This window comes from Cyprinodon tularosa, unplaced genomic scaffold, assembly GCF_016077235.1.
Source record: "Cyprinodon tularosa strain WSP-4 unplaced genomic scaffold, ASM1607723v1 ctg12, whole genome shotgun sequence".
NCBI lineage: Eukaryota > Metazoa > Chordata > Actinopteri > Cyprinodontiformes > Cyprinodontidae > Cyprinodon > Cyprinodon tularosa.
The window spans coordinates 3,281,744-3,348,951 of record NW_024038003.1 but is presented as its reverse complement, the minus strand read 5'-3'; the positions used below and the strand labels follow the sequence as shown (position 1 = coordinate 3,348,951).

At 37.4% G+C, this 67,208-nt stretch overlaps 3 protein-coding genes across 5 annotated transcripts; 2 read left to right on the top strand and 1 right to left on the bottom strand.

Moving 5' to 3' along the window:
• Window positions 1–11,483: 11,483 nt before the first annotated feature.
• dusp12 (dual specificity phosphatase 12) lies at window positions 11,484–18,657 on the top strand. 2 transcript variants are annotated; one of them, XM_038271949.1, is made up of 8 exons: window positions 11,484–11,667; window positions 12,140–12,404; window positions 12,505–12,618; window positions 14,276–14,394; window positions 14,504–14,603; window positions 14,725–14,816; window positions 16,553–16,632; window positions 18,322–18,657. In XM_038271949.1, the coding sequence occupies exons 2-8, from the start codon at window positions 12,142–12,144 to the stop codon at window positions 18,463–18,465; spliced, it is 912 nt and encodes a 303-aa protein (XP_038127877.1). In that variant the 5' UTR covers window positions 11,484–11,667; window positions 12,140–12,141; the 3' UTR covers window positions 18,466–18,657. The 2 variants fall into 2 exon arrangements, with proteins under 2 accessions (XP_038127877.1, XP_038127886.1); XM_038271958.1 differs by having other exon boundaries at window positions 12,137–12,404.
• Window positions 18,658–33,661: 15,004 nt separating this feature from the next.
• Window positions 33,662–48,094, bottom strand: olfml2bb (olfactomedin-like 2Bb). 2 transcript variants are annotated; one of them, XM_038271479.1, is made up of 9 exons: window positions 47,550–48,094; window positions 45,602–45,874; window positions 45,326–45,433; window positions 42,442–42,588; window positions 42,127–42,331; window positions 41,643–42,056; window positions 40,702–40,881; window positions 39,083–39,279; window positions 33,662–35,023 (listed from the first exon to the last, which is right to left on the bottom strand). In XM_038271479.1, the coding sequence occupies exons 1-9, from the start codon at window positions 47,769–47,771 to the stop codon at window positions 34,631–34,633; spliced, it is 2,139 nt and encodes a 712-aa protein (XP_038127407.1). In that variant the 5' UTR covers window positions 47,772–48,094; the 3' UTR covers window positions 33,662–34,630. The 2 variants fall into 2 exon arrangements, with proteins under 2 accessions (XP_038127407.1, XP_038127415.1); XM_038271487.1 differs by having other exon boundaries at window positions 40,702–40,878; window positions 47,550–48,093.
• Window positions 48,095–49,176: 1,082 nt separating this feature from the next.
• On the top strand, window positions 49,177–66,914 carry LOC119774110 (protein Niban 1-like). Its single transcript, XM_038271465.1, has 14 exons — window positions 49,177–49,341; window positions 53,736–53,866; window positions 54,012–54,149; window positions 54,242–54,359; window positions 56,323–56,487; window positions 59,882–59,997; window positions 60,075–60,179; window positions 60,978–61,140; window positions 61,244–61,425; window positions 61,516–61,662; window positions 61,750–61,860; window positions 63,612–63,719; window positions 63,802–63,913; window positions 65,446–66,914. Exons 1-14 carry the CDS (start codon window positions 49,287–49,289, stop codon window positions 66,681–66,683), a joined length of 2,889 nt encoding a protein of 962 aa, XP_038127393.1. The 5' UTR covers window positions 49,177–49,286; the 3' UTR covers window positions 66,684–66,914.
• The last annotated feature ends 294 nt before the right edge of the window (window positions 66,915–67,208 follow it).

Genomic DNA, 67,208 nt, shown 5'->3' with positions numbered 1-67,208 from the left:
CTCCATCTTTTTCTTTAGAGGTCTTTAACTATGGACGACTCCACTCCTACCTGGTTCCTTTTAGTCTAATTTTCCATTATTTAACCAGTTTGAATAATGAGGTATTGGAGCCAAAACTGAAGTCATTTGGTTTTAAACATTTTTGTGGCGGGGTTTTGATTGTTAAGCTTAGTTCTTAGGTCATAAACGGTGAAAGAGGAGATCAAAAGGAAGACAGAGGGAGAAAAAAGAAATGAATGGAACATGTCAGCTTTGGGGAGACGACAAGCTCATGGTGCAGAACGACTTCCTTTTCAGTTTTTTCTCATAAGTGGTATCCATGAAAGCAACTAAAACATAAAAAGCATCCATCCATCCATCCATCCATCCATCCATCCATCCATCCATCCATCCATCCATCCATCCATCCATCCATCCATCCATCCATCCATCCATCCATTCATCCATCCATCCATCCATCCATCCATCTACCTATCATAATATGACAGAGAATATATCAGTTTGATTATGCACTGAGTTTTGAATGATGCTTTGTTGCTTGCCTTTTTAACCTCCTTACGCTGCAGAAAGACTTTAATATTTTGTAGGAATTAAAGTAACGGCACTAGACTGATTTAAATCGTATCTATCTGACAGATTTCAGTTTGTTCACTTTAATGATAAATCTTCCTCATGCTTAAGGGTTACCTGTGGAGTACCACAGGGATCAGTGCTAGGACCAATTATCTTTTCTATATATATGCTCCCAATCTGTAGAATTTTTAGACAGCATGGGATTAATTTCCACTGTTATACTCAGCTATATCTGTCTATAAATCCAGATGAAGCTAACCCATTACATAAATTACAGGCATGCTTCAAGACATAAAAACCTGGATGACTCTTAACTTTCTGCTCCTGAATGCAGACAAAACAGAAGTTATAGTCTTTGGACCAGAGTCTTTGAAAAAGAAGGCGATTAGTCAGTCACTTCATTTGGATGGGATTAAACTGATTTCAGATAATAAAGTAAAACATTTTTAAAGCTACAGTGTGTAATATTTACAGGGATATACAGTCAGAAATGTAATATATTATACATAATTATGTTATTTATCGTCCTCTACGAGCTCAGCCTCTTAACCTTAATATTTGCGTTGCCTTAGAATTCGTTATTTATAATTACATAGGAGCGGGTCTCACAGCCATGGAGGCAGACATCTTTGCGCTACGGCAGCGCAGAGCCAACAAACTAGCGATTGCGAGATCGCCAAAACGTCAAAACGATGTAGAAAAAATAACAGGTATATTTATTATCTTAAGTCTACATGAAATCTATACCCTACACAGACTAATGAAATACTATCTGTAAAATTATCTATGTAAACAAACCTCATCACTTGAGAAGGTAGGTGATGCGGACGTCGTGGAAGACATTTTGTCCCGTAACGCTCGCCGTACTGTTGGGGGGGAGAAGCGGTGGGGGGGAGATGTTCATGTTGCTGCAGTCTGCAGTCTGACCGCTAGATGTCGCTAGAAGTTACACACTGTAGCTTTAAAGAATGTCCTTTCATCTGCGGAATATTGCAAAAATTAGAAATCTCCTGTCCAGAGATGATGCTGAGAAACTAGTCCATGCATTTGTTACTTCAAGGCTGGAATATTTAATTCTTTACTATCAGGAAGTCCACAAACTGTAGTTAAAAGCCTTCAGCTGATCCAAAATGCTGCAGCCAGAGTTCTGATGAAAATTAAAAAGAGAGATCACATCTCGCCTATCCTGGCTTCTCTTCATCGGCTTCCTGTTAAATCCAGAATAGAATTCAAAATCCTCCTTCTCACATATAAAGCCTTCAATGGCCAAGCTCCCTCTGACATCAGAGATCTAATTTTTCCTCATGCTCCTAACAGAGCACTTCGCCCTCAATCTGTGGGTTTACTAGTGGTTCCTAGAACTTCTCAAAGTAGAATGGGAGGCAGATCTTTTAGTTATCAGGCTTCTCTCCTGTGGAACCAACTACCAGTTTTAGTCTGTGAGGCAGAAACCCTGTCTACTTTTAAGGTTATGAGTAAATCTTTCCTTTTTGATAAAGTTTATAGTTAGAGTGGCTCAGGTTATCCTAAAATATCCCTATATTTATGCTGCTATAGGCTTATAGGCTGGAGGACATAGGGACCCCTTTTTCATCACTCTGCTTCATTTTATCTCTGTTCTCCCATTCTGCAGATTTTTTTAGTTCAACGTCTAACATTAAGCTCTCTCTGCTTTTTCTCATAGTAGCTTCATCGGGTCTGTTCCCGTTTGGCTGTGACACCATCCTTGAGAGAAATGTCAGCTGTGCTGCTGCCATCAACACCTTTGTTTCTAGATGTTTGAGTTTGCTTTGTTTTTCAGTGTAGTCCTCTGTTCTCTTTCATCCTCTGACGTGGGGGGTCGCTCTGAGCTGGTCTGCCTGGCTGTGTTTCCTGGACAGGGCTGCCTGTGGAGCTGGTTGACAGTTTCCTTTTGTATCTCTGCTTTTTTTTCAATGTCTGCTTCTGTCTCCTTGAACCCCAGTCGGCCTCAGCAGATAACCGCTCACACTGAGCCTGGTTCTGCAGGAGGTTTCTTCCTGTTAAAAGGGAGTTTTTCCTCTCCACTGTTGCTACAAGCATGCTTAGTGTGATGGATTGCCTGCTAGTCAATGAATCATTGCAATCAACAGTTTTTTTCTTTATGTAGAAAACTTTGAATCAATTTGACTGTATGATCTGGTTGAATAATGTCTGTGAAGTGCCTTGATGCTATAGAAATAGACTGAATTGATGTACATATAAACTTTAGTCTTCAGGAAATTATGTCAATGGTTGTTTTAAACTTTTTAAACCTTACAGTTGTACCCCATTGAAACTAAAAATGGATGCATTGCTGAGTTCCAAGATATTCATTGTGAAGTTGAAGAGGAAATAAAAAAATATGTAAGGGGAGTTGGTTATTTTGTATTTTGTTTCAAACTATTTATTCTCCAGCATTTATCTTTTCCCACGGACCAGGAAGCTGGAGTATATAGAGAGATATAATGCATGCAAACCCTGTGAAGAAAGAGAGCAGGCCGAGATTTCAATCCAGGATATTCAAAGAATTCTAGATGAGCTAGTGTTTTCTAACATTTGATTCTTACATTATGCAATGAAAATTTATTTATTTCATTGGTTTCTATTGAATTTAAGTTTGCTATTTGAATCCATAGAAACCATCCTGTGTCAGATGCTATTAAAGTATGTTTTTTTTTTTTGATTAATCATCCAAAAAGCAACAGGGATGGATTTCAAATTACCTTTATATAATTTCTGTCCCAAAATTGAAAAAAAATAATAATAATCTTTCAATGGCATCCTGACATAGATTCACTTAGTCGGAATAATATTGAATTGATCATTTAATTTCATAATTGAATATATTAAGCAAAACCCAACATGTATGGGCCTCCTGAGAAGACATATTTTAATTGATGTAATATGGCAACATTTTTAGACCATTTCTTAGCTTGTGTTTAAGAAAGAAAATTACTTTATGATTCTCAATTATGTCCTTTAGACCTAAAATGTGACACCAAATGTATTTTCTTGACTGGTCCCTGAATGGTTCAAGTATTCCGGACCCAGTCTGAAACTGAATACATGCTTAAAGTCTGTTTACTATATACTAGTTTGTGTGATTTAGATAACAGAGCACAGATCATTTAAATTGTTTAAAATATGAAACCTTCATATTTTAATGTGACCATTGTTCTACCAGATGGACAGTCCATCTGGTAGAACAATGTTATAATCGTTGTGAGTCAACAGCAACAACACTCTTAAATACACCCTCTTATTTCCTGTTCACCTGCTGAACTTCACTGTGATTTCTGTGTTATTCTTCATATGCTTCCTTTCTAGCACTTAATTATGCCCTAATGAGTGCTCACACAGAGGCGTAGTCTAAGCAGAGTTGCATTGTATTGGCCAGACGGTCAGATTAAAGAACCCATAAAAACTTTATTGACACCCCACACTATGACCATGTTCAGACTGTGGGACTTGTGTTGGCGGGCTGCTTACAGCCCCACACATGTTGTCAGCAGTCAGGACACCAGACAGACATCATGTGTTTAAAGTGAGTTCGGCAACTGAAATGTGACAGAAACAAGCACATTTAACACATTTAATTGATGTGCTTTAATATGTACTACAAAGTCAGTCGGTCTCTGCAAAAGTAACATGCCTTGGTTTTTCTCTAGATGCTTCAATGGTAAACAGGATAACAATAAATCCTCGTTTACTTTATTTGCTTTAATTGCTGATGGTAACAATTCTGTGATGGACTGAGCACTTACATTACCTAATGTGTTTGGTATCTTCCTCTCTTGTTCCTTCTTCTCTGTTTTATAACTGAGGTCACTTTCATGGTTAAGTTTTATTTTTCCAGTGCAGAAAGAATGACCTCTTTTTATTTGCTATTGGCCTTATAAAATGAACACAATGAGGCAGTTTTCATTTAAAATTTCCCATTTTATTACCTAATTTCTACAGGTTCTTTTCAGTCACATCCAACTAAACAAGACAAATATACGTTCCCCATATTTTACTCTACATTATTACCCATATGAATAAATAAATATTAATAAAATAAAATCTCTCTCATTGTATATGTATATGTGGATAAAATAGAAAGAATAACCTACAATCTTGTCTATGCTCCAAGATGATGGTATCCTTAACCATATTTTGTTGTATAGCCTTTTAAGGCAATCACTGCAATCAAACTGTCAGTGACACTTCTGCTCCTCTCAACAGGTATTTTTTTGTCCATTCCTCATGAGAAAACTGCTCCAGTTGTCTCAGATTTCAAGGGTGCTTTTCAGAGACAGCGTGTTTCTGTGCCTTCCAGATATGCTCCATAGGATTTAGGTCTGGGATCATAGAAGGCCACTTCATAGCAATCAAATCCTCTCTTAGCCATCCTTGGCTGTTTTTAGCTGCGTGTTTTCAGTCATTATCCTGTTCAAAGACCCATGACTTGTAATTGAGACCAAGATTTCTGACACTGGGCAGCACATTTATCTCTACAATCCCTTGATATTGTTGAGATTTAATTGTAACCTGGGGGTATTCAAGACACCCTGTGCCAGATGAAGCAAAGCAGCCCAAGAACATAACAGAAAGTCCTCCATGTTTCACAATAGAGACAGTGTTCTTTCCCTGATATGCTTCATTTTTCTGTCTGTGAATGTAGAACTTATGTGCCTTGGCAAAAGAAGATTTGTGGTTTGCAAACATGTAGTTTGGTAAATACCAGTCTGTCCTCTTTTTGATATGTTTTCAACAATGGTGACCTCCTTGGTCCTCTTCCATTAAGTCCATTTTGACTCAAACAACAACAGATGGTGCAATCTGGCACGGATGTTCCCTGAACTTGAGGTTCAAATTTAAACTCTTTAGAAGTTATCTTTGGCTCTTTTATTACCATTCGTATTATGTGTCTCTTTCATTTCTCGTCAGTTTACTTCCTGTGGCCACATCCAGGGAGGTTGGCTACAATCCCATGGATCTAAAAAATGTCTCCAACTGTAGTCACAAGAAACTCAAGCTTGGAGATGGTCTAATAGCCTTCATCTTTACTGTCTAGACATTCTGTGTATACAAAATGACAAAAAAGTTTGTCTAAGTCTATAATCTCTGGCTAATTGTTAAAACTACTGATACAATATTACATCATGAAAGATTCTTATGAACACATATATTTATACATATACATAAAAAATATAGTTTTTATGTATTTTCACTTTGTAATTGTTTATATGATAAATACAGTAAATGCATTTTATGACATTTCTGACATTTCTCTACAGGTTACAGGAGTCAATTCCCCTTACTCTCTCTTCAAAAAGGACAAGACAAAAAACACCCAAAGCAATTCAAGGAAATCACATGTACTTTATGCTCTTCCTTTATGCTGACGAAATGAAATGGTCACAAATCAATAGCTACTTATTGATATTTACCCATATCTATGGTCAGAGCTTTAATTAATAAAATTGGTAACTGGACTCAAATTGTTTAAAATAGCCTGATAATGCAGGGATTTGTGTTGTAGAAGATGGTATGATATTAATAATTGTAAAAGTAAGGCAAGACTTGTTTTAATAAAATCCCAACGTTATTTTCTAAAACTCTGTATTGTGGTTGTTTTGATACCGTCAAAATATGTATTTTTGCATATGGTTAAATTAATACTAAATTAAACAGCATATTAGAGGAAACAGAGCGGAACTCAGGAAAGGAAAAGTGTGCTCTCGTTGCTGAGGAGTGGGTCGACACGTGGATGGTAGCACGCCAGGTGTACGAGCGGCTGATACTAAGCGGAGAGAAGGCGGTTGACATAAACTGGTTTGTGACTGGATCGGGATGGCAACAAAGTCAGATGGGGGTGGTGAGGATGACATGGATATTGATGAGTGGACATCGGTAGGAAGAGGAAGAGGTAGAGGGAAGGCGAAGGTTCTGAGAGAGGATAGAGTAATTGGTAGCCAGAACAGTAAACGAAGTTTGGAAGAGTACAGCTCTGATGAAGAAAACAGAGCAGTCAGGAAAAAAGTTACAAACGAAGAATTTAAGGTAATACTTAAATTCAGGAACGAAGATATAAATGTTAACCTGAGCCCGATTCAAGTCTCAAGGGAAATAAAAAAGAAACTAGGGGAAGTGGAATTTGTTAAAACATTACGAGATGGAGACATGTTGATAAAATGCAAATCTGAAGACCAAAAGAATAAATGCATGCAGATTGACAACATTTGCAAAAAAGTTGTTAGTGAGAAACTAATTGTTGGAGAAAATAGAGTGTCACGTGGTGTTATCACTGGTATTCCGCTGGAGGAGGATTTAGAAAGACTCAAAAAGAATATACAGGGGGGAGAAGTTCGGAGATAGAAAAGATTGCAAAAGCATGTAAATGGAGAAAAAATAGAGAGCTTATCGATTCTTTTGGAGTTTCAAGGAGAAGTCCTTCCTGATAAAATTAAAATTGGATTTATGAGTTTTCCTGTAAGACCATATGTTCCTCCCCCTTTGCGATGTTTTAAATGCCAAAGGTATGGTCATATCGCAGCAGTATGTAAGGGGAAACAAAGATGTGCCAAATGTGGAGGAGATCATCGATATGATGAATGTGGAGTGGATGTACAAATGAAATGCTGTAACTGTGGGGGTCAACATAATGTGGCATATGGAGGTTGTGAGGCAAGGAAAAGGGCAGCAGAAATTCAACAGCTGAGAACAATTAAAAACATCACTTATGCAGAGGCAGCAAAAAGTGTTCAAGAGAAAAGAATGGTTCAGAAAAGTCAACAAGTAATGTCTAGCACAAGTGCTGACCCCAGCCAAACTTCAAAATCTGAAATGGAGATCACAATGGATAAATTAATATTATTCATGGCATATGTAATCAACTGTACTGATCAAGTAAAACAGAAAACAGAAAAAATAAAAATTATAGTGAAAGGTGCAGAAAAATTTTTGGCCGTGAAGGATTTATCATGGGAACTAATAAATAAAAGGCTTGAAATGGATGGAAAGCAAGGTGGAGGAAAAACTCAATGATTATCTTACAATGGAATGCAAGAAGTCTAATAGCAAATGGTCAAGAATTGAAAGGATATATAAACTGTTTGGAAATTAAACCAGATATTATTTGTGTTCAGGAAACATGGCTTAGAACAGAATCTAGATTTTGTGATTTCGGGATATGATAGCATTAGAAGGGATAGGGAGAAAGAAAGTGGAGGAGGTTGTATAATATTTGTTAAGCAAGGGATTCAATATAGGTTTGTAGATAAAGGATCATCTTTAGAATGGGTATCTGTGGAAATTTGGATTAACAAAGAACATATTAGGAGAATAAACTTTTATAATCCCTGTAAAAAATTGAGTTTAGATGAAATAGAGGAAATGTTTAAAAATCTAGGAAAAAATCTAATCTGTTGTGGAGATTTTAATGCTTTTAGCACTGTATGGGGTCATAAAAATGATGAAAACGGAGAAGTGGTAGAACAAATAATGGATAAGAAACAATTGGTCTGTATTAATAATGGAGAAGGGACAAGAATTGATATTAGAAATGGAAATGAATCAGCTCTAGATCTAACTCTAGTATCAGCGAATTTTGCTGGGATTAGTAATTGGAAAGTTTTAAAAGAATCAACATTAGGAAGTGATCATTATCCTATTGTTATTGAAATCGGTTTAGAAATAGAGAAAGTTGTTAATAAAAATATAGAAAAATTAAATTTTAAAAATGTTGATTGGGAAAAATATAAAATAATAAGTGATGGAAAAATGCTAAAGGTTAATTTAAATTTGGATATAGATAGCATAAATTCTTCTATCTGCGAAGCTATTTTAGGAGCGGCCCAAGGAACGATTCAAAAGAAAAAAGGAAAATATAAGAGAAAAATAGTTCCATGGTGGACAAAGGAATGTGATTTGGCAATTAAATCTAGAAATAAAGCTTTTAGACTGTTAAAGAGAAATCAAAATTTTGAGAATTTGTTGGCATATAAAAAGTCACAAGCTTTGGTTAAAAGAACGGTAAAAAGTGCTAAAAGGGTTTATTGGGGAAATTTCTGTAATTCAATAGGAAGGGAAACAAATATTTCAAAAATCTGGGGAATGATTAAACGAATGAATGGAATTAGAAGGGAATATGGTTATCCAGTTCTTAAGAATGGAGATGAAATGGCTCTAAATGATGAGGACAAGGCAAATATGCTGGGTAGGAAATTTGTTGAAATACATAGTAGCAAAAACTTAAATATAGAAGAAATAAGGAAAAGAGCTTCTATTATTAAGGAAAATAGTAATTTATTAGAAGTAGATACAGAATATAATGATCTATTGAATAATTCCTTTTCATTATTTGAATTGAACAACTCTTTAAGGAAAACAAAAAATTCTTCTCCAGGAAAAGACAATATCTCTTATATTATGATTAAAAAACTAAGTAATTCATCTAAAAAGATATTATTAGATTTCTTTAATAAGATATGGGAAGAGGGTTATTTACCTGTGGCATGGAAGGAAGCAATTATAGTTCCAATTTTAAAACCAGGGAAAGAGAAGTCAAATCCTACAAGCTATAGGCCCATTGCTTTGACATCACATATATGCAAAATAATGGAAAGAATGATAAATGAAAGGCTGAGTTATTTTGTGGAGAAAAAGGGGTTTTTGTCAAAATTTCAGAGGGGATTCAGAAAAGGTAGAAGTACTATGGACCCTGTTTTGTGTTTAGAACATGAAATCAGAAAAGGACAAGTTAATAAGGAGAGTGTGGTGGCTGTCTTCTTCGACATAGAGAAAGCCTATGATATGATGTGGAAAGAAGGTTTTTTAATTAAATTAAGAAAAATGGGGGTTAGAGGATCAATGTTTAATTGGATAAAAGATTTCTTACATAATAGATCTATACAAGTAAGAATAGGTCAACAATTGTCAGAAAAATATTTTGTTGAAAACGGAACACCTCAAGGAAGTATTGTGAGTCCTTTGTTTTTCTCTATTATGATTAATGATATGTTTGATAAGTTAGAGAGTGGGATGGGTTGTTCATTATTTGCTGATGATGGAGCAATCTGGAAGAGAGGTAAGAACTTGAAATTTATAGTTAAAAAATTACAAGAAGCAATTTATAGTATAGAAGAGTGGTCATATAATTGGGGTTTTAAAATTTCAATAGATAAGACAAAGACTTTATTTTTCACTAGGAAGAAAGTATCTAGTGATTTAAAATTGTATTTGTATAAACATGATTTAGAAAGAGAAAAGGAGTTTAAGTTTCTGGGTTTGTGGATGGATGAAAAACTGACCTGGAGTAGTCATATTCAAAAAATAGTAGACAAGTGTAAAAGAGTTTTAAATGTTATGAGGTGTTTGGTGGGGAGAGAGTGGGGCGTTGAGAGGAAAGCGTTAAAATCAATATATACGGGTTTAATAAGATCTGTATTAGATTATGGCAGTCTGGCATTTGGATCAGCATCAGAAACACTTCTTAAAAAATTAGATATTATTCTGTTTCAAGCCTTGAGGTTGTGTACAGGAGCCATCAGAACAACTCCGATCTCAGCTCTGTTAGTTGAAATGGGGGAAATACCACTTTATCTTAGAAGATTACAGTTAAGATTATCTTACTGGAGTTATTTAAAGGGTCATTATAAAAACCATCCATGTCAAGAAATTTTAAAACCTAGTTGGGAAAAAGGGAAAAAGACTTTAAAATCCTTTGGTTGGGAGATAGAAAATGATGTTAAAAATTTTCAGTTATCATCCATAAAAATGAGTGATACAGTTCCTCTGCCACTGGTTCATCCATCTCTATTTAATGAAATCATTGTGGACTTATCATTGTTGAAGAAGAGGGAAAAAGGAAATTTTTCAGAATATTGCTCAGTCCAATCATATATAGAAAATAAATATTTTGGTTATGTTCAAGTGTATACAGATGCATCTAAAAGCCTAAGTAAGAACAATGGGGTGTCATTTATCGTCCCAGAATTTAATATTAAAAAATGTAAGAGGATTTCTGATGACGTATCAGTGTTTACAGGGGAAATGATGGGAATTATTTTGGCTTTGAGTTGGATTGAAGATGTTCGTCCTCTAAGAAGTTTAATTTGCTCTGATTCAAGCTCATCATTATATTCAATTAAAAATAATCATTCCAATAGTAGACCAGACCTTCTATTGGAGATTCAGTTAATACTTTATAGAATTCAGACCATGGGATTAATTGTCATTTTTACATGGGTTCCATCTCATATAGGAGTAATAGGAAATGAATTGGCAGACAGATATGCAAAATAAGCTTCAAAAAACAGTTGCATTGAGATACTGATTCCATTTAGTAAAGAGGAGATAAAATCTATTATAAAACAAAAGGTTAAGGAAAGATGGCAGAAGCAGTGGGAGGAGGAAAGGACTGGTAGATGGCTTTATAGCATTCAAAGGAAAGTTGGGGTAATGAGGGGAACAGGAAGAAGTAGAAAAGAAGATAATATCATATCCAGGTTACGTTTTGGTCATACAGGCTTAAACAGTACATTATTTATAATGGGAAGACATCCATCAGGAAATTGTGAATTTTGTTTTCAAGAAGAGACAGTAGAACATGTTTTGTTGTTTTGTCCAAAGTACTCTGAGGAGAGAAGGAAATTAGAATATCGACTTCTAAAGAATAAGTTACAATTAAAAATATCAGATATGTTGGGATATTGCTCCTCTTCTGAATATTTACGTCATTTATTAAGATTTCTTAAGAAAACTAAACTGATAGAAAGGATTTAGTTTTTTTTTTTAGGTTGCGTCCTGATCCACACTCCTTACCAGTAGGTGGCGGTAATGCACACCAATAAGTTGCTTGTCAACCGCCATTAAACAAGAAGAAAGAAAGAAACTCAAGAAAGATTTGTGTTTTTAGCCGTACCCTTTTAATCGACGAACCAAATATAGAACTTTGCCTGTTTGTTCCACGTTTTTTTAAGTTAACGTCAAATTTTCGCCATCAAGTTCACACCGCGTTAAGTCGGAACATTTATGATAAAGGCTTTAAAGATAGGATTGAAATCTGTGGAGTTTTTTTCGTGTAAATAGAAACCTTATTTAGTTTAACAGGTGAGTCGGCAAATTGAAACACAGCGGGCTGTTTTACTCTGACTAACTCCTGACTTCATTCGAATAGTTCGTTACATTCTGATTGCAATAAGTCAACAAAACCTTCACTAGTTTGGACATATGTATTTATATTGTTTTCACATTTGATGTATTTAACCAAATGACCCCCAAATACAAGTTGTCTGAGACTTAGATGTGTTACGGTCACTGAACTTTGGTGTCAGATGGGCTGTTTATACCAGTTAAACAGATCTCTAGCTCAAGATTTTATATAGACATTCTTACAAAGGGTTAAAAAAGAGACGTATTTAAAATATCAAGTTTTTTTTTTCTTGTTTGCATCTGATTCTTTTATATCCTAAATGTTAGTTTTTTTTTTTTTTTTTTTTTTTTGCATAGAAGAAGTTTTAGATTATTATTTTTTTAATTGTAGGAAAAAATGCTGCATTTTCTTTCCTTTGTCTCTCAGCAGTCATGTTGCTGGTGGACACCGGTGTGTACATCGGTACTGCAGCGGATCTAAACGACAGGCAGGCGCTGGATGCTGGCTCTGTCACCCACATCCTGTCCGTGGACTCTGTGCACCCCCGGCTGGTGCTTCCTGCAGATGGAAAACTCCGCATGAAGTGGATAGATGTTTTAGATGAGGCCACGTCTGACCTTCTCAGTCACATGGATGCCTGCTTTGACTTCATAGAGGAGGCGGTTAAAGGGGGCGGGGCAGCCCTGGTTCACTGGTGAGGATCAGATAGTTTAAACTTTTCCTTTTTCAACTGTAGTCTAACTGGAACTTTACCTGTTCATTTTTTTTTTTTTTTTGCTTTTCTTTATTCCCAGCCAGGCGGGTCGGAGTCGCAGTGCCACTATTGTGACAGCTTATCTGATGAAGAGATACCAGCTGGGCTTCACAGAGGCCTACACCAAACTAAAGAAGGTCAAACAGGATGTACAGTGAGTCAGTCTGTCTGCTCTCCTCACTTTACTGACAGAATTTCATATGGTCAGTTCTTAGGTTATAACCTGATTACCATCCCGTATTTCATTTCATGTAAATGCACTGCTGCATTAAATGGATAAATGAATGTAATGTTGGCAATTCTTTGCAAAAACAGATGTTTTCACCTTTACTTTGGGAAGAATAACCATTGAAAAGTTAAAGCCCTAAAAAATAAAATGCAATCCTGCAGCCAATTGGAATCTGTGTCCTTAGCACAGTGCGTTGCAAAATTATCCATAGACTTTAAAGCTTTTTCAACTACTTTTCACATTAAAACCACAAAGTTCAGCATATTCTCTATGCCAACACATAATAGTACATGTTTGCTTTGGGCAGTGTTTCCCAACCTTTTTGACTTGTGTACCCCTTTGGGCATTGTGTCTTACCATGAGTAACCCCCTTAGTCAAAATGATTGATGATTGTCCAAAAGTGGAATGTACAATAACTGATTATAAAATAAAAACTATTTACCTAATCTTTTAATTTGAGCATTTAATTCTGAGGTATTTTATGCTTTCGATCTCAAATAAAAAACAACATAAATATGTTGCCTGGAAGTTAGTAAGACTTAGACTTAGACAGTATTTATTGTCATTTTGCATACACAGAGTGTATACAAAATGAAATTTCATTTTGAACAGCTCTCATGACATTTCCATTATTTGAGCTGCATCTGGTCACTGCTGCCAGGCGCTGCCATGATTCTAAGGAATCAAAACAAATGCAAAATAAAATAATTTATAAAACCTGAGTAACTCTCTTATAATCACATTTAAACTGAATGAATTAGGAACAAAATTCAGAACAAAAATTATAACCAGACTGACTTAATTAGTTTTACTCTTGTTCTCATCGAAACACCTGAGCTGCTTTGATGAGCTCCGATAGCTCAGTGTGAAAAACAGCTGATTCCACATCCAGTCTGTTCCTCTGCTTGGTTTTAAAGTGTGTCAAAGCTGAAGGTGAACTCAAACACATAAGAAAAACTTACTTTTTGGTTGATAAAAGCCTTCTTAATTAATTGGGTCCTCGTAAAGCAAAACAGATCCATACCCGATTTTATTGTATTACATGAGAAATAAAATATTACTCCTTGCAATGCACTCACGGACCACATACACACATATTTTCTCGTGAATCATGACCAGATTTCTTTTACTAAACTACTATTTTACTAAAATGCTGCCATCACTATGTTCAGGGTGATGTGTTGTTAGTTTTTAACCACATAAATCGTTTTTTTTTTTTTTTGTAGGTAAAAACATACAGTCTTGCTCTTATCTAACAGATCTCCAACATCCCCATTAGAAATAAAATTATATTAGGTGATTTTTCCCTTCATATCTTATAAAAAACTTAAAATTAGACTTCTTGAGGCTTTATTTCACCAATTCCATTTATGTCACATTATCTCGTTATTTGGAGCTGATAGTTAATAGATCTCTAACAATTCTGCTGAGAGTCTCAATAGATCCTCCAAAGTTATCACACTCCTCCTGGCTGCTTTTTTTGATCCTTGTCTGGCCCATCAAGCAAGACTTTAGCATCTAGTTGTTAGTTACAGGTATCTGAGTATCAAACACATGGTCATGTTGGGTGATGTGTTTCAGGGTCAACTGTGGCTTTGAGGAGCAGCTCCGTCTGTATGAAGCCTTGCACTGTGAAGTGGACCCATCCAGTCCTGTCTACAAACAATACAGACTGCAGAAGGTCACAGAGAAATACCCTGGTAATTTCAGATAAATCAAGCTCCTCGTATTTCACAGCTCATTACTGTGCTGCATCTCTAAGCTGGTTTCTGATTGCTCCGACCCCCTGGTCTCTGTATATGGGAGCAGAGCTACAGCAGGGTGCAGCAGAGTTACCCAAAGAGATTTTTGCCTGTGACCCCGCCCACTCCAGCTCCTCAGAAATGTCTTACAGATGCAGAAAGTGCAGGTAAGTAGTTTTCCAGCACACACACAGCTCATAGTTTGTTAAAGGACCTAAATGTGTTACTGCATTGTTGCTCAATCCCCAGCATCCATCTGTGTTCTTACCCTCACTGTCTCCTCTTCAGACGGACTCTGTTCCGTGGCTCCAGTGTTCTCAGTCATACTGTGGGAGTGGGAGCCTCAGCCTTCAGTCACAAGAAGCCAAGTAACCTCACTGGTAGGAGAGACGCTTCTCTGACAGATCAAATCATAGAAAGGCCTTTTTATTGAAGTTTCATGTCGTTATCAAGTACAGGTGCTGGTCATAAAATTAGAATATCATGAAAAAGTAGATTGATTTCAGTAATTCCATTTAAAAAGTGAAACTTGTATATTATATTCATACATTACATACAAACTCATATATTTCAGATGTTTATTTTGTTTAATTTTGATGATTACAAATGACAACAAATGAAAATCTCAAATTCATCATATCAGAAAATTAGAATATTGTGAAAAGGTTCAAAATTGATGGCCCCTGGTGCCACACTCTAATCAGCTAATTAACTCAAACCACCTGCAAAAGCCTTTAAATGGTCTTTCAGTCTAGTTCTATAGGCTACACAATCATGGGGAAGACTGCTGACTTGACAGTTGTCCAAAAGACGACCATCGACACCTTGCACAAGGAGGGCAAGACACAAAAGGTCATCGCTAAAGAGGCTGGCTGTTCACAGAGCTCAGTGTCCAAGCACATTAATAGAGAGGCGAAGGGAAGGAAAAGATGTGGTCGAAAAAAGTGTACAAGCAAGAGAGATAACCGCACCCTGGAGAGGATTGTGAAACAAAACCCATTCAAAAATGTGGGGGAGATTCACAAAGAGTGGACTGCAGCTGGAGTGAGTGCTTCAAGAACCACCACACACAGACGTATGAAAGACATGGGTTTCTGCTGTCGCATTCCTTGTGTCAAGCCACTCTTGAACCACAGACAGCGTCAGAAGCGTCTTGCCTGGGCTAAAGAGAAACAGGACTGGACTGCTGGTGAGTGGTCCAAAGTCATGTTCTCTGATGAAAGTAAATTTTGCATTTCCTTTGGAAATCAAGGTCCCAGAGTCTGGAGGAAAAGAAGAGAGGCACTTCATCCACGTTGCTTGAAGTCCAGTGTAAAGTTTCCACAGTCAGTGATGGTTTGGGGTGCCATGTCATCTGCTGGTGTTGGTCCATTGTGTTTTCTGAGGTCCAGGGTCAACGCAGCCACATACCAGGAAGTTTTAAAGCACTTCATGCTTCCTGCAGCTGACCAACTTTTTGGAGATGCAGATTTCATTTTCCAACAGGACTTGGCACCTGCACACAGTGCCAAAGCTACCAGTACCTGGTTGAAGGACCATGGTATCCCTGTTCTTAATTGGCCAGCAAACTCTCCTGACCTTAACCCCATAGAAAATCTATGGGGTATTGTGAAGAAGAAGATGCAATACACCAGACCCAACAATTCAGAAGAGCTAAAAGCCACTATTAGAGCAACCTGGGCTATCATAACACCTGAGCAGTGCCACAGACTGATCGACTCCATGCCACGCCGCATTGCTGCAGTAATACAGGCCAAAGGAGGCCCAACTAAATACTGAGTGCTGTACATGCTCATACTTTTCATGTTCATACTTTTCAGTTGGCCAACATTTCTATAAATCCTTTGTTTTTATTGGTCTTCAGTAATATTCTAATTTTCTGATATGATGAATTTGAGATTTTCATTTGTTGTCATTTGTAATCATCAAAATTAAACAAAATAAACATCTGAAATATATGAGTTTGTATGTAATGTATGAATATAATATACAAGTTTCACTTTTTAAATGGAATTACTGAAATCAATCTACTTTTTCATGATATTCTAATTTTATGACCAGCACCTGTACACAAATTGAACATGGAGTGTCTCTGCCACTGTGTTCATTCTTTCAGGAGACGTCCAGTGTACCTCGTACTTCATTGAGCCAGTGCAGTGGATGGAGCCGGCTTTGCTTGGAGTGATGAACGGGCAGGTAATGCACAGTTGGCTGCGTATAAACAGAACTAAGAGACTTTAATGTCAGAATTTGGTCTGAAATCATAAAGAACAGGGTTAGGGCTTTTTTTAGCAGATTTAAAGGGGAATTTTGTTATCCACGCGCCAGAATGGAGGTAAAAAAAAAAAAAAAAAAAAACTTTATTTAACCAGTGTACAATACACCAAGCTACTATGCTCTACCTCTTATATTCGTTCGGCTAGCTAATTTGAATCGTTCAATTCCATTTGGAGAGCGAGATTATCTGTGGCAGTAGCACTAGACATCTTCCAGGCATGTGAGTAAAACTATCAGCAGTTCAGCGGACAGGAAGAATGAACGGCAGTTGGCGCACACGGATGACGTCATACACACTCCGCTTTGTTTAAAAAAAAATAGAAATATAAAAAATATCACCAGGGGTGTCTGGAGGACCGTGATTTGCCTACATGTTATAAATGCTAGCATACCATAAATGATAAATTATGAACAGTTTAGTTTGTGCCTTCAAGTCGTTGCCCATAGGAAGACGTTACCTGGATATAACCTAACAGAATATCTTCAGAACAGCTACAAATGACACAAAACTCATATGGGTGAGTAGAACATGATGTAATAACGTAAAATCAAGGGCCAAATAAAAAAGAAAACAGCTTTCCCCTTTAATGAAAAAAACACTTTTTCATCTGTTTGTCTGTGTTTTGCTGTATTCTGTTAAATATGAAATAATTCAAAATGAAAAGGCATGATTATACTTTCTATCAAGAAGGAAATATCTTCTCAATTCAGGCAGCGGCTACAGAAAAATAGCCACCTGCCTAAACTTGAAAAGGACTCCCCCAAGCGGATTAATATTTAAATGGCTTTTAAACAACTGGAAGAACCACACTTATCTTGGCACCAGGCCAGTCACCAAAGCTCACTGTTAGCGAGCTGCAAAAAGGTGGCAATAAAGGTTCTCCGTATAAACCATTTATTTTAAGCTCCTCCTGTCTCTATCTGACTATGGGAAAAAGACGGGTCTCATCCTGGACCGATTGACAGTCTATCGCAGAGTAGAGATGTACAAACATGCATACAGATGCTTAGAGATAATTTAGATACACCATTTAACCTAACAGTGATATTTTTGGATATGGGAGGAAGCAGAAGTACCCAGATAGAATCCACACATGCACAGAGAGAACATGCAGACTTCATGCATGAAGGTCCTAGCTTGGGTATCAAATTGCTGCAAGACAAAAGTGCTACTAATTGCGCCCCCATGCAGCTTTTAGGTCAGTCTACTGTCAAAAAAACGAGCCACTAGTGCCGGCAATAAAAAAAAAAGAAAAAAAAAGAAGAGCAAGCATTTTAAATGTGTATACATTAACACACACATGCGTAACATAGTCAAACACATGCAGGTGTACACAGAAAATGCCACTGTGAGGACAGCCTACTGATAGCCAGGGGTTTGGCTTTTCTTCAAGATTATTTTAAGTCTTTATTCAAACTCCTAATTTTTATGTGTTGCATTATAAAGAAATGGGACATTTTTCTCTTTAAGTTGAGCTTTTTCATCCCAGGGAATAAAGTGTTGGCAACATGTTAATTAAAGACGTTTGCTTTAATATGAGTTAATATGAGTTAGGATAGTTTAGGATAATCCTCCTTTTACCAGAACTAATTCATGTGTGTCTTTAGCTGCTGTGTCCAAAGTGTCGCTCCAAGCTGGGCTCGTTCAGTTGGTGCGGGGATCAGTGTTCATGCGGCAGCTGGGTCACGCCTGCCTTCCAGCTGCATCGCAACAGAGTGGACGAGATCCGGCAGCTACCCGTTCAAAAATGACACACACCTCACCTAGGAGCAAATCTTAATGATTTATATATATATCCTGTGCATTTTAATGCTATGAATGAATGCAGTAATGTATTATCAGTGAGCAACATCTATGAATGTTCTAGTCATTACACATGTGACTGTAAATAAAATAAATCTGTAGATTTTGTATTTAAATAAAATGAACTGGTACTCAGTAAACCAGTCCAGCTGATTCTTCACAACTTTACTTATTTCTGCTACATTTGAATGGATGAAGCTTTGAGTCGTTGAAGGTAGTGAGATAAATGAAGAAAAGAAAATCTATCGAGAAAATATAAGTACCTTCCTGGTTTGTGGAAACCTTCAACGAAAGCTTTATTAATGTCACTTTTTAATACCTGTTTCTACATTAGCAGCCATTTGAAATTGCACTTCCCAGTCAAACGCCAGCTGAATGGCAGCCCACTTCCCCTCGAACTTTTACAGCGAAATCCCCTCCAACTTCCAGCCACTGGAGTGACCCCCCTTGCATATTTTTTTTACTCTGACTCCACCCTTTCACTGAATTACAGGGTCTGACCAGGAGACGATGCTTCTCTTTAGATCTTAATGTCCACTAATCAGGACAAAATATTCTAGTACAAATATTGATGCTTAAAAAGAAATTGTAGGGAACCAGCCAAGGGCTCAACAAGAAAAGTGGGGAAATTATGAATGGCTACAACTGCATTATTTTTATTAATTGCTTTTATTTTTTTTCTATTTAATTCATTTAAAGCACTTTATATTGCGATAGTACTGAAATATGCTGGATAATTAAACTTGCCTTCTATAGAGATTGGATTTTGCGTTTATGGCTCTCCTATGAACAGATTTTCACACCTTTGCCGTGAATCTCTGCAGCTCCTCTCAAGGCACCATAAGAGCTTCTTTCATAAGAATTGCTCTCTTTGTATAGATTATGTATCCATATTTTGTTAGCTTTGCTGTCATGTTATACGATCATAACCTGCTCTACTACTGCACTCCACAGATCTACTGGGAGAGTATCTAGAAAACCTCCATGAGAAGTCATATTTAAACTTTGTTGAACTCTTGTAAGGAACTTCACAAACCTGTAAGATGTTCAGGTGAAACCGATCTTCATTAAAGATTTTTAAACAAGGAAACACCAAACAAATTATCAATGCAGTCATATCAGTAAAAAGCTAAACTGATGTTATCTGTGTGTGTATGAAGTCAATTTTCAGTCATACGTATTTGTGCGTTATTACTGTGAATATGAAGTTGTAGAGAGAAATAAAACAGAGAGTCTGTAATTGTAGATATTTCTAGCTTTTAGAATTTCAAAAGGTTACATTCCTCCAAATTTTTGCGTAGAAGTGAACAAACTTTGTTCCTTTGAAGCACAAATAAAACTTATGCTTCAATTCCAAAACTATTATTGAAAAACTATTTGTGACTTTGGAGTTTTATCATTTTAGATTTTTTGTTCCATCTTCACTTTATGAAAAGAATAAATTATACCTCTTGAAATTCTGGAGAACAGCTACACATATTGTGCTCCGTCAGTGATAGATAAAAAATCTTTTGCGCTCTGTTTTGCTCCAGTTCACCTAAATTACCTTCATAAGTGTCTTCATAAATATTCTTTTTCTGGGTGGATCATCAAAATAAGTGTTCCTCCTAATTGTTAATCATTCTGATGATATGTTTACGCAAGGCTGTCCTAAGTGCTCATCCCTATTTTCACTTACCCATTGTGAGTCTGACATAGTGGAAAAATTGCAGATTGAAAGTAACAGGATTTTGAACTGAATTCTGAACTTGACAGGGAGCCAGTGGAGCTGCTGTAGGACTGGGGTGATGTGATGGAAAGAGGAGTTTCTAGAAATGAATTGAGCTGCTGGATTTTGGACAATGGTCAGTTTTGTAGTACTGTACTAAGACCACTTGATGGCAGATTAGTCCTGCTTACAGCTTGACCTCATAAAGAGAGCTAGAGCTTTTCTTATTAACATTTACTTTTAACATCATCTAAAGTAAAAAAAAATGCGATGGATTTTCTACAGGGAAATACATTCTGATAGGTAACCACAAGACTATCTTGTGGATGTTTTGCATCATAAACAGGCTGTTTTTTAAAATTTGCTTATGTTTGGCAGGACTGAATATAATCCTAGTGAATCAAAGTTGTGTCTTATTGGTTTAAACTTTTTTTTGTAGTGAAAGTATCTACATTATGCTGGAGAGTGAACAGTTTGATCTGAAGTCACTGCAAAGGGTTTTATCAGCTTTGGAAGAATTACTTTATAACCAAAAACCTTTTTCCAAATTTCAATGAAGTCCTTTAAAGTTATTTCTGAACATCCGTCCATCCATCCATCCATCAATAAAGAAAGGACATAAAAATAATTTCTTTGGAAGAAAATCATGTGATGTCAAGATGGACATCCTCTTTAGTTTCTGTAAAAGGGGTTATGTAGAAAAAAGGTAAATGCAGTGGGCGAGGTGAACATACAGATGTTCGGGTGAGAATAGGAAAGTACAGAGTAGGTGAAAAGTTAGGAGATGCTGAGCCTGAGTTTCTTGATGGTAGACAGGGATGAAGGATAGACTGAAAATCTGAAAGAAGTACGGATGGACAAAGTATGAGAATGCTTTAAAAGCTACTGTGAGCAGGGGGCTTATGTACAGTTCTGCCAAGTCACACAGCCATGATGGCAGTCATGCAACGATATCATCTAAACGACCTGGAAATAAGAAAACATTTTTCAAATTAAGTGTATTTACCCTTCATTTGAGTAGGTAAATGAGATAGTTTACCAATGGAATGAGTATTTTTACTCTTAAAATAAGATAATTATAAGCACTTGAAATAAGACAATGCAATTGTGTTTTCTTATATTAAGTGTAAATTGTCTTGTTCCATTGGCAAAATGTCTCTTTTAACTACTCAGTCCAAGAACACATGCACTTATTTTAAGAAAAAAATTACTTATCTAGATTTAGATTTTGTCCAGTGTGTTGCTATTTTCAGAACTTTTACTACTTGACCATGAAAGAAAAACCTAAACTGTAGGGTTAATGAATTAAAGGTGTCCTTAATTGAAATCAAAGAAGGGTCACAAACTGCCGGTGTTTTATTAGCTGAAATCTGAGATCTGTTTATCCCAAGAGATCTTGGAAATGCAGAGGTGTTGGTGAAGGCCCACGCCAGGGCTCTTTTATGCTCCTGAATGTCTACAGCAGAGTGTCCGCTAATAAAGCTGACAGTGAACTATTGCTGTAATAAAAGTAAATGCAGTGATTCAGACACCAGATGTAGTTGGAAAGAGAAAAATATTGCTTTGCTGTTGCTATACATGAATATCTTGCCTTTTTGTGACCAGCTATTATCCACAGCTTTTATAAAGGACAGAAATAATCAAATTCAGATCAAACTGAAACAAATGTGATAACCGGAAGTACCTCGTTTTATATACTGTATCCCTTGTGTTCAAATAATCCCTGTTTTGAAATATAAAAAGTTCTATTTCAAAAGACTAAATTTGCCATGAGTTGCGCAGTTTATTAGTTATAGACTTAATATTGTTTAGTAGTTTTTAGTTTGAGAGTTCATTGGTATCTAAATCACTTGGAGATGGAAATACAGCAATAAACCATAAAATGCTGATTTCTAATCTGTATCTATTGTAGATATTGGGATAACATAAATTTCTTATGTATCTTAGGTCAAAATTTTATAAATAACTATAACAAATTACATTTAGTGCCTGAACTGAAACCACTTTGATTGTTTCTTGGTCCCAAATATAGGGACCAAAACGGAGATTCTTTAGAAATGGAGATGTATGATACCTTTATTCATTTCGTAAAAACACAAAAAATGTTTTAAATGTTTTTGGCATAAGCACCACCTTAAATTGAGACCAGCATGAAAAGTGTAATGTATGCATTTTTGGTTTGGAGATGATTTCAGGAAACACAAAGATTTTCTAATGTATTTTAATATAATTCGTTAGCTCTCCTGCACTGAACAAAGAACTGCACACTTTAAAACCAAGCTAGGGAGTGTGTGTTCTCTGGCCTTTCTTGTCCCTCCATTCAAACATCTGCATGTCAGGTCAGTATGTCTTTAAACTGTGGATGATTATCTGATAAGTTGCCCAGAATTTACCCTGCCATGCTTGTCCCCACTGGCTCCTGGCGAAGGAGGCCAGCGGATTCAGGAAAAACAGGTTGATAATAATAAAACTGTAATTTTATGGTGCCTGTACCAGCTTTTGATTGGTGGAGCAACAAAACAGTTAACAGAAGACAGGAAAGCGAAAGACACGACTCAGAACAGAAGGACCCGGTATTCAAGGCGAGACAGACAGTGGGGTTAGTCAAAAGACTTTTATTAAGAACTAGTGAATCGGAGTAGCAGCAGCTAGACCGTCTAACACAGGAAACTCTGGTTTACAAGTTCAGTCCATGTCCAGAAAACAAGGTAGGATCCAGCCGGTGGGTTGCCAATATGATGCGGCAGCGCCGCTCAGATTGTCCCAAATGCTGCAGCCCTGGAGAAAGGAAAACAAGCAGGAGTCCAAAGACAGGTCAGGTAAACAGATCAGAACAAGAACAGGCAGGCTCAGTGGTTGAGAGGCAAAAACTAAGGCTACACTCGCACTGCAGGGCTTGATGCTCAATCCTGATTTTTTTGTGAAATCCGAATTTTTTGTATTGTCGTTCACATTTCCAAATAAATGCAACTTGTATGTGATCTCCTGTGTGAACTGCAGTCATACAATGCAAGTGTCCCGCATGCGCAGTAGAGGATGCGATGACATCACAGACCAGCGTGCTCTATGTTTATGGAAGTAAACATGGATGGTAGCGCCGGTGCGCATCTAGCGGTCTTTTCCAACCATAAAAACTCATTGTTTTCAATATGTTTAAAGATAAATACTGCTCTCCGCATCATCATCTGCCATGGTTGTTGTTTTTCTTGCCGCTTCTGCGTAGCAAGATGCAGAATAGTGACCTTTGTCGGGTATAAATGACGTTTAGGTCGGATGAATTTGAAAAATTCAGATTCATATTGGATTCAGGACCACATAGCCAAATGGCCTGGGTTGGACTGGAAAAAATCGGATCTGCATTGTTCAGACTGCCATGAAAATATCAGATCAGGTCCCATATGGGCAAAAAAAATCAGATTTGGGTCACTTCAGGCTGCAGTGTGAACGTAGCCTTTGGTACGCTAAGAACACTCTCGGAATTGGCTGGAGAGAATAATCTGGCCCTGACAATTGGGAGCAGCCAGCCTGAATAGAGACAGGAGCAGGTGGATCAAATGAGCAGTAATGAGAAACCAGGCAGAGTTAGACAGGTGAATGAAATGAGTAATTAAGCAAGTCATCAGTGCCAAGATCATGACAAGTTAATAACTTTTAGTGTTGATTCTGTGAGGTGTAGTTAATGGTCTCCTTATGCGAAAGCTCTTTCTAAAACTAAAGAGCTTTGGGGTCTTTTATCAAAACAACAGAATAAAACAGACAAAAAACATAGGTCCATATATTAATGTTACTACAATTTAACATCAACCATTATAATAATCCTTATATATTACAGTATATTAATCCTTTTAATGCCAACATTTGAGTAGCTTTAAGGGTTTTTTCTTAAGATGCCTCCTGTCCAGTTCAGGCACTTAAAGTCTGGAATGCTCTTACCTTCTCCGTAATTTGGTTTAATCGGTCAAAATAGCAGCAAAGATTATTTTTATTCAGACTCTCTCTTAGAGAGGGCTTTACGCTTCTGAATTTATGTTTCTGCTCTATTCAGCTGCCTTTTAAATTTCCTGTCACATCTGTTAATGAATGTTTTTACCTTTGCACTTTATCATTGGCTATCTTAATAAATCTAATCCTGGTGTGAAGGAGTCGCATGATGGAGCATGTGAGTCAGGTTTAAACCCCTGACCTTGGTACTCTGTGGGCTCTGTGTCTTGGCTTATGGGAACTTTGGGCAGGAAAAAGCTCCCAGCAGAAATCTGCTGGCCTTGTTGGGCTAAAGGGAAAAGTGATTATCACAATTTGTGGTTTCTGGCTTTATTTAAATACATTTTTAAAGAAGTGCAATTCATGCAGTTGAGTGCAAGAAGCCTTTTTTTTTTTTACTTTCCAGATCATTTTGCATTTTCCAGGCAATAGACAGACATCATGAGACTGAGGTGTGAATTAATACACATTACAGTCAGACTATTCCAAGCCTTCATATTTTTCCTCATGTCCATGGATGCTTGATATTTCTCTCATCTCCATCCCCACAGCAGAAGCCTTATTTCTGTCAGTGCTTCAGCCATCTCCGTCTGAGGTGCTCAGAGTGAAAAAACAGATGTTGAATCTGATGTCTGGTTTGCTCATCAGCTCTGTCCCCTGTCTCCTTCTCCTTCTTTCTGCTCACAGGTCCTGTTTCCTCTCTCCTCAATTATTTTTTCATTCCTGCCTTCTGTGCTCACTCTTTTCTCATCCATCACGTCTTTACTGCTTTCTAGTATTTCCTCTCCAACGGTTACTGTAGTGTCTCCTTGGAAACAAAAACATTAGATTGGTACAACAAAATTTAGAGCTTTCATCCTTAAATTTAGAAGAATGTTGAAATCAACTGAAGATGGTTTGAAGCTTTTTCACACATGGTATCCAAAACACTACTAACTAGTAAATAGAAATGTCGAGCCAAACTCTTATCTATGTTTTTAGCTCCAAGCAAAGACACATAAAATGTAAATATCAGTCAAATAACTGGGCCCTAAAACGTCAATTTAGTTTAAAAAAAAAGGTCCACCTCATTTAATCTCAGTAAGTTGTTATGAAAAGGTCCTCAGTTGGTTGTGTGTTAGCCAACTAACACAGAATAAACCACTCCTGTGAGCAAACATGGTGATGGTGACAGTTGTAGACTACATTACTACGTTTTTACTAACAGATAAAATAAAAGACCTTATCCTAATACGGCTGGAGTTTGAAGTTGACTGATATTTATAAATATCTTTTAACATACATTCTAAACGCCAAACATTGAATTTGTCAGAGGGACAATCAGTTAAGGTCTCTTCTACCTGCCCATGTCATTGTAAAGAAGTGATTTAGTACTAGACTGCAAAGCTTGAACTAAAATTGAGCAGTTAAATAAGATCATCTGCAAAAGAAATGCATATTTTACACTTAGACTCAACTTTATTTATCCCTTGGGATTACTCCTTCAGGGAAATTCTGGTCCCAGCAGCTTGTATAGAGTAAAAAAGCAGTATGCCATTAGAGATAAAAATACAAAAGACAATATAAAAAGTGTATATAGTACAAAAAAGCAAAAAAAATTGTAATTGCCTGGAATATGTTTCCTTTAGACAAAAAATATCTGAACAGTAGAGAGCTAAGGGAAGACTATACGATAGTTGACTTGGATTATTGCACTTGCAATGTTACAAAGTAGTTGGCATGTGTAAATGCACTGTGGGAGACAAGAATATTGCGCATGAGTGACAGTAGGTAATGTTTTGCACAAGATGTCCAAGGAGCAGGCTGCTGACTCTTACCCCTCTTCCTATCATCTCCTCCTTGTCCCTAGTGAGGAGTTGTACAGCTTGATGGCTTTAGGAACAAAGGAGTTCAGCAGTCTGTTGGTCCTGCATTTGGGGAGGAGCAATCTCCCTCTGATCAGGCTCCTCTGATTGGTGAAGGCAGAGTGCAGAGGAGGGCTGGAATTGTTCATAATGTCCAGCAGTTTCTTAAGTGTCCTTGTCTCTGCCACCGTCTAACTTCACTTGCGCAGCTTCTCCTGTTAATATGGTATAGCCCTCCGGAGCGCCCGTGACCAGGCTGACATAAGCTGTCACTGCTGCGAGCCACTTTTAGACACAGCAGGCAAACCTTTGGCAAGCCGGGCGATGGGAAAAATGGAGAGGACGATTAGAAAAAGAAAGCACAGAAAGTGTGGACTGCTGGAAGAACGGCAGTGAACTGGTGTAAGAAAAGTGAAATGGCACACTCAGAGATGACCCTGCACATTTTGATTAGGTTTTGCTCAACCTCCTGCTGTGAAGCAGGATCCACCACCATGCCTTGCAGGACAGCCTAAAGCCCAATTCTGTCATTAAGCCACAAGATCAGGTGTTTTATAAAATATGTGAATCAGGAAATTGTCTATATACTAAACTGAACAATTGTTGTTCTCTACTTCAAAAAACACTTTAGATTTTAAAAGGAAAAATTTTCTATTCTTTTTAATATATTTTTTTTATTTAAAAATTGCATAAAAACCTAATTTTATTTCAGTGTAAAATTCTGTTTAAAGTAACAGATTATAATTAGAAATGTCTCCGGACCTTTACTCATTAATGATTTTCTTTATTCGACCCCACTGATTTTTAATTGGTTACCCCTGGTTTAGGTTAATGGGAGGATAAGGTGGAGCAAAATAAGCAAACCTTGAAACAAAGCTCTAAGAGGCTGTACACGACTTGAGACTGGAGGCTAACTTAACATCAGGAAAACAACTTTAAACATACAGTTAGTTAGACTGACCAAGTCAAAGTCCAAACCCAAATGCAACTGAGAAGCTGGGTAATGACTTGAGAGCAGATATTCTAGAATATACACTATATTGCCAAAAGTATTTGCTCACCCATCCAAATTATTGGAATCAGGTGTTCCAATCACTTCCATGGCCACAGGTGTATAAATTCAAGCACCTAGGCATGCAGACTGTTTTTACAAACATTTGTGAAAGAATGGGTCGCTCTCAGGAGCTCAGTGAATTCCAGCGTGGAACTGTGATAGGATGCCACCTGTGCAACAAATCCAGTCGTGAAATTTCCTCGCTCCTAAATATTCCACAGTCAACTGTCAGCTGTATTATAAGAAAATGGAAGTGTTTGGGAACGACAGCAACTCAGCCACGAAGTGGTAGGCCACGTAAACTGACGGAGCGGGGTCAGCGGATGCTGAAGCGCATAGTGCGAAGAGGTCGCCAACTTTCTGCAGAGTCAATCACTACAGACCTCCAAACTTCATGTGGCCTTCAGATTAGCTCAAGAACAGTGCGCAGAGAGCTTCATGGAATGGGTTTCCATGGTCGAGCAGCTGCATCCAAGCCATACATCACCAAGTGCAATGCAAAGCGTCGGATGCGGTGGTGTAAAGCACGCCGCCACTGGACTCTAGAGCAGTGGAGACGCGTTCTCTGGAGTGACGAATCGCGCTTCTCCATCTGGCAATCTGATGGACGGGTCTGGGTTTGGCGGTTGCCAGGAGAACGGTACTTGTCTGACTGCATTGTGCCAAGTGTAAAGTTTGGTGGAGGGGGGATTATGGTGTGGGGTTGTTTTTCAGGAGCTGGGCTTGGCCCCTTAGTTCCAGTGAAAGGAACTCTGAATGCTTCAGCATACCAAGACATTTTGGACAATTCCATGCTCCCAACTTTGTGGGAACAGTTTGGAGCTGGCCCCTTCCTCTTCCAACATGACTGTGCACCAGTGCACAAAGCAAGGTCCATAAAGACATGGATGACAGAGTCTGGTGTGGATGAACTTGACTGGCCTGCACAGAGTCCTGACCTCAACCCGATAGAACACCTTTGGGATGAATTAGAGCGGAGACTGAGAGCCAGGCCTTCTCGTCCAACATCAGTGTGCGACCTCACAAATGCGCTTCTGGAAGAATGGTCAAAAATTCCCATAAACACACTCCTAAACCTTGTGGACAGCCTTCCCAGAAGAGTTGAAGCTGTTCTAGCTGCAAAGGGTGGACCGACGTCATATTGAACCCTATGGATTAGGAACGGGATGTCACTTAAGCTCATATGTGAGTCAAGGCAGGTGAGCAAATACTTTTGGCAATATAGTGTATCTTTCTAGAGTTAATTACTATTCAAAACTTGATAAATATTTAGTATCTAAATATGTGAAAATGATAGAGGTACAGATAGAAAAACTTGCCATTGTTTGTGTAGCTGTTCAGGCATTTAAACCTTTTGCTGCAGACATTTTACATTTTTATTTGCCGCAAAAAAAAAGCAAAACATATAAAATGTCTCTCAACATTACAGTTAGATGCTATGTTGGCTGTAATCTGACATAATGTGACATAATGAATGAAGAAAAAAAAAACATAAGGGCATATTTGCAAAGCATAGTAGATTGGCAGAAAAAGAAAAATGTTCTTACAACATAAGCAGTAAAGATTATTAACTGGTGCAACCGCAGCATGACTGCTAATACGGTACAATTCAGGTTATATAACTGATGAGAGCACTTGGCTAAAATAGCTTAGCATGCTTTATATTCACCAGCAAACCCACAAGTGTCCTAAACCAGGGTATTTCTCTAAGGTTTGGTCTAAAAGTTAGGACAAAACCCTCACCAATCGTATTTATTATATTTAGAACTACTTTGAACCCAACTCAGCAAAATGCCGGAGATGAAACAAAATGCAGTATTGAAGATGCTAGAAACAATATAACGATGCCAAAATAATTGCAAAAAGCCTGTTTTGAATAGGATTATTCTGTTCAGATAAAAGTGGCAAACCAGTCCTATCTGACTCAAAGCACACATGTGGAGGAAGTTGATTTATCTTGCTAATCCCCACAGGCACTGACCCACACCTGTTTCTAATGTTCAGCTGCATCTGTGGAACAAATCTGCAGCAGAAGAGACTCTGCTTCAAGTCTATTTTTATGGAGTTTGGTTATCTTTACGTCATTTGGCTATGATTAATAGAATAAAAACTATTTCAGTGAAACTTTCTTGTCCACCAGAGAGTTCATCTGCTTTAGACCCCATCGTAACATACAAACAGAACGATAAGAAAACGTATAGAAGCAGGAAATAAAACTCCAAACTTGCTCTTCATCCAGCGCTACATAACATTTGGTTTTTGTTTGTAAAATCACTTATAAAAAGTTGTGAGTTTCTTATGTCTGCTTGCTCATTCCCACACATTTCCCCTGACTTCTAACTTCCCACTCAGCCTTATCTTCTGCCACTTAACCTGATATATTTCAGTACTTTTCTTTTCCCTGTATAATTTTTTTCTCTAAACCACTTCAGCTGCTCTTTGTCATTTTACACAGCTAAATATAAATGACCTCTGTGTAACTGGGTGTTTTTTTTAACCCATAGATCTTGATCCCACATCGTAGAATTCCTGTTTTAACCTCCAACTCTTTTTTTAACTTTGACAGATTTAGCTCAGAGGGACACATATGCATTTAAACTCTGCTGTTATCTTTGCAGAGGCCATGTCTGTGTGGATGTGTGCTATGAAGCAGAGCTTCTGTAAAGGATACTTAGTCTGTTTCTTCTAGAGTCTCTCAGTGCATGTGTGGTCCTTCTGCTCACAGAAGGTTTGGTGCAAATGATTTAGAGACAAGCACTTTTACTGAACATGCTCTCTGGCCGCTGAGCTTCTGGGGTATGCTGAGGGTCTGAATGAGTGTCTTTCTCCTGCTTCCTGCTTGGTGGTCATTTACCACACACATACACACCCACACACTCACAGACCACCTCTTAAGCACAAGGCTTACGTAACTATTGATGTCAGCTCAAGAGTAAAATTTCAGTGGAACATTTTTCTCAGGAATTATTGTGTTTATGAATATTATACGGAGATTTATGTTGTGATGCATTTTTTTTTCCAGTTTTTACTGAAGTAATGCTGCACACAGACACGTACAGTGTTCGATTCCCATAAGTATTCTGTATTCTTGGAAGAAGCAATGTTCATCAAAGTTACAACAACCTTTTAAGGTACACTATATTGCCAAAAGTATTTGCTCACCCATCCAAATTATTGGAATCAGGTGTTCCAATCACTTCCATGGCCACAGGTGTATAAATTCAAGCACCTAGGCATGCAGACTGTTTTTACAAACATTTGTGAAAGAATGGGTCGCTCTCAGGAGCTCAGTGAATTCCAGCGTGGAACTGTGATAGGATGCCACCTGTGCAACAAATCCAGTCGTGAAATTTCCTCGCTCCTAAATATTCCACAGTCAACTGTCAGCTGTATTATAAGAAAATGGAAGTGTTTGGGAACGACAGCAACTCAGCCACGAAGTGGTAGGCCACGTAAACTGACGGAGCGGGGTCAGCGGATGCTGACGCGCATAGTGCGAAGAGGTCGCCAACTTTCTGCAGAGTCAATCACTACAGACCTCCAAACTTCATGTGGCCTTCAGATTAGCTCAAGAACAGTGCGCAGAGAGCTTCATGGAATGGGTTTCCATGGTCGAGCAGCTGCATCCAAGCCATACATCACCAAGTGCAATGCAAAGCGTCGGATGCGGTGGTGTAAAGCACGCCGCCACTGGACTCTAGAGCAGTGGAGACGCGTTCTCTGGAGTGACGAATCGCGCTTCTCCATCTGGCAATCTGATGGACGGGTCTGGGTTTGGCGGTTGCCAGGAGAACGGTACTTGTCTGACTGCATTGTGCCAAGTGTAAAGTTTGGTGGAGGGGGGATTATGGTGTGGGGTTGTTTTTCAGGAGCTGGGCTTGGCCCCTTAGTTCCAGTGAAAGGAACTCTGAATGCTTCAGCATACCAAGACATTTTGGACAATTCCATGCTCCCAACTTTGTGGGAACAGTTTGGAGCTGGCCCCTTCCTCTTCCAACATGACTGTGCACCAGTGCACAAAGCAAGGTCCATAAAGACATGGATGACAGAGTCTGGTGTGGATGAACTTGACTGGCCTGCACAGAGTCCTGACCTCAACCCGATAGAACACCTTTGGGATGAATTAGAGCGGAGACTGAGAGCCAGGCCTTCTCGTCCAACATCAGTGTGCGACCTCACAAATGCGCTTCTGGAAGAATGGTCAAAAATTCCCATAAACACACTCCTAAACCTTGTGGACAGCCTTCCCAGAAGAGTTGAAGCTGTTCTAGCTGCAAAGGGTGGACCGACGTCATATTGAACCCTATGGATTAGGAACGGGATGTCACTTAAGCTCATATGTGAGTCAAGGCAGGTGAGCAAATACTTTTGGCAATATAGTGTATTTCTCTATCAGCTTTGCTCGCCTACACAATTATTTTTTTCAACTAGTATACCAATTCCGTCGGACTGGAAAGAGAGTGTCGTGAATATTGCTTTTCAGTCATAGCTACTGTGTTCAGTTTAGGTATGGACTTTGATTAGGCCATTTAACACATAAAAATGTTGTAAATTCCTGACTGTATTTTCATGGTAACATTCTTGCTTGAAGGGGAGCTTTTCTGGTCCAAAGGCCCCTTGATGCTCCCTGACACTGATTAACACACTTCCTGGGGGTGCACATCACAGAAACCTCACCTGGAATGTAAACACCACCTCACTGGTCAAAAAGGCACAAAAATGCATGTACTTCCTGCAGAGGATGAGGAGAGCCCACCTGCCCCCACCCATCCTCACCAGCTTCTACATAAGCACCATGGAGAGCGTTATGACCAGCTGTCTCACTGTGGAGGCTGCAGCGCCTCAGACTGGAAGAACGTTAGGATAGTTGTCAGAACAGCAGAGATCATCAGGGCTCCTCTTCCCTCCATTACAGACATTTCATCCCAGCGCTGCGTGTCCCGAACCCGTAACATCATGGATTACCCAGATTCTAAAACAGCTTCTTCCCCACCACCATCAGACTGCTGAATGTTGAATAAAAAAATAAAAACTGCAAATCATTTCTCTGTCCTATTTTTACATTTGATCACCATGTTTACATTTGATCACTGTTGCACTTTAGGAGATGGAAATGTCTTGAGAGTTATATAAAACAAAATTTCCTTTTGTATAAACCCTGTGTGTACAAAATAACAATAAAGTTAGTCTAAGCCTAAGTTCTGCATTCCTTTAAATCAAGACTAAAAACACATTTGCTTAAGATTGCCTTTGACTGTTCTAGTTAAACAGTTCAACTGAAACGTCATTAGTTCAACTTTTTTATTTTCTTTAGTCCAACTGTTTTTAATGTTCTTTTTTGTTTCTGCCTTTTTTATTTTATTTTTTTCCCTACTTGCACTCGTCTTTGTACTGAATTGTGCTATACAAATAAATTTGCCTTGCCTTCCCTAAGTCATTTTTTACAGTGCTGGAGATAGGTTTAGGATAATGTGAAGCTTTTTAATAAAATCTGAAGTTACAATTCTGCTGAGCAGAGCGCCTTAACCCACATAGTTGCTTTGTTTTACCAGTTTTTTTTTAAACTTCCAGCTATCTTTATTTTAACCAATTGCTGTCTTCAACCTCATTTATGAAAGCCACGTTTGTGGCTCTCATTACTAATAGCTGTCCTGTCAGATTCTCTCACCAGAGCTAAGTATAGGTCTTACATTCTTGCCTGCTTTTATTAATGTGCTCATTACCTAAAATGTCAGCTTAGGTGGAGAAAGATATCTCACTTCCCATCCAGTTCTCATAGACTATTACAATTTGATGGATTAAAGAGTGAGATGCCAAGATTAAGTTATTTCTGTGACCTTTATTTGCTTCACTCTTCTCAACTCTTTTCCCTCTGTTCTTTCTGTTTTTTTATGATACTGTTTGTTCGCTAATGTTTCTGACAAACGCTTGATTCTTTAAAGAACAGCTGGATTTATCGGCTATAGATTCTATTTACGAACTACTATTTTCTGACCTCCAAAGGCAGCAAGACTATATGACTCACTTTTAAAATTGTAGTGTCAAATAGGCAGGTTTATCATTTTCTTCTAGAGCAGTGTATATGCCCTTAAGCTTGCTCTATTACTTAATATAAATTACTTTTGTGACTGAATGGAGTCACCGTAGAGACTTTTAAAACGCCTTTGGACGAGGCTGAGTTTCCAGCAGGGTGACAAGCAGAGCTTAATCAATTTCCTAGAAGGTTAATGTGAGAGACGATTCTTTTAAATCTACGTGTCTGAGGCTGCAAAAGCCAAAGGCTGTCTACATTACCAAAAAGGGAATCTGCCTTCCTTTAAGAATCTACATCAGGCTTTCTACACACAAATGGCCTCGTCTGTGCCCCGAGCGCTCCCAGTCGGACGCACACCAGCATCTGGACTTATTTTCCACTCTGGGAATCTTCCAGTGGCTCTGCTGCTTCCAGGAAAACTAAATCAGCTCCCAAAAATAATGTCCACAACAGGCTGGACAGGCATGCAGACGGTGAACAAAGAAAAAGAAAAAGAGAGGGACTACAGAAAAAGAACAGCCTATTTTGATCTTTTCAAACATTTTATTATAAATTAACAAAATGAAAAGCGGTCATGGTCAACCTTGTCTTGACTTGGGGTTGGCAAAGAAACTGTGCAAGGTATAAACTTTAAATAAATGGCTTTACATTCTGTATCAAAAGTCCAATGCAGGAAAAGTTACAACAAGCAAACATTTTAATGAAACATGTAACTGCATCATTTTGACTTCAAGTAAAAACTTTATCCACTTGCTAAATGCAGAATGTTAGTTTTGAGAAAGTGGAACCCTTTTTTTATTATTTAAACTTTCAGTAAAATGGATGTAACTAAAGTTTATAGAACAAAAAACACTACCTGATTTTACAGTACTGCATCTGGTCTCAAGGATTTACTAATTTTTTGTCCTGGCAGAGAGCCAGGCTTAAGACTTTCTTAAGAATTAACTTTAGATAAAAAAATATTTATTTATCATCAGGATTTTACAAGCTGCTCCAAAACGGATAATTTATATCTAACTTCACAAGGTTATAAGGTCACAGATCGATTTTAAATAGTGGAAACCTTCAGAAAGCAGATGTTTTCTGGCTGTTTCTGAGCCTCAATTCATGCCTAATATGTGACTCTGTCTACACATCATCACTCTGTATTTCTTAATCATTTCTGTTTCAAATGTTTTATTTACATCAATTTGATTTCTTTTATTTGCATCTCTAAAAACTTGTATTTTAATGGCTAAGTCATGCATGATTCATTTCTCAGTATTTTCTTTTAAAGCATGAACTTCCAGGGCGGTTGCTCCACAAAGGCTCAGATCGGATCATAGGAGGAGTATTCAGAGCAGATGTGGCGGCAGAAGAAAGTCAGCTGACAGATCTACATTCACAAGAAAACAAAACACTGTTGACTTCCGTTAGAATCTTATTTCATCTGTCAGCTTAATATGATCTTCTGTCAAACTGAATTAAGAATGTATTCTCTTTGTCCCTCATTTTACAAATAAGCAAAGATGACATCATAGTTCATCTGGTGTCCGCCATCCCAGGCGTAAAGCTTTTTGTCCAGTGGGTTGTAGGACACCTGGGATGTATGTGAATGCATGTTTGTAAATGCTAGGCTGGGTACAGTGTGTGTGAAGGTGTGCGTGTCGTAGGCATAGGTAACATTGGCGTAACGGCGCTCCATGCTATCCACCCCATACAGCACACCACAAACCAGGAATGTGTTGCCATAGCGGCCGCGTCGGAGCCCTGTACGGAAGGTTTGGATGGGCTGAAGGTCTTGGTGATGAAGGTGGATGAGGAGGATTACTTCCTGGTGGAAACCCTCTGTGTCCAGAGCGGGGTACAGTAGCCAAAGGCCAGACTCATCCACGGCAAACTCCACCTGGAAAATCAATGTAACAAATCTAATTACAGTGGAATAGACGTATGCAATAAACCTTTTATTGAACCTTTTAAAGATAGGTGTAGGGTGATTGAATAATAATTTAAGTTAATATTTAGAGTCAATGAGGACAGATCGTTTTTTAGACGCCTTGTTGTCTTAGTTCTCATAGATTCTTGATTCTATAAACCCCGCCTTTTCTGATTTAATTTTAAGTTGGAGAAGCTGGTGTTAGAAGTTCTGACCCTTCCATCCACTGGAGTAGTCATCCAAATGCAAATTTAAGTTGAAGTTCTCATTATCAGAGCTAGGATGGGCATTAGTTACCTCTCTCAAGGTTTTGTTTTTAATCATGTTTATTGGTTGGTTGTTTTTGTAAGGAATTAAAAGTTAGGAATGGATTTAAATTATTTATTTATTTATTTTTTACAAGAGGTCTGCCTCCTCAAAAGGAACAATCCATTAAATTTTGGGAATGATCCAAATCATAATTAAGACACAGGAATTCTTATCCAAGATAGGAAAAGTTGGTGGAACAAGCAGTTCCCCCCTGAACCAGAGGGTGGCAGCAGTGAACATTGAGGGCTTCAGCTTCAGACTCTAAAAGTTGGAAGTATAATACTGAGGAAAAAAATACAAAAACACAGAAAAAAAGGAATGTGGTCGTTTTTTTTTTTTTTTTTAGCAGTTTTATGGCACAGCTATGAAGGATGTAATAAACATTTTTAGTAGAGATGATCCTAAAACCAAGGAACCAAGGGCGTAGGTTTGATTTGAACTTTGGTAGGGACACTATTGGTCTGGTGTCATTGATGCGATGCAATATGCATGCCCTTTTTTATGCTCGATGTGAGCATCCGTACTGATAAGAGGAATTCATTGTTAAAAGAGAAAAGCAACATTTTGCTCCATTAATAAAAATTTTATAAGCTCTACACTCATTAGATGCTGTTTATCAATGTTTGAAGTATCACCGGCTCTGATGAATGTGGAATTAAGACTGTTTTCCATTTTGAAAACGGTTTCATTTGAACGACTAAGAGAGAAGGTAAATACAGTATTTTCTTTTGAAGATATAGAATTGTGCAGAGTTAAACCCCACTCTAATATTTGTACCTACTATTCTCTCTCTGTATCAAGCAAAATAAAACATTCATTAAAATATTAACTTCACTATAAAAGTTGAACATGTGGGCTGTAGTTACTCTGTGTAGCAAATATCATGTATTTCATCTGGGGCTGAAAAAAATGAATCATATTAATTGATTATTTCAATAATCGTCAACTAGTTTAGTAAGTGATTCATCATTAACTGGAGTATAGAGACTTTAAAACATACAGTAATATAAATGTAAAATGTGCCTTTCCCCACAGAGCAACCCACTTAGATCAGTTATTATATCAAAATTGTAAAAATAAAAACAAAAAAATGAAAACAGTGATATCAACTAAATATCGGTAAAAAAGGAAACCCTCACATTTTCTTTTTTAGTTGGCTGTGGCTAAGAATCAGAAATGTTGATGGCTTACAGCCTTTATTTGCCCATTTTTCCAGCAGTCTTCAGAACTCCTGGCTGACTCAGAATATTTCGTTTTATAAAAGAAAAAAAAAGGTATTTGTTTTTTAGTGTACATGATATTCATTTTTTTTTATTGGGACTAGTTTTTTAGCCTAATATTAATTGTAGTACCCGCTGCATTCTAGTGTGAATAAATTTTCAATGTTGTGCTCCAAGCACACGCGGACTAGAAAACAGCCAATCAGAGAGAGAGAAGGCGGAACTTAAGGCAGAACAACCAATGAGAGTGGAGTTAAACAGCGCAGCACAGTTCCATGCGCTGCTACATGAAAGGGACAGGAGAGACCAGGCAGAGGAGCTGCGAGAGGAAAAGAAGCCACCGCTGCAACAACTACTGCTGTAAATTATAAACATGTTGCTCACATCCAATTATTGGTAGGGACAAGAAGGTCGGTTCAAAATTTTGGCAGGGACATGTCCCTATGGTCCCTATGCAAACCTACGGCCATGCAAGGAACAATAATTTAAAATTTGGTAATGATTCAGATGATGAGCCAGTTTCAGAAATAGGTTTAAGTCACAAAATATGGGTTATTTAGACATAACCTACTGCTTTTCCTACATCAATCAGTATGCTATGATAAACTACGCTTATGAAAGCAGAAAGATACAGCAATAACAGATGTCCCTCTAAACACCATCAGTAGGCAATGCAGGTGAAGTGTCTTGCCCAAGGACACAACGACACTGAAAGCCAGGGCTTGAACTGCCACCCTCTGGTTGCAGGACAAACTCATCCATTTGATGTTACTGTCGCCTGAATTTATTGGTCGATCTGCATTCCTACCCTAATCTACAGTCCTGAGTTTTGGGTCATGACCAAAAGAACCGGATCCAAGGTACAAGCGGCTGAAATGAGTTTTCTCTGTAGGGTGTCGGGGGTCTCTCTCAGAGGTAGGGGGTGACTCAGAGTGGAGCCAGTAGCTTGGGCTTGGCTTGGGTATCTGTTTAGGATGCCTCCCTGGTGAAGTGTTCCGGACATGTCCCACCGCGAGGAGATCCAGGGAATGACTAAGGACACACTGAAGGGACTGGCTAGCCTGGGAAGGCCTTCGGATTGCCCCGGAGGAGCCAGACAAAGTAGCGCGGGGAAAGGGAAGCCTCCCTACTAAGGCTGCTAGCCCCACAAACCGACTCCAGATAAGCGGAAGAAGATGGATGGATGGATGAATTTTGAAATTTAAAATCAGATGTGGATTAACTTTAATGACTAACATCTTAAAATGTTCACCTGTCATACAGATTAACTTCATTCAATGAAGAGACAGTTTTGTAGCAACCTTGATTGCAACTTATCAAGGAGTGACCAACAACAGATTCTGAAAGGCTTTACTTTTGAAAGTCCACATCAGATCTTGGTGAACACTGGTGAGTAACATCTATACATCTTCTACTGAAGTAAAACTATTCACTGAAAACAAACAGTTTTGTAGCAGAACAACTGCAATTTATTTAAAGGGAACTACACAGAAGTGAATTTGAGGAAATTTAATTTTTAATTTCCAAATCAAATATGAATGACTTTTGGTGACTAACATCTGGGGATGATTGACTGTAAAATTATTCTCTGAAAACAAATAGTTTTCAACATTGATAGTGACTTAGTTAAAAGTCAGTATTAATAACCAGAATGTGCATGCTTTAATTTTGAAATTCGACACCAGAGCTTAATGAACTTCAGTTAGCAGCATATCATAAAATAAAAGTTTTCATGGGAGACAAACATTTTTGCAGTACATTGACAGCAACTTGGTGAAAAGTGAATAGATAGTGATCTAAATTGTCTTAATTGGGAAATTCCAGACCCGATTAAAATTAATGAGTAACATCTGGATGTGTCTAACTGCGATCCAGAAGTGAAACTATTCACTGAAAGCAAACAGTTTTGCTCCAACAATTATTTTTTTGAAATTCTCCATCAGATACAGATAAACTTAAATTAGGAACATCTGGAGGTATTTTACTGTTGGCCTTGAGTAAAACTGTTATGTTTTAATAATTATGAAAGCTTGTCAAAGATAAGTGGACATTCTGAGATCATGAAAACCCAATTCAGCACATAAAACAGTGACAAGTAAAAAACAAAACAAAAAGACAAAACAAAATATAATCTTTGTATTTGCATGAGTATAGAACAATTATTTCAGAACAAAGGAGCAAGAATGAAAGCACTGATTCATGTTGCTTTTATCTTGAAAGCCCAAACCCGAGTTACTACCATAATTCATGCTGTTTATGTGATCTACTAGGTCAAATGAGGGCCGGCTTGACTGTCTATGAATTGGAGGCCAGCTCAACTTCAGAATGAATATGCTGTGCTCAGGCTGAGGAGGCAGTTTGGTTGAGCTGATGAGGTCAGATATTGATAACTCTTATGAAAGCACAATTTTCTTTAAACAAATGACTTTTCTTTGTATCTACAAACCCATTGAACTGACATTGACTGCTTCTGGTACCTCTTACATGAGTGAAAGCTTACTTCAGTTTCTGTCCTGTGAGTTTGCTCCTCCAGGATAGCATCATGAAGCGTTGTCCAGGCAGACACGTATCTGCGTCTCAGGTCAAATCTGATCACATCCCTGCTGAACGCCCGGTTGTAGAAAAACGCTCCATTAAACACTACATGGCCTGTTCCGGTGAAATCGTACGGCAGCTTGTACGAATTACTTGGCTGGCCTGAACAAACACAGCAAATGAAAAAACACTTTTTAGAACTTGAGTAAGTCTAAAGGAACTATATCTGATTCTGAGCAGGATGGACTGCCCCCAACAGTTTTCCCCCCATGGGAAACCCTTCACTCTACCCCATTTCTTGTATCGGAGAGGCACATATAAAATCTAACTAAAGCAGAAAGTATCACACAGCTAGTATGCTAATGAATGCTCATAAAAAAATTATGTCTAGCAGAAATACAGTTGGTTTTGAGTCCAAATAGTCTAAGGCAGTAAAGCAAAGCTCACCACCTGGAGTAAGCTGTGCCGAGATATGCATACGATTTAATTCTATGTTTGTCACTGTTACTCTTCAAGTCCCTCTTCATCTTTTTTCTCCTTTAAGCCTGTTTAGCAGCCTGTCTGAGCACTGTCAAGCAGTAGAGGTATCACTGCCTCCCTTGGTGCTTCGGCAGCCCTGCCATCCTGTTTGTACCTAGAGGAGCTGCTGATTAGCAAAGATTCTGCCGCTTATTGTACCATTGGTAGTGAAAAAGCTGTCCTGCGTTGTCCCCATTTCCTGCTTATTCCAATTAAAATAGCCTGTGTCCGCTCTATCACCTGACTAATTAGTTAATTGTTATTGTCTATTATAGTGCTGCAAATCTACATGTCTGCAAACCTATAGACCTACACTAAAAAAAATAATGCAACCATTTTTGGCATTTACTTAATCATATTTAGTCACTTTTACACAATTGTATTAAAGTAACTAAATATGATTAGGTGAATACCAAAAACGGTTGCATTATTTTTTTCAGTGTACATGTCCAAGGCATTATTATGACAATTTGCTGCATTGTTAAAATCCTGCTTTTTTGTTTGAAACCACCTGTTGCAAAAATTATTTTCAGGCTCAAAAATTACTAAGTAAACCCTACAAGGTCAAATACATGTTATTTATTGGAAGATAGATATGCTTTTAAAAAAATATTTTTAATATTTTAATATTTTTATTTCTATTAATTTTTTTCCCTCAACTAACGATTGTGGGCACATTTTTTTATTCAAACGTATTATGTTAAGACTTGGACTGTTTGCTAAAAAAGCAAATCTTTAACTTTTAATTACCAAATGACTGATCAAGTTACTGGCAGGTCCAAGACATGTTTCTGGTGATCTATGATTTCGAATATTTGGTGGTAGTAATACACATTACTGAAGGGCTAAAAGGTACTCACGATAAGATGCCTTTGCAGAATTCTTTGATAATCGCTGTGTATCAAATCTTTATATCATCAATCTAAAAGTAATTCACTAGTTTTATTTGATTATCTGATTTACCCATTAACATCTAGTGTTTTACATCTAATGCTTTAAACAGAACTCGGTTTATTAAAGTTCCCTTTTGAGATTTTTGGCCTTCCACACATACAATTTATTTACCTGATTTAAAGGTGTCCATGTCTCTAAACTCCAGCAGATTGTTTCCAAAGAGGCCGTTAGTGAGATAGATGACTTTGCCATGGCCACGGGCATCTTTCATCCAGGCACCATCACGGAGACCATAAGAGTTCTGTTGGGCCGGCTCTGAGATGCTCGCTACCGTATCCTTACAGACACCTGCTAGACAACAAAAAAAAAAAAAAACACTGGAGTAAAAAAAAAAGCAGTTCTGAACAACAAAAATATTCCTTCTTACTTTTGCAAATGTTTGTAGTACTTTTAATGAAATTCTGCAAGACTGACCGGGGCAATCCTGGGCTGTTTAGGGTATTAAGTAGCACATCCAAGAGAGACAAATATACAATAAATATTTGTAATTGTTTCCATAAAAGAAACAGAAGATCAAGAGGAACACAACTCCTCATTTCTTTTGTTATTAAAAGTTTTTTTTTTTAAAAGCAACTGTAGTTATAATTATGATTCTAAATGACAAAAAGTATAATATTAACCAAATAAATTGGAAAGCCTATTTATAAAGACATAAAATTCCAATCAAAAATATTGCAACTTACAAAAAAAAACATAATATTCGAGCAACAGGAGGATTAAAGCATTTATTTTTTATTTTTTCAAATTAAAGCAAACAGATCCATTTTAAAAATTAAATATCATGAAAAACATTATGATGCAATGTTATCTTTACCCAGGTTTATCATACTGTGTAAATCCCTCACTGCCCCATGCCTGGGCAGTACCCTATCAACATGTATGATACTTCTGTTCTCCCACAGAGCAGATACTGGTATATTCCAGTTTATACACCGTAAGCTGCAAACTAACATCAGTAGTTTAAACCTGATCTTTAATTCTGCCCACTTTAACTCCAGCTATTATAACTTAATCTACTATGATCATATTTTGGATAGTCGGTTTGACTCTACCTGGCTTCTTTGTGGTTTTGGGTTGGTCAGCGGGGCTCTCCGTCCAGCTGAGGCGGCTTCTGGATCTTGGTTGAAGGGTTGTTGTCGGATTTAAATCAATGGGTGGATGGATATTTGTATCTGTGGTGTGTCGAGTGGCAGGTGTGGTGTAGAGAAAATCTCCTTTCTTAGTTGGAAGTTTGCTTTGGTTCGTCCGTCCTGGAGTTGTAGGGTTAATTTTATCCGTCACTTTGATGATTAAGGGAGTTGACTTAGTTGTAGCTGCTTGTTTGCTGCTGGTTGATGGAGCTTTAGGCTGATGGGTGAGTGAAGAGTTGCTCAGAACTTTCGATTTGGGCTCATTGTTTGGTTTTAAAGGAAGTGATGGACTTCTGGTCACAGTTGGCAACTTCAAGTCTTTTTGGGTTAAAACAGCTAGAAGGCAAATAAAGAAGATATAAGATTGGTCCTGAAAATGTTAGAAATGCTCTCTTGTGCCACTTACTATTCTTTCCTCTCCCTGTGTTTTGGTTGTTCTCTTCTTTCTCTTTGAAGCTGTCTTCATCTGCCTTGTAGAAGGTCACTCCCCTAATAAGCATATTGTTCTTGTCTTTGACTGTACTTTTAGTTTCAGTCTCATTCTTAGATGGCTGCTGTTGCACCTGACCATCTTGCTGTTGGACTTTCTTTATTTGACCTTCAGAATTTTTCTGCAAAAAAAAAAAAACAACAACAAAATAATTATTTTTATTTTTACATTTCAGCTACAAAAGCAAGATTTCTGATAAAATAGTTTGATTTACTTTTTTTTTTTAAATACCTGCTTTTGGCCGGAGGCAGCAGCCCCAGATCGCTCCAAGTCATTGGTTTTCTTTTTCTTAGGCTGAACCTTTTTATCTTTGTCTTTATTTTTTTCCTTCACGCGCTCTTTCTCTCTTGTCCTTTCAGTGAAATTCCTTGAGAAAACCTGTGGCATACAAAAAAGCTCACTTGAAGAACGAGTCTGGCAGAAAATCTTTAGAAATGCCAAGGTTTTTAAAAGTTGTGGAATCAAATCGGATAAAATGTTCCTGCAATCTCTACCTAAAATGACATTTATTTAAGAGCAAAAAACAAAAATCAAATAAAGAAATCCCTTATATAATTTTAAACATATGTGCACTTTATTTAAAGGCTAGCATATCAGCCAGTTGCACGCTTCCTTTGCCAGGGCAGATAAAAGGCCTACTAACTCACCTGTTTATAATAATTGTGTTACTCTAGCAACAGAAAAAGAAAATATATTAACTATAAGCAATAAGTGCATAAGAACTACTGACTTTACTAAAGAAAAAATCAACAAAGATGTCTAAAAAGCTGCAAAAGATCCGTTAAAACTCATTTAAAGGCAATTTTTGCAATGTGATGTGCTCTACAACATAGCAGCAAATAGATTCCTGGTTTAAAGACAAAACTAACAATAACACAGTGAGTTGTTCTAACAGGACAATGGTCCCAGATACACATATAAAATAGGTTTGGAGTGGATAAAGCAGGCTGACATTAACCTTCTGGAATGGCCACAATCTCAACCCCATTGAAAATTTGTGGGCTGTGCTTCAAAGCTGGGCCTCTGCCAGAAACCAACCAATTTACATGAACTCTGCCAATTCTGCCAATGAGGCTGGAAAAATATCCAGGAAGAATTATGCCAGAAGCTTGTATGGGGCTTCCAAAACCCCCTACATTTCTCTGCAACTTGCTGAGGGACATTTGACCAAATAATGCATTCATCTTAGCAGTGCATATAGCTACACCTCTGTGTGGATTGCAGGAAATCCCCAACAAACTCTAAATTACGCAATTCTTGCTTTTTAAGTTGAAAAAAGTCCTTGCTGTCTAAAAGTAACTGCACAATAGAAAAGGAATAATTAAAAAATGCTATAACAAAAGCTCATCTAAGCTTCTTATCTGAGCTGTACAGTAGATCCACAAGCTTTTCAGTTTTTCACTTGTTATATAATTAATCTGAACTGTATGCCCCATTAGCTACCAAAGTAAAAGACAAAAACAGATTTTTTAGATTTTTTTATTTTGGGCTCATATATAAAAAAAAAAGAAAAACTAAATAAATGTATTGACAGTCATTATTACAATGACACCCTCTATAAGCCGATTCAATTGATTAAAGGAGATTTTAAATGGAGGATGTGTGTTTACAAAAGGTGTCACTGCTTAAGGGGAAAAAACCAAACAATCAGTTTATAGGATAATCTGTAGATCTTTAAGAACACATTTTTGGAGCAAATGTACTGAAAAACTCTGTGTTCTGTATTATCTGGGAATGGAAGAAGCTTGAGACCACATTTGACCATTGTCCTTAAGTCAGATCACAAAAATTAACTGAATAATCACAGATAAACATCCATGGTTTAAGAGGTGCTGAATAAAACAATAATTACTAAGGCAGACCAGTGTGTGGAGATGAAGAACCATCCAACAAGTGAACTTTCTCTAATACAGTCTATCAGGCCTTCATGGTGAATGGACAGACCTCCACTGATTAAACTAGGGCTGCAAATAAAAATTATTTTGCTAATCAATTAATCTGCCGATTATTCTTTCGATTGACTGATCAGATGGGGAAATGTTCCTAAAAGAAGATTTTACACAGATGTCAGGCCTTCCTAATCACTATCACCTGGTAAACATTGTATTCCCTGTGCAGCATGGAGATGGAAGCATCATGATGAGAGGAGGTTTTTGTGAGGCAGAACTGGGGACTAGTGCAGCAGACAGGAGGATATGAGGGTGGGACTAGATCTGGAGTCTGTTCAGAGTTCTTTGCATCTCAGACCGAGCAAACAATTCATTTTAATACACAACATTGACTTGAGCACACAGAAGTTGCTTCAGGAGGGGTCTACGAATCTTCTTCAGTGGCCTGGGTTAAAAACTAAGAGTGGAAAACTTGTTAGAAACTTCTTAAAGCAGACTTTATCACTATTATAGTTAAGAAAAAGCTATGAAGTCTTCAGTGCATGCGGTTTTACCTCTGCAAGGTTATTTTTTTAGGAGAGTTTGTGTTTGTCAGACTAACTTTAAAGGTAATGAATGGATTATAATGATCTTTTATATTAGATTAAATTTTGGTGATGATCCAGATCATAATCTGGAAACAGGATTTTAAAAACAAATTCTTTAACATTATAAAATATGGAAATTTGACGGATCAAGCAGTTCCCCACTAAACCAGAGGGTGGCAGCAGTGACTATTGGCTGTTCACTGTTGGTTTGTTAGCACGATCAGTTGAAAAATTATGAACAGATTAATGGAAATTTTTTTACCAGAGGTTTACCTCATGCCAAGCAATACATTTAAATGATCCAGATCATGTGCAAGTTTTAGCATCATAAGTCACAATTTGGGGCAAATTTTGCAGCTTGGTGGAGGTCTGCACTCTCTTAGTGCTTTTCTAGTTGGTTTTGTTTTTAACTATTACTATAATTGACAAACATTTTAAAAAATTTTAAGTTTGTGATTTTGGGATATTATGTGTGGAACATTGAGGAAAAAAATAATTTTATCCACTTTTGAAGAAGGCTGTTCCATAACACTTTGTCCTACTTTTAGTATACGATCAGCCTGAAGCTATCTTGATCAGAAAAACAATACAGGACTGTAATCTTTGAAGTATAACACCATTTAGATTGAGTTCACTCACCTTCTCTAGGTTATCCACCCTAGATAGCAGTTTTGTGGTCACAGAGTTAAGCTTTAACAAATCCATTCCATATAGAGAGCCTTCTAATAAGTCAATGATGGTTGCCAGCTTGGAAAAGACAAACACAAAAATAAATGTCATAAGATTAATGAAGAACATCCTTACTCATAACCCAGGGCTACTGGTGTGAGATAAAAAAGATTCTATCAAAAACAACATCACTCTATATCAATGTTTGCCACACCAAGCATGAAGGTGCTACCAGTGTGTTTCTACCTTTATGTCGTCTTTGCTTGCTTCCTGTAACTTTTTAAACCTGTACTCTCCCTCGCAGGGGTTAACGGCCGAAGGAGGAGCCATGCACACACACTTCTTACAGTCTGTTCCCTTGGTGATTGTTTCCACGGTGTAAAAGTCCTGGGAGAGTGATGCTGGATCTTTGTCACGAAGGCTGCTACAATCAGAGCGTTTGATTGGTCGGACTACACATCGGCACACACAGTCGGACCCAGACGACTCTGTTTTAACTTTGTCATAGTCTCCAAGCAGCTGAAAAGAGGGAAAACATTTTTTTTTTAAATACCCGTCAGTTTGTGAAGCAGAATAATAGAGATTATAACCTTAAAAATAAAAAAGTAAACTGCAGAACTATCAGTGCTTTACAGCTGCTGCAGCGATGAGCCTCTTCTGAAATGAAAGCTAGAGCAATTCACAAAAAAAGCAGGTTTTCTTGGTTTGGAGCTCTTGCAGCTGGAAAGATGTTACATAACCGGCTGCCAGATGGATGCAAACTGCTACCATAATGTGGGCCGATGGACAAACTCACAAACATTGGTGTTTCCAGTCATTTAAACTAAGGTTTGGATTTGTTTAAAAGAAATAATAATTAAGTTCTGACCTCCTTTTTAAGTAATAAGTGATGAGACTAAAGAAACCTCCTAATCCTGAAATGGGAAAAACTAAAGCATGTGTTCTGTGGGAAAAAAAAAGAAAAGCTTTGCTATAAGATTGATGGATTAAATGATGCCTCATGCAGAAAGGAAAGTAAAACATTTATTTGCTCTAACTTTATAGACATGTGATATGAAGAAACATATCTTAAAAGTATGTTATAATTACGTTTTCCCTTGAATCTTGGTGTAGACTTTGACTAAAGGATTCTAACACATAATTATGTTTCTATCTAAACAAAAGGAATCAAACTCCAGTCCTGCAACCATAAGCTGTGACTGGTCTTCAACACACCTCAATGATATAGTGAATTTGCTATAACTTTCTTGCATGTCTAGATTTGCGGGACAACTGCTCCAGGACTGTTGTTTGACACCCCTGATCTTACCCACACCACTGCTGCTTTGGCTGCACATCTGGGCTTATTTTCCTGCCGGAAGATGAACTTCCACCCAAGTTTCAAGTCTTTTGCAACCCTCTTATGGGCTGTTTCCCTGCTGCATGAAAGAGCACATCCACACTATGGTGCTTTCACCATCAGATATCACTGCAGGATTTTTGGGGTAATGTGCCTAATTTGTTAATTTGAATGAAGACCAAGCTCACAGTATTTGTCTCCTCAAAAATACCTTTTTCCACATGGTCTCAGTTTTCTCTATGATGCATGTAGCAGACTTAAAACAACCCCATAGAGACCCAATATACTAGAATGTATAACTCATAGTTAGTCTTTTAACAAGTTCTTCCATCTGAGCTGTGAACCTTTTCAACTCCTCAAGAGATATCATGGGTCTTTTGGCAGCTTCACTGATTATTGCTCTCCTTGCCAATAAGCCTATTAGGAGGTTGAGGTCTGCAGAGCAAACATGTTTTTTTCAATTTTGCATGATGAAACTAAGCTCTGTGTGATATGAAATGCAAAACCTATAAATATTTTTTAATCCTGTTATCCAAACCCAACTTTATCCTCAACATCTTTGGCATAATCCTTGGTCTATATAATGCTGTGTCCCCCCATAGGGATGGGGGGTAAGTCAAAGGAGCTGAATATAAACATTATATAATATAGTATATATTGTAGAAAAATACATTTTTTTTTTATAATTCAGTTGATATTTCACATAAAAATCCCCAAAAAATGCATCAAAGTTTGGAGTGATAATGTTTCAAACTATTAGAGGTGCATTAAAATTGTTGTAATAAATCGTTTGTGTTTGAATTGAAATGAAGAAAAAAAGGTTTGTTGGATAATATCTGCGTAAAAGAAACTAACCTGGCTTATTATATTCTCCTGGTTGTCCAGCTCTTCCTCCAGAGGCTCACTGGTGGGCTGCAAACTCTCAGCTGGAGCGACTCTCCCATCTCTGTCCTCAGTCCTTCCAGGAGAAGAGGCCCCTCTGTCCGGCGTCCTGGGACCGGAGGGGTCCAGACCATCCAGTCCGCGTCCAGCGCAGCAAAAAACCACCAGGGTCATTATGCGCCACATCCTCCACATAAAAACACTAAATGTTTACAGGTAATTATTAGTGGCACTTATCTGATAGAAATTGATTATTATATAAATAGAAACGCATCCGGGAAGTTTATCAGGAAAACAGTTTGATTTCCAAAAAGCTTAAAAGTATAGTTTAGATTAATTTGAAACGGTCTACTGTTAATAAACCGTATTAAAGCTACGAAAACACAAAGTTGAGAGAAACATATAATAAAAAAAGGAATTTGGGTGTAATATATATAAAAAAGAAACTAAATCAGATTTTTTTCCCTTTTCTTTTGGCTTTCCCTCTGTGAAATGAGGAGCCTGGTGGGTCCATACGGTCCGGACTGAGTCTGAAGGACGAACCAGGTTTGCTCACATCAAACGCTGTAAATACTGCCAGCCAATCAAAACAGGCCTCTCATTACCGAGGAAAAAACAGACCCTCTGATTGGTCAAAGGCGAGGAGGTATGACTAATAAATTCACATACTTATATATAAAAAATAGCATTCTTTTTTAATAAATAGATTATTCACACATACTACTACAATAAATACATAAATAGTTTGAAATATATAAAATAAAATCATAAAAGATGCAGTGCAAACAAAATGTTTACACAGAAAGAACTGGATCTTAGTAATAACTGAGGTTTTATGTTTTTTCTCGTTCTATGTGACCCACAACTGTTTATGAGGAAATTTAAAAAACAAAAAAATAAAACAATATAATATTATGATTAGTGAACACAATTACTTCTAAACTGTTACTGTGTTCCTTATCATCCACCACATTCAAACTTCAACAAGTAGTCAGTAGACCTATCACTTAAAATGCCCCCAATTAACCCAAAATAAAGTTCAGATGTTGTTGAACTTTTTTTTTTTTTTTTGCAATATACAGACAGTTATGTACACACACACACACCCACAATGCAACCATTTTTGGCATTTACTTAATCATATTTAGTTACCTAAACACATTTTTCTCGTGTTAGGAGGGTAAGACATAAAACAGGTGTGTTAAAGTAACTAAATTAAGTATTTTTATCTTTTTCAGTGCACATACTTTTGTCATACTGCAACATCACACACTAAAGAGCAAACAAGAGTTAAAGGGAAAAATAATCTGATATATTAGAAATTAACCTGATCAAACCAAAAAGCTTCTAAACTAAACTTTGATCTTTATTTTTTCTGCAGCTGTGACACTATTTCACTATTCCTTATTACATCTAAGGTTTGTCATAATAAGACATTTATTTCAAACAAGTCCATTCACCAGCAGGTGGCCCTGCAAGGATAGCTGTGACATTTAAGTTTGATGCCCTGTTGACATAATTTACCTCACACCCCGCCCAACTACACCCCCCCCCACACACACACACACAGACAGAAGAGAGGAAATGAGCTGTGCTCAAAACTTCTTGCCACTTAGAGCAAATCACTCAGTTGACATGTGCTCCTGTGCACTCTGCTCATCTATATTCAGTTAATGCAGCTCCTGTAGACAAGATAATAAAGCATACAGCATGGGAGCATCTTCCTCTGGATTACTAGATGAGGCCAAAATCAACCACATCAAAGGTAACTAAGATCATTTTCTTCCTATTTTAAATTTTTTTTTAGGTGTTTACAACTTCTTGACTGGCTCCGACGCTGCGCATGCGACTTACCTTCTGGGAGAAATAGCAGCTGAGCAAATAGGAGAGATGATAAACAGAAAGCAGAGAAATGAGTGCTGCAGGGATGAACTTTGTTATACTTAAGAGGTGGTTGCAGAAGAGAGAGAGCTACGCTTTTTGTCAGCAAATAATTGTAAAAACAGCAAAAGTAATATAACATAAAATATTTAAAAGATATTTTTTATTTTGAAAACATGTTTTTTTTTTACTTTTATCTTCACAGTTTTATTTATTTCATTTTATAGATATGAAATGAAATATTTAATAAGCAACCCAAGTCCAATTGTGCTCCTTAAAGCCACTTAATATCAACTCTCAGTAGTTCTGGAGCATAAAGAATTCCCCCAGAGTGACGGCTTGGTGAGATCATAAGAGAAAGTTTTACTACTTTTGACTTTAGTGGAAAACTTTTAGCGAAGAGGCACACAGGAAATGTGGGGAGGGGTGTGACATGTCAGCAAAGGTACCCAGAATTACACCAAGGCCACTGCTGTTGCATTGCCCCCGCTTTAACCACCAATATGACTTTAGTTTGATGTTATCTAAAAGCAGAGAGAATCGACTAAAAATGGAAACAGATTATTAATGATTTTTTTTTTACCTTTAAATCCAACATGTTCTTTTAATGGGAAAGCTTTTGTCCATTTCTCCATGTGTGCATTCCTATACGGGTTATCAGCTCAGACACATCCTGTCACTAATCTTCCCTGCGAAGTAGAATGTAATTACAGCTATTTCCAACTATTATATTATTATGGGTTGTCTGATCTTTGTCTGTGTATTCTTGTGTTTGGGTCAGTTTGTAAGATGAAAGTTGGACTGACCCAAAGATCAGTCACAGAGTGGGTGGAATTTAAACAAGAGATCATGACAAATCTACCCTCAAACAAATCATTAGAGCACGGACAAGAGATCTGACACATTGTTCCTACCAAGATCAATAAAGGGGATTGGATTCCAATAACTACTATCAAGACTCACTTTAATTGGGAAGACGAGGAAAAGATTAATCTTATATCAATAAAAACAAAGCAAAGAAATGCCTAGTAAACAAGCCATGGCAGGCTTCAGAAGGCAGCCATTATATGAACTTTAGGGAATCAAACAAAGTAAATTAATGGTGTAGCTGTCAGATGAAATAAAAAGACATTACTGGAAGTTCAATTATAGTTTTTTTTTTCAGTTTAAAAGGCTAATTTGTAATTGAATAAACAAATTTATAGTAGGTGTGTCTGATTTTTGAAAAGTCTGCGTTAGGCGAATGAATCAAAAATAAATTGAATTAAAAGTTACTTCATTCATTCAAAGAGGAATTGAAATGTTGCTCATATTTAAGGGTTTTCTTAAATTAGTTGTTTCGATGCTAATGGTTGAAGGCAGGAATAATTTGGAGATTCTTGTTGTACAACAGTCTTTTGGAGAAGAAATACAGGGATGTCCATTATGGTAGCTATTTTATGAAAAATTAAATAGTTTCTAAAATACTCCAGCAGAGATAAAAAAAAACAATAAAGCAGAGTTTCTAGAGGTGTTTGCAGAACAGATCAGCATGTTGAGCTTATTTAAGGAGATCACTCTCTCCACAGTAGACTTATAGAAGATATGAGGAGGATGCTCAGGGCTGTCCATAGTGTTATTCCTTTTATCAAGAATTCTACTTGATAAAATCAAAGATGGAGAAGATTTAGTATCTTTTCAATTAGGAAAATATTTAAAAATTGATTTTCTAATCATCCTGTTCCCTTCATGTTAACAAGCATCAGGAAGTAATAATTCTAAGATGAATGTTGGTTGGTTTAAATTATGAAGCTGTGAACAGAGTCCTATCATTTATAATGGGAATCAGTTCAGAAATTTAATGTAGGTCTACCCCGAAGCCCAGGTTTTGGAAGATGCCTTTTCACTTTATGCACACTAGATTTGCTGTAGTGTTGCATCAGTGCAGATTTCTAATTATATGCCGATGTTGCAGCTTTTATCTGTTGCTGGAAGGACATTGTGTCTATTTCAATATAGCTGTGTCTCTATTTGGAGTTTATTGAAGCATTGTAAAAAGGAAAATGATATCAATAAAGGGTTGTTTTCCTCACCAAGGATGAGAACATTGACTGACAGTAATAATATAAAAAAGAAAGATGATAAAACAATTTTTACGTAATTTTTAAGTAAAACGTAAAAGCAATCAACTTTGATTAATCAGTGACTAACTCAGCTGAAAATAACTGAACGCACTCAAGCATTCCCACCAAAGTGTCATTTATTTTTTCAAACACAGCACCAGTATCTCAGACAGGAAGTTCATCAGATTACATCGCTGTCATGTGTTTATGTATCTGCATATCGTGAACTCTGAAATATTCCTGAAATTCCTTCATTTTAAACTTACTTATAAATGCTTCTTTGATGCTTGTAGATCTTCAGGTTATTTTCAATCAATATATTTGGCTTCACTTTTTTCTCATTGATGTTTTGTTGCTCTTTAAACATAAAATAATAAAATCCTTCAACATTATCATTTTAATCTTATGGTCTCACGACCCTTTTCTTGTTAATGCACGATCAGAGCAGTGAACATATATTTCTGAATGATTGCCATCTTTCTCTGCTTTATGTAAAGCTATTTTGTTTTATTGTTAATTACATAGTTGCTTTCGACATTCTTTACATCGTTAATACATTTATGCAAAAGAAGCTCAACTAGGTACAGGAATAGTTAACATGCTCATAGCTATCGAATCTAAGAGGTTTTTAAATTTTAAAAATTTGGCCCTGAACAGATAAGCTTGTAATTAACTTAATAAATATGTTGGGCTTCTTTTTTTTGTAGCATACACGAAGCTTCATTTTAGGGCAACTGATTTAGGTCATTTTACCTGTAGTTGGTTAACACTTGATTAAACAGGTCGAACAGGCTTAAACCTTGCGTGACATATTTTGTTAAGGAGCACATCCTTCAGACCATCATGTTTGTTTTTCCCTGCAGTTTGGATGTTCATCTTCCAGAGGTTAGATTCTTGAATTAACTGAAAAGTAGGAAAATAACATCTACTGGTAAAACTGTAAAATGCCACTAAATAAATACCTACCAGCTCCGATGTGTGACGAAGGTATAATGAAGTAATCAGTGTGCAGCTAATGGGATGGCTCACCAGAATAAAAAATGTGATCCTGAAGACTAAAAAAACTTTTTGATTTTTTAAAATGATTGCCCAAAAAGCCAAAATGTTGGAATTGACTAAATAAAAGGTATAAAGTTGCATCAGTTAGTATTTTTAAGTAGTCCCATCTTGGTCATTAAGAAGGTTTAAAGGTAGAACTGTCATGGAAGGATAAATGTGCTAAGGTTGAATCCGAGAAACTCACACGAAGAGAAAAGACAATTAGGAGAAATTTATTGATACAATTACTTTGTCTTTGGCGCTCAGAACTCGGCAGTAAACATAGAGCTTAATTTTGATAGATATGCATGAACAGGAGCAAAGAATAGGGCTGTTTCCCCCAGGGCCTGAAACTGGTGGTGGAGTGGAGATAGATGAAGTTGGTCAGTCTGTAGACTGCTGCTTAGAGATGGTATGCTGAGCTTTATGGGGAGATCCAGTGGACTGGGTGAGCTGATACAAGAGCTTCATTCAGGGACCTGGAAGATGGAAATCCAGCTTGGATAACACAGGCTGAGAGAACCGTCCATGATGAGCAAGCATGAAGTGACAGTGGAGAGGAAAAACTCCCGTTGGGAAGAAACCTCTGGCAGAACCAGGCTCAACATGGCGGTCTTCTGCCAGATCGGTTGAGATGAAAAGCAGTAGGAGTCCGGGAGGAATGACTCTCTAATGAAGCTTTAGCTATGATGGTGGAGAAGGGGCTGGAGGTGGGTTGAAATGATGTCATCTGAATGAAGTCACAGCGCATCCGCCGCCTGCGCACAGGAGCAGACAAGTACAGACAGGAGGCCTTTTAAGATGAACTTTGGATGCCGATTGGCTTTGGTGGAGGCATTGTTCAAAGCTGATTGTCTGTGTCGCAGGTGGATGAAGGAAAGCAATCAGTTTCTTCAGTCGAACTTCCGCCTAGGCTCCATAGAATACATGCATCAGGGCACCCGTTATAATAAATTATTGAGAGACAAAAATGCAAGAAAATATCTTTAATCATTAAAAAATTTTTACATTTCTCAAAATGTGTAAAATAAATGTGCAAAATATCTGATTATCTTGAGAGCCCATTTTCAGCCTTTCTATCAATTATTTTCTGTTTTATAGAATCTGACCAGAACTGAGTCTCCTTATTTGTTTGCAGGGCTCGTTGACAGCACCTTTCAGAGCTTCAGTGGGATTTACAGGCAGCAGTACTCTGTATCCTACCTTGGACACATCCACCAGGAGGTGGAGCCTAAAAAGGAGGGGAGAGGCTTTTTGCTCACACAAAGGGTAAGAGTTGAGACTATCTACATATCCAATCAGTACATTTTAGCTTCACACTTACTGCCCTATGTTTGTTCCTCTGTCCATTCTATGAACTTTTTATGTTTTATAAGTAGTTGAAAAGTTCCTGTTTCTTTGTGTTTCTGTGAAGCCAAAAACTGATGGAGATGAGGTGCTGTACCAGGGAGGTGTTAAATTCTCCTGCTGGGATGAGCAGGGAAAGAAATGTAGAGAGAGATATGCTGTCCTAAAGAGAGACTATAAAGTGGAAATACATGATAGCATGGAGGTAAAAGAAACAAAAACAACATTAGATAAATATTTTTTCTTATTTGCATTAAATATGATTACAGTGTTTTGCTTCGTGTTGTTATTATCTAGACTTTTAGTCGTGGATCTGCTCCTAAACTGGTCCTGCAGCCAGCAGGAGGAGTTGTGTTCACCACTGAGGAGGAGTCGAGAGAATACCTGGAGAAAGCCTGTGCTGGTTTACTCAACGGTACGAAATCAAACTTTATCTTACAGTTAGCTTCTGCCAAATCACCACAAATTGCTAATGAAAAAGCAAGATATAAGTATAATGGAAGTCATAAATTACTACAATGTAAAATAAATAAGATACAATACATTATTTTCACATTCTAGGCTAGTAAAACCAGAAAATATATATATATATATATTAATATATAAAATGTAGACAGATCAGCTTCAATTCTGAATTAAGATGTAAGGAAATAAATTTGTAGGATTATGCAAAGTTAACTTGATTTAGATTTATACAAACTTTATTGTAATTTCGATGCATACAGCTTTTCAACAGGGAATTACTAGCTTACTGCAGTGAAATGAACATTACCATTTATGAAGTGCAGCATTGATCAGAATATAAACAGAGAAAAAAAAAATGTGCAAATAAATAAATATGATGCAAAATGCAGTAGAACATTGAGTTGTGCCCTATTTAAAGTGATTAGGAAAAAAGTCAGCCATGTTTGTAGTGCAGATATGATGTGTACAAGTGTGATGGAGAGTCTTGATTAGTTTAAACAGTTCAACAGTCTGATGGCATCGGGCTGCTGCAGAACCTGCTGGACCTGCAGCGAGCGATACTCGGATGCATCGGTTAACTGACGTCAGATCAGAAAAATGCATGCCACATTAGAAAATAACACATGAAATTCACTATAGTAAAAAATAGAAATATTGACTTTTCCAACTCAGATGAAAGCAATCATAAAAGCTGTGCAGAGATCCATACTTAGATATGTGTAAGTTTGAAACAGATTCTAGAAATTCTGTTCTGCTCAGATGCGTCGGTGGCGGTAAACTTCATAGACGATGACCTTTAGGAAAAACCAAGACCTCACTTTCTTTTTTAGTCTGTTAGTTAAAACCCGCTTCCATAAGATGGTAAAACTCTATAGGAATCATTACATAAGAACAGTTCCCGAAAACAGCAACGACTAAAGTCAGATTCTGTTAATACACAAGAAGAAAGAGCATTGCTTTAGATTGGTCTAGGTGTTTAAAGCACTGAGCACATTAAATTAGAGGGGGAAATATAAAACAAATCTTGAAATGTTTACCCTTATTTATCGTCGCTGAATACTAAAGCTTCAAGTTTGGCACCACAATCTTCTTCATCTTGTTCCCTTTTCAAAGAGGAAGTTATGGTGGACAAAACGCTGGTCCACATGTTGGTTTCTTGTAAACCATGAAGCAGTTACTTTCAAAACCACACACTCACTTGTTCTTTATTTGAGACAACTGATAAGATGGAAACAATAGTATGTTTTAGAGGTTAAACAAGAGTGATTAATATCATTCATGTATAAATCTTTTAAAGGTAGAAATAAAGTGAGTCCCTTTTCTCCACAGGCTCTTTTTATAGAAATGCCAATTAAATTAAAATCTAGCATAGATTAAATATAAACAGTTTTGCTGTTCATATGGTAATGTCAATTAAATCTGAAAATAATTTTTCAATTTCAGATTCAACATCAGACATAACTATTTTCAGTCCCTCTTGAAATAATTCATTGATAATTACCCTTAGCAAAAAGTGGTTTAATTAAGTATACTAAAAGTGCACTAATTTCATACTTAAATCAGGCAGTGCACTTAGAGTTTATTTATTCTAAACTATATTTCATATACTTAACAATAGTATAGTCAAGTGTACTTGACTATACTATTGTTCACTGTATTGTTTACTAAAGTATACTTTAGTAAACTTAAAAATGTCCCAATTTAGTTCGAAGAAGTATTACTTTAGTAATACTTCAAGTACACTAAAAGTACATTGTTCGGTATACTTTCTAAACTTATACTTAAGTATTCTTAATAGAATTTACTTCAAGTATACTACTTTTTGCTATGGGTAAAACAAACTGTTATGATAAATGAAAGATTTTCTTATTTTAAACATGAATTTTTTTTTTTGTTTTTTTTTTCCCTTCCAGGAGTGAAAGAGGGTTCTTCTTCTTCAGCTGCATCATCTTCAGATGTGTTTGCTGTATATCTCCATCTACCTTACGCAGGTCACACCTGCTTCCTGTTTCAACAAGAAGATGAGAGAAATCACTTCCTCTCTGGCCTCAAGGCCTGTATTAGACACCGAAACCTTGGTAAAGCACTAACATGCAACTCAAATTAGCAATCAGTATGCAGCTGATGGTATGCAGACGTGGAGATAAAAAAACAACATTAGAGAAAAAACAAAAATCTGTTTTAGAGACCGCGCTCAGCAGTTCTGCGGCTAAATACATAGTTTTCGACATAAAGACCAAATTATTCATATCGCATGAACTTTTTCCAAATTATTCCATGTTGCAACAAAGCTCTACACATTTATTGTGACTTTATGTCATAAGCCAACATATGGTTTTCTTTAAGAAGATTACTCTAAACAGCCAGAGCTATATTAACCTGGTTAATATCAAAGCACATATATGTGTGTCTAAAGCTGCTTTTAACCCTTTCCTCATCTCGTTTAGGTGTGCATTTATATGCCTGAAAACCAAACTGATATTTCCTTGTTTGTGGGCAAAAATTTGGTCATTAAAGTTGATTATGATTTTGAAGGTGAGCTAGTTAAAGTCAACATCTAAATCCACTTCAGGATCTGCTTTGCGATGGATAGAAAGAAATCTCACAGAGGCTCTCAGTTTCTCCAATCCTGAACTCACTGGCAGAGAAGAATGAGAATTCTTGCCAAGCAGCTTTTTCTTACATCACTGGCATTTTTCTTTTTTTCAAAATAAGAACATTTGATCATATTTAAGAATATTTGACCTATTTGAAGCAGCACATTGTTAGCAGTGCATGCTTCACTGAAAGGGGATTTTGCGGGGATTTTATTTGTGAAGAAGTAATAATTTGCAATAATTTGGATCATTTTAATTCCACATCTGATAAGCTTCTTTGTACTGATCTATTACAACAAAGTCTGTTAAAATACCTTTAGTTAAATGATCAGAGGCAGGAAAAGGTCAGGTAGTGTAAATAATTTTACTCATGTTTATGTAGTATATTCATATTTCACACCTTCTCTAATATCTCTGCATCCTTTAAAGCTCGGTTAGGGCTTCATTTGTCAGAGCTCTATCTCCAGATATGATAACTATAATTTATTTTCTTTTACTTAGATAATAGAAAATTATAGAAAATTATTAATAGTTGGAACCTTTTTTGAAACATATTTTTCATTTTCTAAAATTCTTTTATAGGCACTGCAGCCCCTTTTTGGGAAGTATTTTATCTGTTGAAGAGTAGAAATATAGATGTGTTTCGAGAGCTTGGGGTTTGTCACTGGTGTGGCAGTTGCCTTGGCGACAGATAAAAATATTAATGCTGCTCACTTCCTCTGTGGTTAGCAGGATACAAACCAAAAACAAACCCATCTTCAATGTTGTCATGCGGTCGTTGCGAAAACAAGGCATGACATATCTGTGCAAAGACATCCTGAGCAGTGACAGGAAGCAGCTCACAAGTGGCCGCCGATGACTTCTGCTCATTAGAACATCCAAAAAAACGTAAACAGAGATGAATAACTAGGAGCTGAGTGTTATTCTATCCAAAGATCGTTTTAAATTGATTTAATTTGGATCAAAGTTATGATATAATACTTTAATCGCTGTAAGAAAATGTGTTTATTCACTCTTTTAATGCTGCATCATTTGATGTTTTTCGCAAGCAATGTGTCAAATCACAGTTATATTGAAATGTTGAGTTTCAGGTTCGTAAAAAGCCCTCATTGATTGCTTATTACCATAAGCTTGGTTTAGATACTACCAAACTGTTAACATTTCTGTAGCAGTCAAAGGGCGCCACATCAGTTACTGTTAAACTGAAACTCAATGAAAGGGCAGAAGGAAGGAGGAATTTCTTTTTTAAATTTGTTGTGGTTATCTCGTTGGTAAAGAGGAAAAAAATGAGGTTTAACACATAATGTCTTGTTTCCTCAAACTTTAAACATCCAGTCTAATAAATTACATTAAAGAAGGTTAGATGACAAATTGTTTGGAAACAGTGGAGGAATAAGAAGGTTTTTCATGGATTAAGTCTTCATACTCAGAAATGCATTTTCTCATAAATTCAACCCAATTTAAAAAGACTTTAAAATTTTCTAAGCTTTATTTCCAGAAGGCATTACTATGAGAGAATCAACCAAATACAAATGTATTTACTTAAAAGTGGGCATCTGTTTTGAAAGCATCAATAAATACATTTTTTTATAGACACAGATGCCTCATGTTGTTGTTCTTTATGAGTAAACAAATTACTATCATAGCACAGCAACCTAAACTTGGCGATATGTGTAAGAAGACTAGGAGTTGGAAAGGTTGAGATTAACTGTATTGGTGGGAAACAAGGCTCGTAACGCTAACATGTACAGTCAGCAGGATGGAAGAGAAATACAAAAAAGCCCAATGTTGGGAAACTGCAGCCAGTGCTTTTAATGTGAGATCAAGATGCTGCAATAAACAAAAATGCATTTGAAGAAAAAAAAATAAAAGATTTTACTGGGCTTTGCAGGAAATGTGTAATTTCCTTCACGATTATTGTTGCTCCTGCTTCCTTCTTTTTTAATGTTCCTGTTTAAGGTTAATTCCTGGATTTTTTAAACCTGGGTTTTACTTTTTTCTCATTCAGCAGCATATATATGTAACTTTTTGTTTCTGTTCAACATGGAAACAAAAGCTGCAGCACGTCGCTTTAAGAGTTGAATGAATCCGCTGGTGAGCAGGATGGAAGGTCACTTCTCCTAAATGAAAAGCTCTTTGCTATTTAAAACATCGATGCCAAGCAAAAAGTGCCCAACAGCCATATGATAAAATGTTAATGAAATAAAATATTAATGTTCAGTGAGAAAATGTTTACAGATAGTTGAAAAACATTATGCAGATTAGTAGTAATTGCACACACTTTGGGTTGGATTTTAAAATAAACACAAATTTAGAGCTGGAAATGAAAAAGTTGTATAAACAAACGATAAATGCTTTAAGTTGTTGTAATATGTGGACTTTAGGTGGACTTTAGGTTTAAATCCTGTTTGCATCGGGAAGGGCATCCGGCTTATAATAGCAAAACCTGGAAATAGGAATAGCTGGAAGGACACATGAAAATACAAGAGATATTAAACAACGTGGTTTCTCTTAATTAGAGGTTTTTAATTTTCACAATTTTACTAATAAAAGCAGAAAAATGCGAAAGAGCCGAGAAAAGTCTTACAAAGTAGAACATGGTGGTGATCAAACCAAACCTACTGACACCAATTTAAACCAATAATTTCAGAGGAAGTAATCTATTGAAGCAGCTGAAATAGTTCAATAGATTAACCAAAATTGGCTGAACAATGAAATAAAGTCAGGATGTTTAAATTCTCTTGTCGACGTGATTCATTGGATATAGACCAATAGGTTTAATGATAATATAATTGTGTCCAATAGTAAAAATAGGCTGAGAAGACAGAATGAATATAATTTTCCAGAGATTTAACAAAGTCCCCTCTTCTCGCAGACCCCTGGCATGAGTTGTCCCACGAGAGTCAGGCCTATGCCCGAGCCCTCCGTCTTTACCGACAGGAGAAAGGATGCTACGAATCATGGGAGAAGCTGCTGGGCACCGAGGAACAGGTTAGAAACATTACCACGCAGCTTCCTGTCAAACTGTGACCTGCTAGCAATGTGCCTCATGTGCAGAGTGTGTACAGGTGCTGGCCCGCCTGGTGATGGAGGATATGTTGTCATGGCTACAAAACCAACTTCAGCCTAAGATGAAGGGCAAGAAGGCTGAACGGATCCGACAATGGCAGGCAGTGAGTTCAACTAACAAACCGAGTCTCTAGTATGTCAATGATCTTTGTTTAAAGTAAAGACATCTACTTTTTTAATGATTTGAGTCATTATTTCTGTGAAGACATTTTGTGAAATAAAGAACTGAAAAAAACTTTATTTAAATCCAAACTCATGTCCCATAATGAGATGCGTTGATCACTATGATGAGAGGTTTCTTGTTATTCTACTGTAAAACCAAACCATTGCATTCCTTTCAAATTTCCAAACACTGAGTTGTTAATTTATACTAAAGTTAATCGTTTTTATTTAATTTATCTTTTGAATCCACCAACATGCTTTACAGCTGATAAAGTATTTGCACACTCACTATGACTCCTCCTCCTCTTCTTGATCCCTCCAGTTAAACTCACCATCTTCCTGTTTGGTGGTCAGGATTTTCTCCTCTTCAAATTTAGGACTTCTTTCTTTCTTTTCTTTCATTCACCAAGATTAATTTGCCTGTAAATAGTTTGAGAAACCCAAAATGATGCCATATTTTGGCAAAGTGAGACACTGTTAGGAAATCATCTTTTTTCTTTATCTGCTGTTGAGATGTTATCACATAAAACCTTTGTAGTTTGATATATTGAACAACCACATAGCTAAGAATAACTGGTGTAAAATAAAACAGTTTTCAACAAAATTTATAGAGGAGGTGCTAATTCTGATGGTTTGCTCGTTCCTAAATGCTTAAAAAAAAGTTGAATGGTACAACAAAGAGAGAAGAGAAATGTATTTTCACATTGCAGCTTTTCTCACTGATATCTATCGATATATAGACAGTTCAAGGGACCTACACCCTGGTGCTGGAACAGCTGACTGCAGGTTTGGAGGCTCTGAGGGAGGAGTGTCGCCAAACAGCATCAGCCAGTCAGGCCCTCATCAGGTCCCACCTGGACCAGATAATGTCCTCTCATGTCTTCCTGGAGCAGAAAGTCAGAGGTAATGTATATTTACAACGACTTTATGCAACTGGCATTTTAACCTAGCAATAAAATTTATACAATAACTTTCTTAAGATATCATTTATTCATTCATACTCCAGCATGCATATCTGAAGAGATAGAGAAAGTGTGCAGTGAGTCAGTGGTGCCCTACTTGTCCTCCATCCTTGAAGCGCTTAACGAACACATCGGTGCAGGAATTCTTGGGATGCAGAACACACTGCAAACCCAAATGAACTCTGCATTTTCACTCACAAATGGAAAGGCGGAAGACACCAAAAAGGTGGGGAAAGCTCATTGTGAATTCCTGGCTAGATACCGCATATTCTGTTCATTTCATGTTGTTTAACATGGGTTCTGTTGTGTTTTCCAGGCCTTGATTGCTCTGCGCTCTATCAGTCTGGATGAGAGCTACAGAAAGGTGGAGAACCTGAGCAGCAAACTGGAAAACCTAAAAGAGAGGTTTGGAGTGAGCAGTGTCGAAAGGCTTGTTCAGTCTGCAAATCTGAAGATGGAGCAGGTGAGATATACAACTTCCTTATCAGCAGTGGAAAATTTTAAGATCGTGAGTTAGATGTGCATTTTATTTCATATGTGTGTGTTGCAGCTACTGGACAGCGCTGTTTACACTTTGGAGCAGATCTTCCAGTCATCAACACGATCAGAACCATCTCAGCTTCCTGCCAAGATGCCGAGAGCTAAAGAAAGAGTGTTAAAGGTAAAGATGCAACTACTTGGAGTCAGCAATTCGATAACAGGATGAATTGTTTTGGGTGGATAGTTTCTAAAACAGATCCACTTTTATTTCTATCCAATCGACTTTATTTATATAGCACAATTAGCAACAAAAAATGTTTCCTAACACATACAAAAAAAGCAATAAGAGTTTAAAATGAATGAATAAATAAAAAGGACACAGAAGACCACACAATTATGCACTGTTTAAAGCCAAAGAGTAAGGATGGGTCTTAAGACGAGACTTAAACCACACCACTGTGGAGGCTGTTCGTATATGGATGGGCAAATTATTCCAAAGTCTGGGGCAAACTTCAGAAAAGCCTCTGTCCCCTCTGGTTGCATTGTCTTAGGCCCTATTAGCTGAAGATGGCCCTCAGACTTCTGGAGTATTAATTCAAATATCAAAATAAACTAAAATATAGTAAAAGAAAGTGCTGCATGTGAAAATTTGGATAAAACATTTTCTTTCTGGTATTCCTAAGGACCCGGTTCCAAGTAACGTCCACAACTAACCAAGCAACATCCGGACGCCAAGCTAAACTCAAATTTCAGCTAAGATTTCATGGGAAAATAAACTAGAAGGCTTAAAATAAAATAAAAATCATAATGCAATGTGAGAACTATGTAGGCCCCAGTACTTCCTGTTTGGACAGGATGTGGTCTTCATCCTAAATTAAGCTCTTTTTTAACACTGATAAAGCCGCACATATAGCAATGCATGCGCTGTGAGCTTATTAACAGAGACAACACAAAAAGAAGCAACTCTAATTGAAAGTGACCAAAAATATACAAGGAAACTTATCAGTGCTGAGAATATATTTCAGATCACTTATTAAGATATTAAGCACTAAACACTCACACTTTGTGTGGGGTGTTGGTAAACTTTCAGGAAATGTGAAAAAAACAAACAAAAAACATCTACTTCATATTTTAAAAAAATCTTTTCTCAAAATGTTTTCAATAGAGACCTTAATGATATGCCTCCTATTATAAAGTTCCCAGGGCCTTCAGAAGAAAAACAGGCCCCTATCCTCACAGATCTGATGCTTAACTTAAAAGTGGGCAATATAATAAATAAATAATTAAAATTTATTGATCTCACACTGGAGAAATTTAACTCTGCATTTAACCCATCCCCTTGGGGAGCAGTGGGCTGCCGTTGTGTGGTGCCCAGGGAGCAGTGTGGAGATTGTGGTGATCAAACCAGGTGCAACCTTCTCAGGGCACAAGCGTGCTGCTCTAACCACTTGGCAATAACCTCCCCTTGCAAAAGGTGCTGTGACAGACAAAAGTCTCCAGACACTCCAACCACCTAAAAAAATATAGAGCTTTATTTATATATTTTTTAGAAAGTATTATGGGAGCAACAAGTGATTCCTTTCTGAACAAGAATGTGCAATGTAAAATAGTTTTTTAATTAGCATTTTTATTAACACATCTGCAAATAAAGAGATCTTTATTTATTAGACGTAAACTTAGACAAACTTAATTGTCATTTTGTATACAGTGTGTAATTTGGTTTAGTACAGCATTTCAGACAGTTAATAAACATTTATAATCCATAAAGCGCAGCACTGTTCAAAAGTAAATAGTGTAGGAGAAAAAAACATGGTGCAAAAAGAACAGATTGATATGGAAGTTCAGAAAATTGAATATATATAGTGCAAATTTGTAGTATTTTTGGTTTGGTGATGATCAATGTGTTTAAGTTTTATGCATGTGTTTGAGCAGCAGCTGGATTACGACAGCAGGGTGCTTCAGAGGAGGCTGTATCAGGAAGCTCTGCTGGAGATCACGCTGCCTTCTCTCGTCAGTCGGATGGACAGCAAATACAAAACGGTCAGAGACACTCATCGCAGGAGGCGCCTGGCTTAACACTCTCATTGCACACTTACCAAAATCAAAATTTCTCTTTGTGCAGGAGCTGGAGCAGTTTGAGCAGTACATTTTCTCGGACTACAGCAGTTTTATTCTGGTTCACAATGTCTATGACGACGTTCTGAGAAACATCCTGGTTAGAGAGATCACAACAGGTAAAGACACCCACTAACACACAAATCACTCCCAATGACATATCTGGGCCTCAGTATGCAGCCAATCAAACCCTGTGTTTACTCTTCAGGGAGAGGCAGGATCAAAGCATAAAATATCTCCAACTGCAGCCTGTTATAACACAGCATCTAGACAGGTCATCTAATACAAGATCTGAAAGACAAGTGCAAATTTAAAGAGGATAGTCCCCATTAAAATATAAAAATAGTTATAGATCACTCAAAAAGCTCTCAGCAGGCAGAAAAAGCACATTCATTAAAAGAGTATGATGACATGTTTAGCAAATCTATTCAGTTTTCCAAGTTAAATAAGTAAAACAAAAACAAAAAACACTGGACTTTGTTTTCCAAGTTTGAAGGTGTTCACTTCCCATCCAGAAAGCTTTCTCAATTCAAAATGTCTGGAGGAGCATTGAGTTCCAGGCTTATAGGGTGGCCAAAACAAAAGCCTTGTTGTGGCTTAGAAACATGCAAATTGAACCGAAAAAACAGATCCACCCCTTAGTAATGGGGAGTTGTTGAGGTCGTTGTTGGCCTGCAAGACCCGATACTGGCCTAGGCCTCTGAAAAGGGAGTAATTGGGGATTTTGGTCTCCTGCATGGCAATGATACCAGGAAGGAATCAACAAAGGAGTCCACCCCCTCTGTTTAAAGCTGGTTTTCCTCTCTTAACATAAATGGCTTCCTTCAGACACTTTTTAAACCACCTGTCTTCTTTGTCCAAAATGTGAACATTCTGATCCTTGTATAGCGTTTGTGTCACTCTATAAACCTGGAATACAACGATACTCCAGACATTTTGAATTGAGAAAGATTCCTGGATGGTAAGCGAAGCATTGTCAAACTTGGAAAACTTTTTTTTTTACTTTGTTGGAATCTTCTCCAGCATGTGTTCAGTTGTTCACCATGGAAACATCAGGCAAATAAACATTTGTTTAAACAATCTAAGGATAATCCTCTCCAGAATAATTGTCTTTCTTTTCAGCTCTAAATGTCATTGCAGAGACTTTTAAATATGGTTTCATAGAGAAAGGTGTGCATACAGTTGCACTTCTAGACCAAATATACTCTGGGGACTGGGTGGGGTTGGTGTTATTTTTATAGGCGTATAGAACAAAAACAAAACAGGCCAAATCTTTAATCGTTTAGCATAATAAGTTAGCTATAGAGACACTCATGGATCTGAAAGTTCCAGACTCCAGATTTAACAAAATTATGATCCCATCTCAATACGATAGAAGCTAAAAATAGTACACCTGCATTTATAGTCATTGATAAAGTAAAAAAATATGAAGGTAAACATTTTATTTGTCAAAGGAACCAATCATTTACAGTTTCTGTGCCAGCAGAGTTAATCTGAAATAGATTTAGTATTGTTTTCAGTAAAGGGGCCACAACCGGGGCCCAGACAAGTTCCACAGGGGCATATGTGTGAACTTTGGATTCCTGGTACAAGATTTGTTTTATTTCTTTTGGACTGTTCATGATTTGTATGTGCCATCTTCCTTTCATAGTGGTCCAGGATGCTGCCAGTAAGAAGAGCAACAATCTCCTGTTGGACACGTCAGATTTAGCCATAAGCCAGTACAGTCTAGCAGGGCAGACACCTCCTATCTCTGCCCCTGACAGCCCATCGGTTCAGCCTCGACACCCAGAGGAAAGTACAAATGATGAATCTGCATCTGTGAAGGAAGATCAGAGCAAAACATCAGAAGTTTGTCTTGAGGGGGATGTAGAACTAAAGGCTGAGGCCATGCCTGAACTCAGTCCAGCTCAGGCCCTTAATCCGAGCATTTTGCTTCAGTCTCCTGTGATTGTCGTGACACAACAGTTTGATGAACATGAAAACAAAGAGACTCAGGGCTCGGCGGAAACTGGGAAAGAGGATAAAAGTGAAAGCGAGGCAGCAGGAGAGAAAGTAGAAGTTGAATCTTCCAACACAGATGGAGCTTCTACTCAAGAAGCTGCTGAGACCGACTCTGGCTCTGCTATCCAGCACGCTCCTGATCCTGTTTCTTGTGTCCCGATTCAAACAGAAGATGCCCAAACTGAATCTACTCCAAGTGAATCTGTATCAAGTGAAAATCAAATCTCAGCTGACCTCCTGACCTCAGAGGACACCTGCTCCGTCCAGCTCCCATCACCACCGCAGTCCCCCTGCTCGGACAGTACAATGAAAATCAGTCTAGGGTCTCTAAGCGAAGCTATAGCTCCATGCAGCACGGAGCCTGTGGTAAAGCAGCCTACTGACAGGGCAGTCTACTTGACGGGCCCAATCAAGGACAACTGGGAGGTTGAGAGAATGAAAGAGGAGAAACAGAGAGAAGCATCAGAGAATGAGAAAAGTAAGGCCAGAGACGAGGAGCAAAATGGAGGACAAGAAGATGGTGCAGCCCAAACAGGAGGCGATTCTATCGGTGAACCATGTGCATCATCGGCATTAGCAGTAGAGAGCGCCACGGTCTCAACGCCTAAGCTGACGGGGATTGAAGGAGGTCTGAATGATGACCAAACGAAAGGTCAGATTCCAACAGAGGCTAAGGCAGAGGGAGGAGAACATGCAGAAGAAAAGGAAAACAATGATCAGGAGAAGGAAGATCAAACTTTTCAGCCAATGGAATCACTTCCAGAGTTGGAATCTGACCCTCAGTTGGACAGCGTGTCCATCATCAGAGACCTGGTGACCGAGATCATTGAAGTGGAGATAATGATCAGCCCCTCTGAAAGCATCAGCAACGATGCCCCGACATAAACACCACGTCCACAGAGAGAGAATCACAGACAAATCAACTAGTAAAGGTTTACAACAATACACTTATTTGTAAATGACACAGAAATCTGAGAGGCAAAATAGGTCCAGTTTTATTTAATCAATGGGCATTCAATTAGATTTTGATAAAAACACTTTTTAATTTAATTTTGTTGACATGAGCTGTTTTATTTTTTATTTTTATATGTAATCAAGTTGCCAAATAAACATGTTTAGATAACCTTCCCCACGTTTCCTTTTTTATTCTAGGGGGAGAGATGTCCCTGAAACCAGCACATTTAACTTTACAAAACATTTAAACATTCAAATTTCATTATTTTATCTTTTCTTAATTGTCATCTGAATCGTTTATATTATAAACCAACACAAACTGTATATAGCTATAAAGTGTATGGATAAATGATTAATGGCTTTTAAAGATTTTTCACATAAAATCACAACAGTTAAGGATACATTTACAACTAGTCCTCCTGATTCGTTTGCAGAGCTATCCGATGCTGTAACCAC

Coding starts and splice junctions, on each gene's coding strand:
- LOC119774110 (XM_038271465.1), top strand. CDS start 49,287: ATGGGAGCATCTTCCTCTGGATTACTAGATGAGGCCAAAATCAACCAC. Junction 61,861..63,611: donor CTAAAGAAAGAGTGTTAAAG/GTAAAGATGCAA, acceptor GTGTTTGAGCAG/CAGCTGGATTACGACAGCAG. Junction 63,720..63,801: donor TGGACAGCAAATACAAAACG/GTCAGAGACACT, acceptor CTCTTTGTGCAG/GAGCTGGAGCAGTTTGAGCA.
- olfml2bb (XM_038271479.1), bottom strand. CDS start 47,771: ATGTGGAGGATGTGGCGCATAATGACCCTGGTGGTTTTTTGCTGCGCT. Junction 45,875..47,549: donor AGGAGAATATAATAAGCCAG/GTTAGTTTCTTT, acceptor CCCTCTTTTCAG/CTGCTTGGAGACTATGACAA. Junction 35,024..39,082: donor CTCACAGGACAGAAACTGAA/GTAAGCTTTCAC, acceptor TTGATTTTCCAG/GTGGAGTTTGCCGTGGATGA.
- dusp12 (XM_038271949.1), top strand. CDS start 12,142: ATGTTGCTGGTGGACACCGGTGTGTACATCGGTACTGCAGCGGATCTA. Junction 14,604..14,724: donor TACAGATGCAGAAAGTGCAG/GTAAGTAGTTTT, acceptor TCTCCTCTTCAG/ACGGACTCTGTTCCGTGGCT. Junction 16,633..18,321: donor TTGGAGTGATGAACGGGCAG/GTAATGCACAGT, acceptor GTGTGTCTTTAG/CTGCTGTGTCCAAAGTGTCG.